The sequence below is a fragment of the Dipteris shenzhenensis genome, chromosome 17 (genome assembly GCF_047967505.1).
Source record: "Dipteris shenzhenensis isolate YYH24624 ecotype China chromosome 17, Dip_SZ_1.0, whole genome shotgun sequence".
Classification (NCBI taxonomy): domain Eukaryota; kingdom Viridiplantae; phylum Streptophyta; class Polypodiopsida; order Gleicheniales; family Dipteridaceae; genus Dipteris; species Dipteris shenzhenensis.
Window position 1 is genome coordinate 6,841,751 of NC_141612.1, and position 72,089 is coordinate 6,913,839.

At 41.2% G+C, this 72,089-nt stretch overlaps 2 protein-coding genes and 2 pseudogenes across 4 annotated transcripts; 3 read left to right on the plus strand and 1 right to left on the minus strand.

Moving 5' to 3' along the window:
- Window positions 1–3,690: 3,690 nt before the first annotated feature.
- VPS2.1 (SNF7 family protein) lies at window positions 3,691–16,379 on the plus strand. Of its 2 annotated transcripts, none has more exons than XM_087388174.1 (6): window positions 3,691–3,706; window positions 4,054–4,196; window positions 4,307–4,437; window positions 10,715–10,819; window positions 10,999–11,259; window positions 15,986–16,379. In XM_087388174.1, the coding sequence occupies exons 1-6, from the start codon at window positions 3,696–3,698 to the stop codon at window positions 16,121–16,123; spliced, it is 789 nt and encodes a 262-aa protein (XP_087244300.1). In that variant the 5' UTR covers window positions 3,691–3,695; the 3' UTR covers window positions 16,124–16,379. The 2 variants fall into 2 exon arrangements, with proteins under 2 accessions (XP_087244300.1, XP_087244301.1); XM_087388175.1 differs by lacking the exon at window positions 3,691–3,706 and adding an exon at window positions 3,800–3,910.
- Window positions 16,380–23,709: 7,330 nt separating this feature from the next.
- On the plus strand, window positions 23,710–24,483 carry LOC147891601 (uncharacterized; annotated as a pseudogene).
- A 1,382-nt stretch (window positions 24,484–25,865) lies between these two features.
- LOC147891602 (uncharacterized) lies at window positions 25,866–27,566 on the plus strand (annotated as a pseudogene).
- A 14,252-nt stretch (window positions 27,567–41,818) lies between these two features.
- On the minus strand, window positions 41,819–44,242 carry LOC147891603 (cyclic dof factor 3-like). Of its 2 annotated transcripts, XM_087388744.1 has the most exons (3): window positions 43,896–44,242; window positions 43,658–43,734; window positions 41,819–43,543 (listed from the first exon to the last, which is right to left on the minus strand). In XM_087388744.1, exons 2-3 carry the CDS (start codon window positions 43,724–43,726, stop codon window positions 42,110–42,112), a joined length of 1,503 nt encoding a protein of 500 aa, XP_087244870.1. In that variant the 5' UTR covers window positions 43,727–43,734; window positions 43,896–44,242; the 3' UTR covers window positions 41,819–42,109. The 2 variants fall into 2 exon arrangements, with proteins under 2 accessions (XP_087244870.1, XP_087244869.1); XM_087388743.1 differs by having other exon boundaries at window positions 43,658–44,242.
- Window positions 44,243–72,089: the final 27,847 nt, after the last annotated feature.

Sequence of the window (72,089 nt, forward strand, 5' to 3'; positions counted from 1 at the left end):
ATAGGATCTTACATCAACTCCTACTAACGCCTTCTTCCTATTAACTTATACATTAGATTCTTCTCTTCTTTTTTCTTCCTTTGAAAGGTCACAAGTACTAAGCCACACAATGTTTTGCCATTGCAATTACTCATGTCATGCCGTGCCAATTACAATAGAATCCGGTGCTACCAAATGACATATCCATCCTCTCAGCAATAAATCCACAACAAAGAATCTAGCACAAGTGCACACAAGGAATGTTCTTCATGGACAACACTCCAACAACCATTTGCACAATCCAAGGGACTAGATTGAGAACAGGAAGGGGGGCATGTTAACTAGACTGGTTGCCAATGCCATTTGATGGATGATGGCAAGTCCATAGAGATAGGAGTGTGCCTTGGAGCCAAATGGGCCCAAGATGATTGTAAAGAATGAGGAAAGAGAGTGGTATAAAGGGAATAGGGAGGGAACTCCCTTCAAAAGGTGGCATGTATAAAAGGCCAAATGGTTGAATTTGGTCTTCACTTGTTGGTTGCACACGGCTCTCCTCCTCCTCTTTGGAGTTGTCTCTTGTTCTCTCATAGTGCCTTTTGTGAATGTCATGTTCTCCTCCTCTCCCTTCTCCCCTTGATCTTCTTATCCTTATGGATTCACGATTACAACAAGCCAGGAGTTGCTAGAATGACGCTTGTGGACGGGTACCCAAAGTAATTTGGAAGGAGTACTCCATCAACGTTCTTGCAAGATTCCCATGACACATGATTCTCCACTGGACTACATACACACACACACACAGATAAAGAGAGAGAGAGAGAGAGAGAGAGAGAGAGAGAGAGAGAGAGAGAGAGAGTGTGTGTGTGTGTGTGTGTGTCTATTAATGTCAATAGGTCTCTAGAACACCAAAAAAGCTAGCTAATACATCTACTTAGGGAGGGCACATGGTAGCTCCCAATGATTGCGAAAAAGAAGCTCCAGGTTATTTAGAGTACCTAGTCTAAAAGGCAAAAGTATAATCGGCCATACACTAGTATAAGACAGAGAGTCTTGATTTGAATCGAAACTCCTTGAAGACTGCTACACACCCATGGTATACTGCCCATTTTCCATCCTTCATAGCAACCTTGACCTTGGCTAATTTCGTTGCCTTCTATTTCAATTGAGCTAGTGTGAGTTCCTGAGCTATCCATACCTTAGTCCCTTTCAACTTGTAAGATTGTTGAAGAATATTGATCCGTAAATCTGGTGAATGAATTTTGATGGTAGCATGTCCACAAGAGTGTTGATACGAGTTGCTCTAGCATCTTCAATCATCAACTGTCCATTCAATTCTAGGCATGGCTACTACTTTGATATGTGCTAAACTATCACTAAAGAGTGCTTCTATTTGTACCATCCTTCAAGGAGGCCCCCTATTCTGATCTTTTGTGAATTGTCACATCTAGCTTCATGCTCTTCAATCTCTTGTAGATTGTCAGTGTTATCTTGCCTTTGTATCAACGTCCACAATCACTTCCTTCTTAATTGTATCAACCTCCACAATCACTTCCTCCTTAATTGTATCAACCTCCACAATTACTTCCTTCTTAATTGTATCAACCTCCACAATCACTTCCTCCTTAATTGTATCAACCTCCACAATCACTTCCTTCTTAATTGTATCAACCTCCACAATTACTTCCTCCCTAATTGTATCAACCTCCACAATCACTTCCTTCTTAATTGTATGTCCTTTAGTGTGAACTAGATCTTTGATTGTAAAGACTAGTGGGGGGTAGGGGGAGAAGCCCTACAAGTCTTCATAACTTCATTTATTTTGTATATTCAACGAAGGCACATGTTCTTCATGAAGCTCACGATGAGACCCGTCTATTTAGTCTCTTGATTAAGGCCCCCTTCTCAAAGGACAACCCACACATTTAGTTTTCTATCATGGGGCAGCAAAAAGGCCATGCTAATCGTTGCCTGTGATGCAGTCTATGCTAAGATCAAAGACACATGACTCCAATGCTAAGATTGTCAGCCAAGAGAAGCCAACCAACCTGTTATCTAAACACCTTTAACTTGACACCCAAAGATGACTCTCATGTAAGCTTTCTTAGAAAGACCAGTACATCAGATTGTCAGTGAAATAGACACAATTCATAGCTTTGTACCCATAAAGCATGAAACCTATTCATCTACATTGGAAAGCCATGTCAAAACCATGCATGAGTTATTGCCATGTAAATTGCATGGCCATGCTACTTCAATCTTGGACCATAGTATGGACCCCCTACAAAGATTACCCAAACACAAAATAATATGCTTGAGTATTTACTATGCAACTCACACAATTGAGAGAATACGTCGACACTATACTGAAGGAAAGAGGAATTCTCTTATGAAATCTCTAGAAGAAGGAATAGGTTGAAGAACAGCTTAGAAAACAATGGTTACAATGTGGGAATGTGGAGTAATTCTCTCCAGAGCTTAAAGAGGAAGTTTGAGTAGCACCTGTTGTTAGTCTTGGATCAAAGCCACTGGAAACCGCTCTTTAAAATCAAACAACCTGAGTTGAATGAACAAATTCTACCATTTGAGCTGTAATGGGAGTATCATCAAGACTCTTCATCTAGAATAGGTGCAGTCCATTTTGAGTTTGCTAGATATGTTTTGATGGAATAGCAAAACTATTGGATTTGGAAATTACAAAAATAGCAATAGATTACTAGTGCATGCTAGATGTTGATTTGTCAAGTTGCAATACAAATGTGACTATTGACATCAGCCTATTTTCTAATCATACTGTTGGATTGGTGGTTCGCAGGCATTAGGACCAATTGGTGGCATGTGTGGTAGTCTATAAAACTACAATTATGATCTATAAGAGAAATTGAGTGACCGTGAAATTGCCAAAAGACTATGAGAATTTGAATTTCACCTAGTGCACTGGTCGTAGTGATTTTATAGATGTTCAACTACGCTTATGACTATTGACATTCAGGTAATATACCAGTATCTTATCCATTCACAAGACTAATCTCGGGCTTATATTCTCGGCGTTATCTTGGCACCTGGGGAAGGGCCCGTTCCCTCAAATTATAACTCTTTGGGAAAGGAAGTGCGCCGCCTCCCCGCCTACACTATGTGTGGTTATAATCATTATATATTATATATAATCATATAAATATTTTCAATTGCTCGTCCATTCAAAATTGCTTGTTTTCAATCTGAAATCTTACAACATTACTCTCTTTTAATGCATGTTATCGATGCAAGGGAGCAAGGAAATCCAAGATGGATGCAAGATCGAAGGATGATGACACCTTTATTCATATGGTTTCAACGAGGATCAGTTATTGTATCACCTTATTCATGTATTTGTTGGACTTTAGCTTCCAAAATATGGACATCACGAAATCAATAATAAATCACTACCCTGACATTTGCAGGGAGGATCTAGTTCTAACGGACCCTGTGTCGCATCCTCGTCGTGTCTCATGTCCGTGATTTTACTAATTTGCTTTTTTCCTTAAAATTTTGATAAAATACTAGGATTCAAGTTCAATTTTGACATCATGAAATCAACAATAAATCATCACCCCTGATATTTACAAGGAGGATCAGGTCCTATAACAGACCCTTGTATCACGTCTCATGTCTACCATTTTACACAATCTCTTTTTCCCTTAAAAGCTTGATAAAATACGAGGATTCAATTTGATTACTCCATGACGGAAAGGTGATAAATTGCTAGGTTTCAGTTTAATTACTCCAGGAGGGAAAGGTCAAAATTTCACAAATTGAAGGTTTTTGTCTTGTGATAAGAAAAATGTTTTTTTCCTATGAACGCTGCCTTGGTCCGGAAGGCGCAGCTGGAAAATAACATCTCAGAATAATTAAATAAGCAGGATTAGCTCTCACCCTTTTGCGGAAAAGTCGTATTGTACGTTACTGTTGATCTTCCGCCCTTAAGTCAAGATTCTCCCGAAATCTTGTTTGAGGATCAGCTGAGCTTGGTTCCCTGAACGTATATATGTTTTAATTTGTCTTCGTGGCTTTTTTCTTGCCCGTTAACCTTCCATTCAGGTACCTTCAGGGATTTCTGCACGGATCTGTCGCAGTTCGCTCTCGGTTTGTTTCGAGGCCTGCAATTTTATTCCTGCTTTTCGGATTGCGATCTTCGCTACTCACAATGAGCTTCCTTTTTGGGAAAAGGAAAACTCCAGCGGGTAGGTGATCTCCACGTGAGCCGTTATGTTATCTGCCGTGAAGCTAAGCTGTAGTGGTTGTATGATCTAATTACCTTCATAGTGAAATTTGAACCGTAATGCCCTGCCAGAGTTGTTGCGGGAGAACAAGAGAATGCTCGATCGGTCGATCCGAGAGATAGAACGGGAAAGACAAGCATTGCAGACCCAAGAGAAGAAACTGATTGTGGAGATAAAGAAGACGGCCAAGCAAAATCAGATGGTACGTGTCCCTTTCTTTATGAATGTTGATCTTGTCGAAAATAAAGATGGCAACTTTGCTTAGCTTATGCTTGTATAAATAAAGGTTCTTTTTTTTGTCATGAATGTGTCCGTTTTAATGAAAAGACATCATTTTTTAATATATTAGAGACATTAGCATTAAAGTAGGACGTGGATTTCAATGTAGGGCTCCATGGTATATTATATACTGAACGAGGAAACTGATCACCAAGACAAATAGGATACATCTCACAGGAAATTGTTTTAGGTTTTGTTTTCCTGGTTGCTTCACTGCCAAGTTGTGGAGAACATGGTTGGTGGAACATCAGAATAAAAAATTACGTAAATTTAACATATCAGATGTTCACCTGGAGTTGTATTGCAGCAGAAGTTTTATAAAGTTTTCTATAGTTTTTCTTTATTCTACAACTGTGGTAGCATAGTTGCCATACAATATTAAAATTGCGGCATTAAGCTTTGCAGAGACATCTGCTGCTTGCCCTTGAGTTTGCACCATCCACTTTAGCTGATTTGTAGTCGTTGTAGAGTGTGTGGAATCTGAGGCACTGATAAACCGGCCATATGATATTGATGTTGTGAGAAGGAAAGGGGCAACTTAGAAATGGGGAAATATTTGCTTGAAAGTAGGAGAGATTGGGGTAAGGGAAGCGGGGAGCGAGAGAGAGAGTGCAGGAACACGTGGGAGTGAGTACCTATGCGATAATTTCTTGTCATGATTTTTCTCTAAGCTCAAAAATGCGCATGCAAAGAAAAATTGTCTGCAAAATCACGAGTCTTGGCTGTTCCTAAGGAAGAAGGGAGCTACTCTAGATGTATGAGTGCTGCTCCTTTAGCTGAAATCAGCTTGATAACTTGTGGAGATGTTGAGTGATTCTCTCCGGCCTGCCAGGTATTTCTTCATATGGCAACCCCTTCCATTTGATGAGTAAGTGAAAATCTTGTTGCAAAGGTTTTTATCTCTGGAACCCACGTTTTGGATGCAACTCTAGGTGGCAGCTCTTAAGAACATCTGTACATTAAAAACACACATGGTCCCCAACCTTCCAGATGATAGGGGCCCATAATACGCTGTGGGCAAGCTAGTGCGTCCTTCTAGCTCAGCTTCTTCCTACATGCACGCGCACATGCATTCACACATTTATATATATAGTTATATTCTCTCTCTCTCTCTCTCTCTCTCTCTCTCTCTCTCTCTCTGTGCCACATTTTGTTGGAGGATTGGGGGGAGAGAGAGTGGAGTGCACAAGAGATGGCTAAGTTTGCACTATCTTGTTTTCCAAAGAAATCGGTGTTCACCCCTTAGGATTAGGATTGGGGTTCATCCGTATGCCCTATCTCTATGGTACAAATACATTGTTCTCAATACCCTCTCTTCTATTGCATTGGATAAAGCGAAGGGTGCATGTACAAGAGCTTTTGAGATTTTTCTGGATGCATATGATAGCAACCAAGACTTAAAAAGAATGTTAGAGTAGTATGTGCATGTGTGAGCACAATGAGTGTGTAGCAAAGTCTATACAATGAGTACAACTTAGATAGCTTTTCATTACCCTATCTTAAGTTGTAAACACCCAAAAAATATGCTGTACAGGGGAGGAAAATATGCCAAAAATGAAGTTGTGAGTTGATTAGTCAATGACTGCATGCTGCAGATGGTTGAGAACATATCACAAGTCATGTGAAGCTAATGTGAAGAAGAAGATGCTGTATGTGAAGTTGATCGGGATAAATGAAAGGAAATAATACAGAAGGCTGTGACAAATGAGGGTGTTAGAGTCACGATAAGCAGGAGCACTGCATAAGATATATTGAAGTAGAATGAGCTCTGTTGAATAATAGTGGATAATAAAAAATTACACAATGATTGTCGACAAAGGGATCCAGGAGCTGCATTATATTATGGATTGGAGGAGCAAGTATGGTACTTACAGTTAAGAGAGTCTGCATTGTGATAATGTCCAACAACCATGAAATGGTGTTGTAGTAGAATGTTGTGGCATATTTCATGGGGGAGGCCTGATAGGCTGAATATTTTGAATGTCCAAAATGCTCAAGTACATGAGCTGAAGGTAATCTGCAATGGGAGTGTCTTGACATCTGCCGGCATGAGATGCAGCTGGCTCTGTTATAAGCTCATCAAGGAGCTGATTCTCAGAAGGTCTAATCGCCTTGATTGCAAAAGAGAATGCATGAGATGTCCCTTAACTGTCTAGACAAAACTGTCTAGACAAACTATTTGTTTTGTAACACCACAAAACTGTTTCATATATGGACTCTGCAAAACAGTCATGAATGCATGTTGGAACAGTATCGTTCCCCAATTTGCTCTACTACAACTGCACTACGGTAGGACTGAACTGATGCTGAAATATCAGCCTCTTGATCACATGCAATCACACTGTACCCCAGCTGCACTCTCTTTGAGTGGTTTCGAGATGGCATTCACAAAGCTTTTCAAAGCTCCAAAATAAAATCAGCAAAGTGCCCAACCAAAGAATGACTCATGTAGCACTACCTGGGTACTTGTGAACCAAGAAAGAGGCGGCACATGAGGCCAACCAATAGCTTATGGCAAAAAGAAATTGCAGCAGCAAAATCACAACTCACCAAGCTCTGAAAACTCGAACCAAGTCCTCAATCGCCAAGAGGACATAGTAGCCAATGCCCAATTGCATTCTCAGCCAAAGAGGAGTGCAAAGGCATGAAGAAAGAGCATTTACAAGAGCCGACCAACAAGAATTCCACTGAAAAATGCAAAAAGAAGCACTTCTGTTGCGAAGAAGTGGGAGTTCTTGGGCTCAAAAGAAGCGTGCTTCAGAGAGGAATGCATTGAGAAGGTTTTGGAGAAGTTTCATTGCCGGAAAGTCCTCCAAAACTGAGAAAAATCAGTCAACCAGCGCGTGGGGTCACTCGAAATGCAACAGAAAGCTGTAGCTTTGCAAGAGGAGAGGCCCAGGAGGCTGTAGAAGCAAAAAGGTCCAGAAAAAGCCACTTTTGTAAATTCGACCAGCAAAAGAAGTGCTCAGCTTTACCCGTTCTACCAAACTCATGGAGGGAAAAGCATATCACTGCGAAGGGGAGGCAGAGGGGAAGCCATCAGGCCAAACAAAAGTCGAGGAATCCAAATGAGTGAGGAGTTATGAAGAAAAACGGAATTCAGCTGAAGGAGGCTGAAAAACCAGTCCAAAATCTCAACAAAGGGAGAAGATGAGAGAGAAAACCACACATGTGAAGTTTAGAAGGCCCAGGAAGGTCTAGGAATGGCAAAGGAGCATGTAGAAGGCACTAGAGCCACCTGGAACTCTAGGGGGGCCACTGAAGGTACATGGCCCTCTAAGGGGCCCATTAAAAATGCCAAGGGATTAATTACGCTTATGTGCTAGGCACCATGCTGCGTTTAATTACACATTATTAAGCCCACGCTTGGACTTTGCTTGGACTTTTAAAACCAAAGTTGTCATGGTCTTGTAGTACATTAAAGTACTTAGAATTTCACACCCCCATGATAAGAAAGAATGCTGATCTATGAGCATTTATAAACCTGAGTTGTGCTGAAGGCTAGGAAATCTGAGCTGCCTTTGTGAGGCTTATGTTTGAGCTGCTCAGTCTATAATAGTCCTCAAAACAAGCTGTTTTGTAATGCTCATTCCAACTTGCGTGGATATGAGAGGAGTTCTCAGTAATGTCTAACGCAAGACATGATGGATGTAGACGATCAAAACCTGTAATAAGATATTGACAACAATATATCGAAGATAGCCAAGAGGCTTTATGCCAGAAATAATCAACAATTTGACTTCACAAGTTTGGCATGTGCAATGCAAATTACAGTTGTCCCGTATCCAATAGAGAAGATCATTGTGCAATGGAATCAATGATGTTTTGAACTGCCCACGACCGCAGAGAAGGTTGAAAAGGAGGAGGAAGATGTTAGAAAAGACCCAACAGAGGGTACACGCAGCGGAAGACTGATAGTAATGCCCAGGAGCTCACACAGTGTGCGGTGTGGGTGTGGAATCACAGACTTCTTTACTTATGTGCATACAATAGGTGTGCAGACTCATCAATAGACAATGAACCAATCAGATAGAGAAACCACCAAAATATATATTTCCGTCCACAACTATGGACACAATACAAAAGAGACGGATCCAGAGTCCCACCAATGGTGTGGTCCTCTAATCTTACCACAAAGTCCTCCTCCTATCTGCTGGCTATCTCTAGACTCGAGTCCGCGTGCTCCACCTCGAGCGTGAGTAGACTTTCCGTCTAGATCCCTTCCACCTTGCTGTCTTTGCACCAGGCTAGGTGGGCAGCACTCTGAGCTAGGTCTGCAGCTCTACAGCCCACTTGAATCCTCCTAGAGAGAGGCCCACAGGTGCCTGTTCTGCTGCTCCTTCTGCTCCCTGAACTGCTGCTGCAAGTGATGATGAAATGAGGCCTGAATGGCCTCTTTATATAGGCCCCAAGGCCTGCCAAAAATACCGACTGGTCAGCCCTAATCTGGCCGACTCAGTCTGTCTGAAAACCGACCAAGTATCCAGCCTATAAAAGGCCTGCCTCCTGCCCACTGACAGTAACATTTCCTGCTGCAGATCTGGGCCTGCACTCCCTGCCATGTCTGTGCCTCTGCCAGGCCCTCTTCCCAGCCACGTGTCCTGCGCCGTACGGGTTCCTTGTGCTGGCTACTGCTTCGCCTTTTGCTACTGCAGATCCATCCGAGCTCCAGGTACCCACCATCTCTTTGATTCTTGCCCACATGGCATCCAATCAGATGCCCATGTGACAGACACTCAAACCCTAGGTTCACCCCCCCCATGCTCTCCTCATTTGGGGGCTTACAGATGGGGAGGTGACCTTTCCAACAGAAGAGCCCAAGGTGGGAGAGATCTCAGCCAAGGCATCAAAATGAGGCTTGCTCGTTTACTGTGTGTTGCGTCTCTGCAGCTAAGCTTGTCTTGTTGTGCTTCTGGTGCTGCACTGCTAGCTTGCGTCTTGTTGCTTTTTGAGTCTTGCAGCGTGTTGGTCATAGTTGCCCTGCTAGTGCTGCTTGTGTTCTCTTGCTGATGAGTCACGTTTTCTGCTGGAGCTTGCTGTCCTAAATGAGCTGTTGCTAAGCTTTGTCTGTGGCATGTGCATCGTAGCTAGCTGGCTTGCATAGGCTGCTACTTTGCTGTGCTTGCATTGCTGGATCGGTTGCTGGCTTGTGCTTGCTGCTTCTTTGCTGTGCTTGCGCTGCTGTGTCGGTTCTTGTGTCTGCTTGCTTGTTGCTGCTAATTTAGGCATTGCTGGTTGTTACTTTACTCCTAGTCTTGATTGCTTCTGGAGTCACTGAATTGTCTCGAACTGATGCGACTGGTTCTCTCTTCCAATCGCTGTCTTGTGTGTTTGCAGCTTGAGAGCTTGTAGCATCATAGGAGTGACAGAACAAAACAGAGGAAGCTTAAACACACACACCTAGCAATCCTCTAGAAAAGAAACTCAGAGTTGAGATTCAAGTATCATTCTATATTCTACTTTCTTAATATCCCTTTCTCATGCTGTTTCCTCTTCGAAGACCTATGAATCTCAAGGAACTGAAGGCCTTCTTGGGCCTGGCATCTAATTACCCAAAAATGCATCGAAGGGTGCAAACCATCCTTCCTACTCTTCTGCAATTTTGCTCAGGGCAAAAAACATTTCAATGGACCTCTGAAGCCTAGGCCATGTTTGACACAGGTCTCCGTGGTCACAGTCAGGAAGCCATCGAGGGCATGAGTGAAAAAAGAGAAAGTTGTCTTCTGCCAAGAGAGAATTCGAGAGCTAGCCCTCGAAATGCCAAGCTGAAAATAAAAACTGAGTCAAAACTGTTGCTGTGTCTTTCTTTGTTTGAAGTTTGAAAAAGTTCAATCATACAAAAACATTTCTCTTGCAAATGACCACTCACAAAGAAGATCTTCTTTGAAAGTGATTCTTATTTGAAGCAGAGTTGCAAGAGGGCCATACTGTGAATCCAGCCAGGGGGGGCATAATTTTTAATTGATGTGTGGTTTTTATTATTTTCTTAGCTGGGGTATTACGGAAAATGTAGAGCACTGCCCTTTCTTTATTGATTTCCTGCAAAGGTGCGCATGCACTGGCCCCTGAAAGCTGAATTAGCTGTTGGTATATAAGAGGCTTGTACATACGCACCCTTTTTATTTTTATGGTGATGATGAAGAACTCAAGTGCACATCACTTTTGTTTTTTATGAGATCATCTGATTCCATACTTGACAGGGTGCTGTTCGAGTTATGGCAAAAGATTTAATCAGAACACGGCATCAAATCACCAAATTTTATGGCCTCAAGTCTCAGTTACAAGGTGTTTCGCTTCGAATACAGGTATGGACTGCTTGTGGACTGTATATAATTGATAGCAGTTTCTTTTCAGTTCAAATGTCTTGTTTTGAACATGTAGCACGTAAAATTCTCCACCCCTTGATGAAAGGGCTTCGAATATTCCCCGTCTTTGTTAATTACAGCTCAGGTTTCTATAATCTAGTTGTTTTTTGTGTTTGCAGACATTGAAATCAACGCAATCAATGGCAGATGCCATGAAAGGGGTTACAAAAGCTATGCGACAAATGAACAGGCAAATGAATTTGCCTGCTTTGCAGAAGATTATGCAAGAATTCGAGAGGCAGAATGAGAGGATGGAAATGACCACAGAGATGATGGGAGATGCTATCGATGATGCCATGGAAGGGGATGAAGAGGAAGAAGAGACGGACGAGCTTGTCAATCAAGTACTTGATGAGATTGGCATTGATCTCGATTCTCAGGTATCTTTTCTTCTACTGAAGACTTCAGCTCTGAAAGGTAGTAGGAACTGTCGTGTGTTTTTTGCTTGGCTACTGCCATCTTTTGTGTTGTGTCTTTTACTTTTAAGTACATGGACCATTTGAATTTGGGACCTCCTAAGTTTCTGACTCTGCTAGTTCTCCGTAGCTTGTTGGTTGAATATGTTAGTTACAGATGTTGACATTGTCAGAAAATAGATAGCTGCTTTCACATAGCCAACCCCCTGCAGTGGAAGATTGATATTGCCCAAGATCACACAACCACAATTTTTTGTGTTTATCCAGAATTTCAAAATCCATATGGCAGCTTACTGATGAGTGTAGCTTTTCTTCCTAAGGTTTTTTTATGGGTGGGTGGGGTGGGTGTGTAGGCAGGGGAACCTGGGGGGGGGGGTTCTTTCCTTCGTTCTTTCACCTGTTTGTAAAAAATTTAATTTGTAAGATTGGATATATTCAAGTCTTATGAAGGTATTCAACTGCCTGTGTACACACAGTTACACGAGGGAATAAACAGAGACATAAACTAGCGAATGCTCAGCATGTAGAATAGCCAAAAATGTATGTAGAAGAATATTGATCAAACTCCGATACAAAATGTATCGCTAAAAGTAGAAAGTTGGACTTTAGAACCAAAAAAATCTGAATTTGTACGATTGGATATATTCTAGTCTTACAAAGGTGTATATATAGAGAAGAATGCTTCCAAATGATCAAACTCCCATACAACATGTATTGCTATAAGTTTCACATCTAGCAGCCTGGATGCTACCTAGATTTGGACCTTTGGCACACCTGTTTGCTTCCTTCTACCTCTGTCTTGCGCCTCTCAACCTGTCAGCCTGCATGTTCACAATGAGCTTCAATGGGATGGCTCTTTGCTGCTCCCATGCTCTCCTTGATGCTCTTCTTCCTGCTGAAGATGTGCACCCACTGATTGCCCTGCTGAATTGCCAAGGACCCCCCCCCCCCCCCCAAAAAAAAAAGGACCCTACCTACTAACTGGCTGAACAGTTTGTATAACTGCCCACGCTGTATGGCCGACATACAGCTGTATGACTGGCTGACCAGTCTGTATAACTGCCCACACTGCACAGCCGACCAGCAGTCTGTACTCAACTGCTGCTGCTTGCTGCCAACCTATATCTGCAGTCCTGACCTGGTTCAGCCCCTCTTTTATCCTATAAATAGGCCTAGAGGGGGGCTTGTGCTGCTGCTATGCAGCCCTTCCATGCAGTCCCATTGGCTGTACCAGCTGCCAACCTGGCAGCAGCCTGCATGCTGCTCACCTGGCAGCCTCTCCTCTCTCTTTTCTGTCAGTTCAGCTCCTCTGGCTCTCTCTTAAACAGCCCATGTGGCCTCTCTAATCCCCTTCCCTACCGTAGGTCATGTCCTCATATGGGGGGCTCACAGGTGAGAAGGTGATACCTAATCCCCAACAGCCTCTCACGGAAGGGGCTGATCCCACTTGCCCTCGCTGTCATTCTGCAGAGGAGTCAGTGCGACATTGCCTTTGGGACTACAGTGAGGCGAGGATTGTTTGGAAAGGGGTTGCTCGGGTACTCAGCATTTTTCATACTTTCCCTTTTTTCACGACTTGGGGCTCGGTTGCATGGTTATCCCTTTTACTGGGCCCCAGGTGTTTTATGAGGGTGAGCCTTCTTCTTGGGCACTCTCGATCCGCCAGCAGGTGATAGAGCCCTGCTCTCTTCAAGATGTACCACTTACTCCCTTCAGAGCTTCACATGCTTTAGTGGACACCTCTTGGGAGATTTTGGCTAGCATTTCCTCTTGGCACATTTGGAGAGCCAGATGCATAGAGGCCTTGGATGGCACCCAGATACACCCATCACAGGTATTCACGGGTATTTGGAGTGACACGGTTCACACTTTGATAGGCATATGGGCTAGCATGCAGGGCCCTTCATGGGCAGCCTCTTCTAGGAGGACTGTATTTCTTTGAGTTTGGAGGGGTTCTCTCTTTTTCTCTCAGAGGTTTCTACCGGATTGAGATAGCACTATCAGCCCCAATCCTTTCTTTTTGGCTCTTGAGCTTTTCATGCATTGCATGGTGTATCTCGTATGGAGCTTGCTCTAACGGTTTTCTTTAATACTTAATAGAAGTCTCTTTTTGGAAAAGAAAAAGAGGCCAATATTAAAAAGAAAACTTAACTGTAAGACCATTCCATCTTGGAGATTTCCATCTACCACAGGATTTGATTGCATCTGACAATTCCCTTTCAGTAAAAGGCCCATACCCACTCATCCATGCAGATGCTGTATCAGGTCCCATCAGAAGTGTTCTCTGGAATATTCGAAGGCTACGTTGATCTGTTCCTCGAACCTATTCCTCTAGGTCTAGCTCTGCATCTGTAAGCCATCTCGGAACACAGGTACCATCCTTGTAGCACTAAACATCCATGGCCCCACACTTCTTTGTCATGAACATGCCAGCATTCTCAAGCAATCTATATACCAAGCACCATTCCACCAGGGTCTCTCTCAAGCCGTCGTCGTTTTGTCATCATCCAGAACCAAATAACACATAGGAATAAATAAATCCCTGTGGTTGCTCCACATAGATCCCCATTACTACATGTCCTTCCAGAAATCGTGAATCACTCTCCAGCAATCTCTAGAAACAAGCTCCAGCTCCCACCTGAGTATGTCATTAGTTGTTAACAGTACACTCTATACTTTCATGATCTGATGGTGTTTCTCTCTCCACCATAAAGGTTTCAATAGGTTTCCCTATTCCCACTTTTAGCTTCTTGCATCTGACTAATAAAGGAGCCTCTGAAACACCTATCCATGTCACCACTTCAAGTTCTTCAAAGCCAACTTGAAGGATACCTTGTAGGAACTTGGAAGCATGGATAGCCTCCACAATAAGACTTGCCCCTATCTATCAGGAAAGTTCTCACCCTTCATTCTCTCAGCACCTTAGAAAAATATGGCAAAGTCACTGTCCAAAGCAAATAGCTAATGTATGAATTAATGCACAAAGAGAGTACACACCATTGGATTTCCTCATCATGTTATTTGTTCTGAAAGCATGCCAAGCACCTCCCAGAGGCACCCATAGCATAACTCTATATTGCATCCCTCAGTCTTCCTGCATTCTTTGAACTCTGATCCTGGAAGCCCTGTGAAGTCATTTCCTCCATTCATGTGATGACAGCCTCGCACTCAGCACCACAGTCTGAGTAGCTAATGCTGTCCTTCACCTTCACAAAGGTTTCTAGTTCCTCTGGCTCATTGAGGGGTCTGCATACTTGATCTCGGCAACAGTCAGAGTTATTACCAAGAAAATTTCTTTTGTCTCCAAACTTGTTACCACGTGTGCCGTCGGTTTTGACTCTTTTGACTCCTGCTTGGACTCATTGGATCTGCCTTCTTCTTCTTGCAGACTCTAACATAGTGTCCAACCTTTTCACAGCAGAAGCATTTGTTCTTTTTCTTGTGTCCACCAAAAGACTCATTGTCATTGTCCTTGTCAGACTTGTCATCACCCTTTTTGTTGGACTTTCCTTTGCCAAGGTTTCCCTTTCCCAAAGAGCCCTTATCTTTGGAATAAGTAATAAAGGCCTTGTCCTTGCCATTCTCTCCATGTTAGATCTTTGGTACCATTGTGAGATACTGAATGCCTGCTGGCATACTATGCCAGATTACCTCTCCTATCATACAGACATAAAAAATCCCTGGACCTCAGGCCTTCCAATTCTGGGTGATATCATGTCATGCATTCATGCCCACCATAAGTTTCCTAGTTTTTGGCCTGCCCCTGATGGGGTAGGTCTTATTGGAGGTTCGCTTCTCTAAGAAGTGAAATTCCAATTTTTCGTTTGTGAAATTCCTGAATTATTATGATGCTTCCCAGTTTCCACTTGCTATTACCTTCCCTTGAAATCTTCCATCTTTTCTCTACTCTCTCTCTCTCTCTCTCTCTCTCTCTTTGCTTTCAATTCATTATCTCCTTCAGTCTCCATCCCCTTTCCTGCACACCATCTTCACTGCACATCCTATTCGTCTTCTTTTTGCTTTGTTGGATCTTGGGCAGGCCTTATGAATGATTAAATGTCATTCACCTTGTTAATAAACCTGACTCCTGCTTGAAGGAGTCATTACTGAACATTCTTCACCTGGGATCTTTAAGATGGAGTTCCCAGTCCCACGTTATCTAAGTCCTGACTCCTGTCCAACTGTTTAATTGGGAACTTTTTTTTGTCTTGAGTGCCTCATACTTATTGAACAACCGTCCAGACCAACACTAGGATTAGCTGATTTTCCCTCCTGATATAATTCACTTTTAAATGACAAGATGCCTAACTTTTCATCCCCCAATCAACTCACACCAACATATAGCACGACAGCCTCAACAATGACAATACAATGAAGGAAGGGAACCGCATGGAAACGAAAAATTGCCATTGAATGTCTACAATCATATATATAGTTTGCACAAACAGGTACAGAGCAAATGTTACCTTTGCACACAGGCCTTCCAGGCGAGGTTGTTCTCCCATTCCTCTGGTGTACATTTAAATATGCTTGGTTCCACCGAGCGTACATTGTAATCTTTCGATTCAAATTAGCTCAGAAGCTTTTGCAAGATTTGGATTTCAATGGTGGTAACTATATTGAAAGATGATGAATATGCTAAGTTTGTATGGAATATTATTTTCTGATACTGTTTTTGGCTTGTGAACAGTTGGTCAGTGCTCCCACTTCTGCTGTGCCAGCAAGTGCATCGACAGCTAAGGTCGCACAGGCCAGTGCATCTAGTGGAGATGATGTGGGAATTGACAGTGATCTACAGGCTCGGCTTGATAATCTTCGGAAGATGTAACATCACTGCATCTTAATGTAAGGATTGGAAAATATCATTCACATCCATATGCAATGAGCTGTGCTTCAAAAGCAAGAAAACAAACAATCAGTGTCACCTTATCGTTTAGGAGTTCTAGACCAGGCTTTACCGGTTTGTTGTCATGAAAGACTCGTCATCCACCTTTCATGGATGCATTTGTTCAAGGTGCCATGTATATGAGTGTGGGTGCAGGACAGGGGTATCGCAACTTGCAGATTTTTAGTCACAATCAAAATAAAACTTGAAATCATTTGTAATATATGAAAATTTCTGTTTTATGATATCCTGTTTTGTCATACTCAGTGATGCAGGTGAAACGAGTGTCGTCTTAATTTGTATGTTCTAGTCTTAACGAGGTATATAAGCTTTCTTAGATGTGCTTCTCTATCTCCGGGTCCTTTTCCCCAATCGGTGCTCGACCTCACAAGTTCCCCTTCAACTGCGAACCATGTCTTGCAGAAGACGTACTCATCAACAGACAAGCTTGTTTGCATCTCCATTGTGCAATGGAATGCACGGATTGATTTGTACATGAAGATTAGTAGCAGGTGTGCCTGTTTTTCACTGGGCGACATAGGCATTCGTGTGAACATGGTTCCGTCAGATTTGCACTCTGACGGGTTACCTCTTCCAGTTCACCGAGGGATGTGATGAGAGCCCACATGACTCAGCTCAATGTCCTAGCTGTGGTGGTGAGGATGATTGCAAGTCAGATGGGAGGGGGAGAGGCCTTCTCTGGTGGTGGCTCCTTCCATTTTCTCACCCCACCCCAAGACCCCATGCTAGCAGGGTCTTGTTATGTATTTTTTGTAGATAGTGGATGCAATGGGTGGCCTCTGAGCCATGCAAATTGCTAGACCCGGAATGCTTGAGGACTCATTTTTGCCAAGCGAAGAGCATCATTAGACATGGGCTCGCAGGAGCACCATCTTTCAAAGTCTCATATAGCCAAGTGCGGGAGGATTCTTTAAGGAAAGAGTAGGACGTTTTGGGCCCGCACAACAGGAGGGAGAGCATGGCAGGAAGGAGTTTGCATCTATGTTGCGGAGCCTTTGACACATGCCATAGAGAATTGGGCTAGGCAGAGCACTTTGGGTTACATTGACGATTGTTGAGGTTACAGTTTGACTCTCTTTGGATGGTACATTTTGGGTACTACTTTTTCTAATCATTCCTCCATATAGATCATTCTTTTGGAGCAGCAGGGAGTGTTCCTGACTTCCTATGCCAAGAGGTTTCTATCAGTTTGCCCATTGTCTAGATCTGGAGTTCAAGTCCCTTTTAGAGGGGATCGGTAGCTCAGGACCTAGACCGTGCTTACCAGAGATTAATGCACTCCTTCGCCATGAGGCTGAGGCCGGGAGAGGGACAAATATATATATATATATATATATATATGCATGCATGCAGACACAGAGAGAGAGAGAGAGAGAGAGATTCTCAAAGCTTTTCAGGATATCATGGACACTGGAGATATGTGAGACAGACTTTCAAAGTGGCTAAATCGCCTCCAAGCATTATTTAGCCCACCCAAACAGGTTTTGTATACGTTCAAAGCATTTTAGATGATGTCTTTACTTTTTGGGAGGCTACAACATTGGCACAATTCCACCAAGAGGATTTATTGGTCTTGCTCATTGATTTTTGAGAAGGTGGATTGGGAGTTTCTTGAGGGGACTCTGGACAAGACAGGCTTCCCGAGACAAGAGGATAGTAGAGGTGTCAATACTCTACTCCTCAGATGCATAGTTGATTTTAGTCAAGGAGCCCGAGGGGACAGATTTCATATAGCTAGATCAGTGAGATAGGGGTGCCGTTGGCCCCTCTACTTTTTCTATTCATTTCAGAGGGTTATGAGTAGTTTTTTGAGAGAGCGGCACGAGTATTCGTGACATCAAGATGCCCATTGCAGCTTTGGAGGAGCGTCTTGATGCAAAGTTTGCAAATAATATGGCAGTGGATAGATAACTTCAAGGCATGTGTTTCAGCCATGAGGGCTCTTATCAACTGGCACAAGTCCTATGGGATTTTAGCTAGTACTACCCAAACTGGACCTCCACGAAGATTCTACTTAGGTACCTAGAGAAAATGCAATACGCAGGATGTTCATAGGGATGGACATCATGTTGGAGCAATAGTTGGAACCTCTACTTCTAAGCATTCGCAGGAATCTTTTGCTATAGAGCTCGGCCAAAGCTCTTCTTGGTAGGTAGAGTAATGGGTTGCCAACTAGGTTTTGCTTGCTACTATGTGGTACGTAACTTCGGGGATTTCTAATTTTTGAGCAAAACCATCTGAGCATTTGAGCAAATTGGATTAGAATGTAGTTTTTTTGTGTCAAAGTTTATGAAAACAATCCAAGTGTATGGATCCCTTTTCTGAATAAAGGGGTCATATTGCTTAAGAAATGAAATAGATATCCTCATTTTTGGCTAAACAAGTTTTCTACCTCTTGAAGTTCATGAAATGAGGCCATGATTATGAAACCGTTTTGTAAATGAAGGGTCCATATTGCTCAATAAAAGAAGTGGTTAACCTTGTAAACTAATAAACCACAACAACCAATAACCAAAAAACAAATCTTGAAGTTGCTAGATCCCTTTTTTGATTAAATGGGATGTATAGTCCACCAAAAAAAAGAAAGAATACGTTTGACCTTAGCAAAATCCAGTATTCTGCATCTTTGTTACACTAGCTCATAGTTTTCTAATTATTCTATATTGACAATTTTAATATGTTTCCAACCTACATCACTACAAATGAAGATATGATTTATCACGTAAAAGACACGTTCAAAGTTTTGTGATTGTAAAATCATCCTACAAGGCGTCCCATCACAATTATCACAATTATCAAGTATCAAGTATAGAAATAGCCCAAAGTTTCCATAAGGAGTATTGAAAAAGACTCCAAAACATTATTTTGGTGGTTCAAAATCTCCATCGCAAAAAGTATTATTATAATAGTCCTTTCAAATTTTGTTCAACATCATGAAGGTGTGCAATCTGCAAAAACCAGGTCTTGAAGCATGCAAGATAATGCTGTGAAGATCTCTTTTGTACTCAAGTTAGCTTGGTGTCCAAAAATATTATCTTTTCTATCCATATAAGTAATATGTAAATAATATAGCCCAATTTTAAGTCAAATACACTCACAATATTTTCTATTTTGTTATTTGTTGTATATTCCAATACATGTTCATATTATTTCAAATAAGTTTTCAACCTATGCAAATGAAAATGAAGACATAATTTATCACATAGAAGACATGTTCAAACTTTTGTGATGTAAAATCATCCTTCAAAATGTCCTACCACAATTATCAAATTACTCATGGAAAAAATGATTTCTTATATCCAATCCAAGGTACGAAAGGAAATGTAACAAATAACCCTCCTCGATCCATCTTGATAATCTATACACAGACATAAAGTTGGTCAATATTCATTATCAATAACATAATTTAATAAACCAATGCAATAACAAATATTATGGTAATTACCTTCTTTTGTCGAGCAAAGGTTCACATTGTTTTAGCAAATCTTGTAGCTCAACATCCGACATCTTAATCCCATCTTGCACTTTTTTAGACAATAAAGTTTCCAGAATAATGTCTTGGACAATTATATTTTGTATCCCTTTAGGGCATACAGTACCACCAGCCCTCACCATTTTAGAAACTTTGGTTTTAATGGCATCCTTTGTTCTTCTAGTCAAACCATCTCCAACGGGATGATTATGATGGCCATGGTGTATGACTGCACGAGTAAGATTCACACCATCTCTACATTCTGGCATGCAGAGTAACATTTCACAGTAACATCTCTCCAAGCAAATTGGTGGACGACCACAATGTATACATGATAAGGAGCCATATGATTCAATTGACACATTTGTTGGGGCCACTTTAATCAATCTCCCATCCCATTGTGTCTCATTCTCTACCCCAATTCTTTTTTTATAACCACAAGTTGCATTTATACAATGGAGGTGACCTCCACATTCCTTTCTACGAACCACACCAGGAAATACTATATTTGTTGTAATAGGATCACTCCAAACATGACCATCAAATTTTGACTCCGTACCTTTTGTGCGATGTTTTGAAGTAGCTGGTAGCTCAAAGAAAACATCACCATCATAAGTAGAAGACAACTCATCCACAGTGACGTACATTTCAACCTTCTCATAGGCCTCATGCAATCTGTTCTTTATAGGTAGTTGCATAATAATCTCAATGACACTATGTTGTTTGTCATTCTCAATGTTGCTAGCTGAATCATGTTTCCTTGCCTCGTCATTTTTGTTGCAAACAGAGTAGAAATCCTTTTTGTTTTCGTGCACTTGAGTCTTTTGAATTTCATTGTCATCAAGCTTGAATCTTTCTCCCTTCACGGTGAAAATATCACCAAACTGCGCATCAAGGTGAAACATTTTGTATCCATCGTCATGGACTTCGTATTGCAGCTCCATTGTCAAATCAGACCCATTATCACCAAAGTGCTGATGGACAGATATGGATCCAAGTGTGAATCGAAAATGGCTAGCAAGCACCATCTCTGACAACACTCCTCTACCTACGGAAGTGCGAACAAACATATGCAAAGATCTATCCTCATTCTGAATTGTGACAGATTCCATAAGAACGGAATGGTTGAGCTGTGCAACTCAATGAGATGAAGTCCAAAGGGCGAGATCAAGAGCAGAGTGTTCGTTTCAAGAACTCATTTAAAACAAGAGTCTGCCGTAAGAAAAGTTACTCACAAATGCTTTGCACACACTGCCCATTGTTTATACTCACAACTTTGTAAGATTGGTCTTGTGAAAGTCGGCACAAGTGTGACAATAGTACTGAACCATGATGTAAATTTTAGCCATCATTTGTTAACAACAATACTATAATACCATGGACTCTTAGACCTTTTAATCCCCAGCCTTTCTTTGACACGTATGGGAGTTATTACAAGCCATTCTCGCTAGCAATGACATTGCATTATTACTACATATTCATTCCGACAATTTGATATAAGTATTTTAAAGTTGATAGATAGATATAAATTATAATTGTGGTGAACAAGAAATGGTTGGTCAGCACATCTCTAACCTTTTGAATATAAATTATGATGTTAAAAATATGCCAAAAGACTGTTTCATCGATGAAAGGGGTCTATTAGACTCTATCTTTCATCAATTATTTATGAAAGATAGAGGCCCATAGACCCCTTTCGTCAAAAGACTGTTTTGTCGATGAAAGGGGTCTATTGGACTCTATTTTTCATCATTTATTAATGAAAGGTAGAGGCCAATAGACCCCTTTCGTCGACGAAAGGGGTCTATGGGCCTCTATCTTTCATGAACCATCAATTAAATATAGAGGCTAATAGACCCCTTTCATTGACGAAAGGGGTCTATTGGCCTCTATATTTAATTATTTTCTCCAAAAGGGGTCTATTGGCCTCTATCATTAATTGAAAATTAATCAAAAAGATATTTAATTGTATGTCGACCTCACACAGTAAAATTATAAACCTCACAATTATGAAAAATTATCAACCTCACACAGTAATGATGTTTAATTAAATGATCACTCATTAGCAATCGAATTCGTATGATAATCATTATAAGTCATGGTTCCTATTAACATCATAGTTTGGTAGCATTTCTATAGCCAGTATGTCATCCCGTCATGGTGAATAAAATAAACGCATTGATTGTAATGATTTGAAATAATAAAAACGAGTGCCAGCGTTAAGTACTTGGGTTAGTCGAGGCCATGTGGTGGTCCCTTGCCAGAAAAGGTGTTCTTTATCATGGAAGAGGGATGATTATTTCTACAAATATCAATGTGAACTTTAATTGTAATGAGAGCACTTAAGATAATTAAAGGCCAATAGACCCCTTTCGTCGATGAAAGGGGTCTATTGGCCTTTAATTTTCTTAAGGGCTTAAGGGCCATTCATTTTCATGAGAGCCCTTAAGCCCTTAAGAAAATGAAAGGCCAAAAGACCCCTTGCGTCGACGAAAAAGGTCTTTTGGCCTTTCATTTTGTTAAGGGCCTTTCATTTTCATGAGGGCTTAAGAAAATAAAAGGCCAAAAGGGCTTAAGAAATTAAAAGGCCAAAAGACCCCTTTCGTCGACGAAAGGGGTCTTTTGGCCTTTCATTTTCTTAAGAGCTTAAGAAAATTGGAGGGAGGGGCCTTTAATTTTCTTAAGCCCTTAAGAAAATAAATGGCTAAAAGACCCCTTTCGTCGATGAAAGGGGTCTTTTGGCCTTTTTTTTAAAGGCCCTTAAGAAAATGAAAGGCCAAAAGACCCCTTTCGTCGACGAAAGGGGTCTTTTGCCTTTTCATTTTCAAATTTTTTCAAGGGGCCCTTAAGAAAAAAATTTTAAAGGCCATTTTCCTCCTTGTCCAATTTTAGAAAATGAAAGGCCAAAAGACCCCTTTCATCGACGAAAGGGGTCTTTTGGCCTTTTTTTTTAAGGCCCTTAAGAAAATTTTTAAAGGCCTTTTTTAAGGCTCTCCCCGCTCTCCCTGCTCTCCCTCCCGCTCTCCCTCCCCCGCTCTCCCTGCTCTCCCCCCGCTCTCCCCACTCTCCCTGCTGTCCCTGCTCTCCCCGTTCTCCCGTGCTCTCCCTGCTCTCCCTCCCCCGCTCTCCCTGCTGTCCCCGCTCTCCCCGCTCTCCCTCCCCACTCTCCCTGCTCTCCCTCCCCCCTCTCCCTGCTCTCCCTCCCCCGCTCTCCCCGCTCCTGCTCTCCCTCCTCGCTCTCCCCGCTCTCCCCGCTCCCGCTCTCCCCTGCTCTCCCCGCTCCCCTCCCTCGCTCTCCCTCCCCACTCTCCCCGCTCTCCGTCCCCCGCTCTCCCCCCCGCTCTCCCTCCCACTGTGCTCTCCAGCAGAGGATTGGGTAGATTGAGTCTCACATGATTCGTTGATTCAAGAGTAGGCCCTCTACCCCTGCTCCTCACAACCCACTAACCATGCTACAAACCTCGGAGTCTACAGACTCCTTGTACCCCCCATTGCCGTTGTTGTGCTGTTGCCCGGTCCTACAAACTCCTGCTACAGAAGCGTTGGTTTCGCTTGGCCTTCGAGGCTCTTGCTCCTTGGACTCACAGCTTCCATTACGTTCGTCAGTCTTCTCGCCTCTGGGCCTCGACTACCTCGTTCACTCCTTCTGCATCCAAGGCTTCCAAGCCCTCCCTCTCAGGTTTCGAGCCACACGCCCCGCCATTTTCACAAGTCACAGGTGCTTCATCTCTTTCTTAAAAGGCAACATAACTACTCATCTTTTCCTCTGTGTTCTTGTACTCTCTTTGAATTCTTGTAGCATACCCCCTCATCAACCTTTGGATCTACAGAGCTAGTCTCTTCAAGCCCCATCATCTCGTCAAGTGCAGCTTCAATTAGCAGCATCACGATCAAGCTTCAGGTATTTTCTATTTTGAAGCCTCGGGCTTTCTTTGTATGCTATTGAAGTAACACTGGGACTTAATTGACCTTGTAAGTCTATTCTATGCCATGCGATGACTTCTTTTTTTAAATGCATTTGTGTCACATTGGCAGGATGGTAAAAATAAGAACTTCTGAGAGGAGGGGGAGACGTGGAAGAGGAGAACGAGGAGGTAGGAGAGGTGGAAGGACAAGTAGCAAGAGAAGTTTGCAAGTGGAATCTACACCTAATTTAGAGTTTCGAAAAGAGGTTGAAATTGGAGTTGAAGAGGATAAGGAGATGGAAGACTTTGAAGACACTACTATAATTGTGGAGGAATCTTCTAAGAAGAGAAAGAAAGAGGATAAACAACTGGATGAGGAGTTTGAGCAAGAGTTTCCTGCTGCACTTGATATTGGTCAGGGGAAGGATGTTATTGAATCTCTTGCAATCAATCCTGGAAAGATTGCTCCCTTGATCCCATTATGTCATTGTGTTGTAAACACAAGAGTGAGAGGCCTACGAACTGATATGGATAGCCTAAAGCAAGCTCTAGAGGCAGAAAAATATATTCAATAGAAAGGAATGTTTATTTTATCTACAATACTTCCGGATGGTGTTTCACAAGAGGTGACAGATAAAATTGAACAATCATGGGATTCTTGTTGGAGGGATGTAAATCCAGAATTTGAGGCACAGATTGTTGATGATGCTGATTGGTCATTTTTGTCTCGAAAGATGTTTTTTGTGTGGGAGGGGAATCACCGGACTGTTGCATGGATGTCTCTAATCGAAGAGAAATTCAAGACATCAAAGACATGGCATATTCGAGTTTTAGCAAGTTTTATTACTCCAAAGAAAGAAATAGAAATGAAGCTAATAGCCGCTCTTCAAAGGTTCAATCTGTAATTGCGAGTTCTTGCTCATATGTGTTACTTTTTTTTGAGCTTTTAAGGGTTTTGTGAACAATTCTTAATATGTTTGAAGCTATATATTTTTTATTTTTCAGCCTTAATGAAACAGCAATTATTAAAACAAATCTCAAGGATTATTTGTACAACACGAAGACAATGTGTTCGTGTGATGAGAATGAGTACTTATCACTTTTTTCTGAGGAAGAAAAAAAGACACTTGAAAAGCATAGGGCAAATGAAAGCAGTAAAGGATCAAGCACTTGGTATCCTTTGACATCTCTTATGCTAGGGAGAATGGTATTTGCAGTAAGTTTCATACCATTTGTCATGGATGTCTTTTGAATTAGAACTAACTACTTCATTGTACTCATTCATTTCTTTGGAATATATTTTAGCTACTATACAAGCAAGATTATGAGGCAAAGCTAAAGGAACTTCAGCCAAATTTGAGTGTTGCTGATATGGAGAAAGCACTTAAAAGTATTCGAAAGGATGTGAATCTCAAGTATGGTCAAAAAATGATCAAGGTATGGTTAATTTAATGATTCTTAACATAAAGTTGATTTTTTAAAGTGTTCAAATGTTTTTTGAGATTGAGAAAGAACGTTAAAAAAGGATGTAAATATGATCTTTGTTTAGAAAATGATCAAGGTATGGGATATGCATGTATTGTATGATCAGAAAATACACTTGAGTGTGACGATTGCATGTATTGTTTATATTAGATTCTGTCTATTGTCAAACCAACAAATGGTGAAGATTGGTTTAATATCTTGTGGAGCCTCCCATTTGATGATAAATCCTCCATTGTCACATTGGAAAAATTGTATAACATCTCCATTGCAAAGGTCTCCAAGGAGACACAACTAGCAACCCTCAGAATCTTAGGGTCAGATTCAAATTTGAGAACAAGTTATGGGATGCCAAAAGCTAATAGAGAATTCATAAAGTGGATGGCAAAAGAGGCATGGATGGATCAGTTGCTTTATGAATCTGAGAGGTTACTCTCTCAGGTCTTTGTTGCTAGTCAACAAGCTAGCTTTGTGCTTCCTCAAGATCCTACGTTGAGAGAGTATTTTGGGGAGATACAAGCAATGAACAGACTTGAACTTTATGAAGATTTAAAGGATTCAATGACTATTGCTACAGCTACAACAAGACAAATGGAGATGACGAGGGCATCTCGACGATTGGTATTTAGGTAAGCAATATATGTTTTTTCCTTTTCAATAAAAAATCCATCCTTAAGTATTTTGCTTTTGTACTAAGACTCTTATTGTATGCAGATTCTTGCAATCCTTAAAAGATGTTGGTAAGATTGAAAAATTGTTGCCCATATGTCGAGTATGGACAAAAATTTAGGAGTTAAAATTCTGTATGTATTCTCCAAACATGATAGAAAAAGAAGGGAAGCAACTACTCTCTGAGTGGGAGAGAAAGAACTGCCCGTGGTGGCTCGATATGAAAAAAGGATGTTGCATCGAGGAGGAGGTAGAGCTGTACACACAGCATAAAAAGGGAGAGATGGGTTCATCAAGCTCAAATTCAGTCCACGAGGATGATGCAGTTATTGAGATTCAAAAAACACTTGAGAGATGACTAAAAAGGACAAGGATTCAAGTATGGAACTAAAGAAGGGTGGTAGGCCACCAAAAAATCCTGGTACTAATAATGGTAAGCCCTCTTGGTCTTTTTTCAAGCTGTTATTTGTTTGTGTAACATATGTTGTTATCACTTTGTGTCTTTACATATGTGGTGTGGATACAGATGTGCAGGTACTACAATCTACACCCATTTTGAAAGGATGTAAATGGAAAGATAGGTCTATCCACTTTTTGTACATTCCATTGGCCTCTCTAACTTTGAATCGGAGTGGCACATGTGATGCTTCGCATTGCAAGGTTTGGTGCTATGATTATGTCAAGTTTGGGGAGCAATTGTCTGTCTCAAACTTCACACAAGCCTATATAGACATGAAGGAATACTTTGTGGGTCTTGGAGGTGAAAGAAAAACAAGAAATGGTAAGAGTGTTGCTTGGGCTATAGATTTTGTCATTCTTGATCTGCCTACACAGCTAGAAGCTCTTGGAGTAGAGGATTCCACATCTCCATCTTGGAATTTATTAACAGAGGACCATGTATGCTACTCCTTGCTAGTAGCGGCCACAGTTATTTCAGATTCTCGCTGGATCCTAGTTATGTGTGCCCCTCATGTTCTTCATTTGGTTGAGTGTTATGCTAGGATCAGCAGATTGGAGTTTGCATGTCGAAAGTACATGCAATACTTGGATGCATATTGTACAATCAAAGTTGGTGGTATTGATCATAAGGTGAGAGAATTGTCTTACAATGACCTGTTGAAAGAATTTATGCTCTTGTATAATGAAATGGCTTGTACTAAGCATAAGTTTAATTCTTTTCTTGTCTTTAGGTGGATGTTGTGGTTTTATGCCTTCTTCATCAGGCTGGTATGTCTTGTGTTTGTGATCCTAAAAATGCTTCCATGGTTGGTACCAAATTGGGCATTGCTTTTGGAAGTAGTTTGTTTCATCATTATTTACCAACAAGTCAGTAGACTATAAAACATGGAGAGAGTATTCCATGGAGAGGTGCATTGGAGTACTTCTTGGAGTTGTTGTGTCCAATTTCTGGGACTTAGGTGCTAGGACTAGTTCTATGCAAAAAGCATGCGTGCATTCTGGGAGAGCATGCTTATCTATTGAGAATGATCCTGACATTTGCTATTCTATATTGCAACCATTTTTGGATGGACAGAAAGGAAAGGGAAATGTGTCAAGCAACTATGGGACTCTAAATGATTCCGAAGATGTGGAAATGGTTGTTAATCTTCCAGATGACTAGTATGTTACTCTTTTGTTTTATCTTTTTAAACCTATTTGTTGGAGAATATTATTATCAATGAGGCATTGATATTGATTGATCTATTTTAGCTTTTTGCCTTCTTATGCAGGTGCTATGGTTGAGATGATGTGTAATGACATTGCATTCAATGCCCCCATCAAAGAGAGAAGGCATCATCGCAATATCTATGTGGATAACATCAGTAAAGAAGATTAAGTCTAGTGATTTGACATGAGTTTTTCCATTCAGGCAATTCATTTTGCTTGTGATGCCCTAGATTTGAACATGCATAACTTTTGTGGTGTCTTGCACCTATTTCATTTGCTAGAGATGTAGTAATCATATTGAAGAGTTATTAGTACATCATGTGAGTACCCATGAATATTAATCTCAATATCACATATTCAATTTTGAGCATGTTGGTTTCATAAAACTTTTTCTATTTGCTAGAGATGTGACAATTATGTCATATCTTACTTAAGGTTTGCATGTCAAAACTATGAGAGGTGTACAAATGATCATCATGGTGAATTGAATCTTAAAGTATCTCCTTGATGCAACTAATAAATGTTTCGGCATAGATGCATGCAAATTTGCACCCTAAATTCTTCACCATGTGACTTGCAATCATTTCATCAATAAATCACTATCTATCATGATAGTATGAATGATGGATGATATAGGTGGAGGGTGTTGAAATGAAGTAGACATAACAAGTAGTTTTGTGAATAAAGGGATCTTATAAGCCCTAAATACTATTGGAAAGAAATGTAATTAAATGTATATAGCATCTTTGTGGGGTAGTTTTATGACTAAAGGGTGTGTCATGTTAGCGGCATGTTTGTGGGGTAGAAATGTATATAGTATCTTCCTGGGGTAGTTTTATGACTAAATGGTGTGTGATGTTATGATAAAATTGTCTACAAAATCACAATATAGGCCATGCTCAGAAAAATGTGCTCAGACCAAGACGCTCAGAGAAAAGACATACCCCATAACTTCTTGCTTGGCCTTTTCTAGATCTTGCATTGGCTAGGTAACCTGGTCATCAAGAACTTCATGTGGTCTAGAGGGATGGCCACCATAGTAGGGAAAAGGTGGCTTGGGATGTTAATATTTAGCCACAGTCAAGAGGAAGGCTAGGCATTGTGACCTACAGTGCCAGAGCAAAGCATTGCTTGCAAAGTTCATTTTGCTAGAGGCATGTTGCCTGTGGTGATGAGCCATCTAAGGAGGAACTCTTTTGCAGACCTCGAGATCAGGCTAGAGATTGGGAGGCCCTTCGGAGCCTAGTACTAGGTGGATTTTTTGAGGATGAGGGCTATTCACTTGCGTAGGAGCTCAAAGGTGGGATTTGGAGCTTCCTTGAGCCATCTGGCAAGTTCTTGAGTCCTAAGGGGGTCAGTTAAACCACATACGTTGAAGGTGAGAAAAGAAAAAGGGTTACTTACCATTTTTGCTTTTTCCCATTTTAGCCTTGGGGGCAGGGCTTTTTTTTTGGGGGGGGGGGGGCTTGGCCTTTCACTTTAGAGATCCTTCTTTTGTTCTATAATGTAGCTAATTGTTTACCCTTAACCATCACAACATCTTTCTCCATAGTGTTAAGCATAGGTAGTTCTTCTTCTGAATCATCCAGCTCTGTGTCACTCATACTAGCATCAAGCTGATTGACATCATTCTCAAACTCTTGAGACCACCTTGGTTTCCTCTCTACTGTTTTGTTCTCCCTTTCCACTGAATCATGTTTGCTTTCATCTTGCTTCTCCTTAGCTATCCACTTTGTTTTTGGGGGTGAGGGGGCAAGAGTCTCCTTCTGGGCTTTTGTCCTGTTTCTCTTGAGAGGGCAGTCTTTAACAATATGAGAAGACAAACCACACAGGAAGCAAGATATGGGCAGGTTTTTGTAAACTAGAGGTTGCTTCCCGTGGATACTACCATTTCTATTGACAATAACTAAGGTATTTGGTAGCTCTTCAACAACATCAAGTTTGACACATACTTGAGGGTGTCCTCTAGGGTTTATAAATTGTTCTTTCTCTACACCAATGAGCTGCTGGCCTAGACTCCAACAAAGGTTTGCAGCTTAGTTGACCAGGGAGAAGGGGAGGTTAGGTATCTCAACCCACACAGGGATGACAGTGGACCTAGGTCTGTCAAGGTTAAACTCTTGAGTCCAATATTCAAGATATAATGGCTGGTGTCTAATTGTCCACAAGCTATGATGTAAGGCTTTGAAGGCCATGTCTTCTTTCTCAAACAGGAAAAAATGAGTAACAATGAGACCCTTACTTATCCGGTTGGTCCTTATCCAATTCTCCAAAAAAGCAACTGGGGGTCTAAGGCTTGGTAGGAGACCTATTAGAGCATGAGAAAAAAGCTAGTCTATGGATTGCTCAAGTCCTTCATCTAATAAAGCAACAACCTTACCTTTAGTGTCTCATCTTCGCATTCTCTATCCTCCTGTTGAAGTGGGCATGTGGTTCATCACCTCTTGTGTGCTTGGTGGCTGAGGCTGCTTTGAGTTTGTTATCTAGAGACTGGCCTCTCCTTGCTTCTGGGTTTGTGTTTGCTGTTGCTTCCTTGCCTCTTGAGTTTACTGGGTTCCTGTCACCTGAGGTCCTTCTGTCATTGAAAATTTTTGAAAATGGCATAGGACCGAACGTGGAACTCTTCTTTTTGGCTCTATGGCCTCCTAACGCGTCACCACCCACCTCTGTGCTGGTGGTATCTCCCTCTCCCCTTTGCTTGGAATAGGTAGAACTAGTATTGTTGCATACAAAGGGAGGGTTGAAGAGGCCACCTTTAAATTCTTGAAGGATTCCTGTGTAAGAGGCTTTTTGCCTCTATTTACCATCATCTCTGGGAGAGCCAGCTCGGCCATCGTCAGTTCGAGATATTCCTCATGCTGGTTGTTCTCTGTAGTCTTTGACATCGTCTACGGGGTTCTGAGAGGATGGAAATGAACTTCAGTATTGAGGTCTCTCAATGAGTTCATTCGATCTCCAAGTTTCTGTAGGTCCTCATCATGAGACACAGTTGCATGCATGAAACGTAGTGGGCCGGTACTTGACAGTATAGTCCTATCAGCTAGATCACTGGTAGTCTCTAACTTTGGAGGTGGATGCCTTCCAACATAGTTTATCTCCATCTCTCACTAGAACCACTTGCTGCTACCAAGGACTTATGTGTGTAAGCCCTGTGCACAAGTAACATCACTGTTGGCAACATAAAAGACATCATGTCGAGGAAGCTTCTTTGAAAATGCACTAAACATTTGGTAAAGATGATCATGGGTGTGCCCAACAACTAGAAACTTTACCTTGATTTTGTGAAACTCTCCTAAATAGACCAACATACTCAATTAAGGGTAATTCTTATTCTCTCAAGCAGTATTGTCGAGTTGAAAATAATATACCTTGGCAATGCACCTTCCCATGAGGATATCACCAAATGAATTATAGTAATTATCAAATTTGGATCATTGTGCACATTTGGGTAACTGAGGAATACTTTAGGAGGCAGCTGACCATTGTAAACAAGGCACCCAACCAAATAAACTTATACTAGAATATTCCCTATGACATCCTTTTCCAATCTACAGATTGACATCTATGGATCCATTCATCAATAACTAGTCCAATGTACTTTTTGGAGATGCAAAGCATTTTTCCTATGATCCATTGCCTTTTTTCTCTCATCTTCTTGCTCCTCTCTATGCATTTGAGGGAGACCTTAAGTATTGCAAGTTCTAATGGGTCTTTAGGCTTCTTTCCCCTACTCTTCAAATCTACACAAATACTACATACACCCATCCATACCTATCTTGGAACATATGCATTATTGAAATGACTCTTCCATAGTCTCATAAAGTAAGAGTAGGCTTATGTACCTTTCTTAGATGATATGCATGTCTATTATCCTTGTAAACTGAAAACAAGTCTGACCTCGTAAAATTTTCTAAAGATGGAGTCTGCCTACAATTGGCATCACCTCTACATGTAGTCCAAAGTACACTTCCATTCATGTGATTACATGTTGCCCAACAAGACCAACTTGTCTTGTATCATCAAGGTAAAATTCTTTTTCCTGTTTGTTTGTTTTGCTTTTTTATTCTCTCTAGACATCCATTTCCTAAACTTTGAAAGAAACACATAGACTGTCTTCAACCTTATCATGGAGAAATGGAATAAGTTAACTAGAAAGAAATGTATCCTACTCTTCATAGCTCAACTCTAAGTAGGACATTCCCATAGCCTTCGAAAATTTTGGTAGATAATCTTGATCAAACAAACTTTATTGCAACATCCATTTTGTATGGCCATACTATCTAAAGTAAAAGGTCTTTGCAACCCTTACCAAAGGATCTCTTATACCTATGGAATTGCAAATAGAGAGGACCCTTAATATTCATCCCATACAATATGTAACTTTGTATTTGTTACACCTTGAGATGGAGACTCAAAAGATAAGCAAGGTCATTGCTAGAGATAAGCAAGGTCATTGCTAGAGATAAGCCAGGTGATTGATATGTAGCTTTATATTTGTGCCACCTTGAGATGGAGACTCAAAAGATAAGCTAGGTGATTGACATGAGTTACACATGATAGAGGGTGATATCTCTTGAACTTTAAAATCTTCATACGAGGCCAATGACAAGCCAACTTGGGAGTGCGTAGGATAACACAAAACTTGTGGGGCATCAATAGCACCTTGGGGGGTTGAACAATCATAAGAAGAAAACGAAAGTCCTCATTGTGCACCTCTATGAGGATGTCAACAATAAAAATGGTCCAAATATTAAGGCACGTCCCTCTTTATGCAACATCATTTCTAATTAATAATATTTTAGTACAAATTATGAAACCCTAAAAGTGAAACCCTAACATGAGTACTATTTTTGGAAACACAAGAAGGCTATATGCATTGGAGAAGACTCATTTTCTCAGGGACAAACATGGAGAGTTTGATTGCACAATTGCTTAGAGAAGACACTCATGCAGTACTTAACTACACGACTGCTCACACTGGGGACACTCTTTAGTATTCAAAGATGGTGAGGTTCTCATTTTTTTATTTCTTAAAATGATTCCCATAATATTTCATTATCCATCATTTATAAATGTCGGGTAAATGTCCATGGTAATAAGTTAATGTTTAGTGTCACATTATCATATGTATAATAGTGAATTCTTGAGAGCTCATAAGCTATAGGTTAGAACTTCAAACATCATGTTAGTGAATGAACTTGATGTTTGACATCAACTTAAACCTCCAACTTGAAGTTATACGTCAAGCTGAATGTTCAACTTGATGCTTCACAAAGATTAACTTGATGTTCCACAAAGATTAACTTGATGTTCCACAAAGATCAACTTAAAAAAAAGAAGCCATTTTTTGCTAATTCAAGGTGTGGTGTTAAGATTGAGCGGGGTTTGGGGGACATGAGCAAAGGGCTCAAGGGGCATGAGCCCCCCAATGGTAGGGGGCAATGCCCCAACAACAATGGTAAGACCAATTTGTGAATCATTGCTTGTTCACCTAGTCCGTGCCTCATTAATTTGATATCGAACATCAGGCTAAAGGTTCATTTGAGGTTCAATATCAAGTTTAACCTTCAACTTAAAGGCTCAACTTGAGTTGAAAATCAAAATTGAGTGGCTCTCATATATCATTGCATTCAAATTAGAAGGCCTAGGACTAGAGCACATAGCATGTAGGCCCAAGGGATGTCCTTAAGGGGGCTAAGGGTATGTCCTTAAGTGAAATTGGGTGTGAAATCACTTTATTTTTTTGCTTTTGAATAGTTAACATCCAACTAGAAAACATTGAGTTGGATGTCAACTTGATGCAAAAGAGAAAAATAAAGTGCTTTCACATCCAGTTTCACATAAGACAAATCCTTTTGCATGCTTTTCCTATTTTCTTAAGGACACCCAATGGTGAGCTTCCTTCTCTTCTCCAAATTGTCATCTCCTTGCCATCTTCTTTGATCATATACTTCCTCATCAAACCTCCTAGCATCAAGCTTCTCAAGCTCCTCATTAAGCTCTTGGGCATGCTTCCCTTAACTACATCACCTCCATCTACACCTCACCTCATGCTTCTCTCGAGTAGCATCTTCTTGGCCGCGCTCCATTTTCTCCAAGCCACGCTTCCCTAGTAGCATCTTCTTATTTGTGGCTCTCTAGTGATGCCTCTCTAGAGATGCTTATCCAATTCTCTCCAAGCCTTGCTCCTTCTAGTTAGACCCTAGCCCTCCTGCCTTCTCTACCTTAGCCCACCTCCTTGTTGTTTGCACTCTTGCAAAGCCAATGCCTACCTCTTTTATGTGACCTTGGTTGCAAACTTGTAGATAATAACCTGGCTATAACCACCATGCACTTACATCGCCACGCTGTTGGTTGCGATCCTCACACCCTTGGCTATAACACATTTCAAAGTGAGTCTTAAAGAAACTTTATCTCTACTTTGGTTTTCCTCCTCTTGGATCTCTATTGCCTTATTCAAACCCATTGCTCTTCATCATTGTTTTTGTAAAGGAGACACCAGCATGGCAAATTGGTAATATTTCTTTGCAAATTAAACTACCAAATACATGTTATAATTGAATATTAAGTTCATGCTTGAACTTGATGTCAAACATCAAATTTGATGTTTTACATCCAGTCAAGGCTTAAAATTGATGTCTAACTTCGAGTTGAACCTTCAATTTGATTTTTCACATCAATTTTAAGCTTCAATTTGATGTTTTGCATCACATTGAAACTTCAACTCGATGCACAAAATCAATTTAATTGAAGCTTCCACCACTGATGCAAAACATCTTAGAGTTTAAATCTCATGTTTTAACCTCAAGTTGAAGCATAAATTTGATGTTGAACATCGATTTCGAGCCTTATCTCTTTGTCAAACGAAGAGTTTTGGGTGGCTTTTGGAAGCATATATGCTATCTAAAGCTTCTTTTATGTAAAATTGAATTAAAGCTTTAATTTGATGTTTTACATCAAGTTGAAGATCTAAAACATCAAACTGAAGCTTCAACTTGATATTGAACATCAACTTGAACTTCATTCTATTGTTGGTCATCTGCTAGAAGCTGCAATTGGATGTCAAACATCTTATTAAAGCTTGAAATTGCCGTTACATGTCATGTTGGAGCTTCACTCTGATGTTAGACATCCAAGTCAATTTTTTACTTTATACCATACATCTATTTGCTTTTAATTAGGCTACTTCGTTTGATTTCAATATGTGCTTAAACATAGTTGACAAACTAATCTATTAGGACATACTAATGTTTTGTTACATATCTATTTTTGTAGCAGTGTTGAAGTTTCAAAATCAAAGAAGAGATCTAAGGAGGAGGTGAGGAAATTCCATTTGATTCTCCTCCCCATTTGAAGGATATCAAAGGTTATAAGGATTTTCTTGGTAAGAGGTCCATAGGAAAGATCGCATACTTCAACAATTGCAAAAAGATCTTTGCTTCAAACTTATGTCTTTGAAGAGCCCCATTTACTTTCAGGAGAGCCCCAAAAAGTTTTTGGGACATTTACTAAGATTTCTAGTCTACATGTGTCTTCTTTTTTTTTTAATTTTATTAAATATCTCATATTTTTTTAAAGTCTCATGATCTTTCTATTATTAAATGCCTCATGATCTTTTCACATAGAATAAATGGGGAATAAATGTAGATCATGAAATTTTGTAATTCTCTTATTTCTTTTTTAATTTTAATAAATATCCCATGTTTCTTTAATGTCTCATGGTCTTTCTAATTATTATATGTCTCTTACCTTTTTAATTATATTGAGTGTCTACTCATAGACTTTCTAGTTTAATTGTCTCATAATGTTCTTTTCTAAGTTTTATTATAAAGATATTTAGCTTTTGAAAGGCTCTATAAGATGTTATATAAATTTTATAATTTTACTTTTATTTGCTTTAACAAATTTACAAAATTAGCTTACTTTTAAGAGGGTTTTTTCTTTTAATTGGTTTTTTGGAGTGTTCTATTTTTTCAATTAAGAAGAAAAGTAGTATGGTGAGCAATTTTTAGTTCTTATTATACCTCTTGCAAGGTTCCAGCAAACAAAATACTTAATGTCTTCTAAGTAATATGAAAAACCAACTTTGGCAATGGGTTTAGCAACTCATGAATGTAGTGATGGTGCTTTTTCGTATCCTAGTCATGTCTGGTGTCTTACCGTTAGGGGAGGTTTGGGTTCTCAAAAGGGCCTCATGAAGAAAATATTGACAAATAGATTAAGTACAAGGGAACCTACTATGGTAACCCATATGCTAAGGGGCCCCTAGCATTTACTCAACTGACATGGGTACCTTTATTTTGAAATGGATAAGCCTTGGCCTTTGGATGGAGGGGTGGGTGGTGGATGGATTAAAGGCCTAGGATGCCTTTTGTGGATGGCTCCAAGTGGCAAGGTTTCACTTAGGGGAGGCCTCATTATGAGGGAGAAAGGTGGCTTGCAATGTGGAGCCTTGATTCAATTCCCAAGATCAATGGCTAAGATGAAGGTGACTGTTTGGAGGGCTAGGATGCAAGCACATTTTGGATGGTGGAGATCAACCCAATGCCTAGGATTCAACCACCTATTTGGATGGATAGATTTGTTCTCCTTTTGCACTCACCGAGCTGCCCTTAATGCCCTTGCTAATCTATAGCCCACATTTGTTCATCTTTTGCACTCACCTCCTCCCTTGGATCTTTGTCTTGATCAAGGGTAGAGTTATGGTGAATCTTGAGCAATGCCCCAACAAAGCTCTCTTTTAGGATCAGGATGCAGTGATCTATGATTATTATGTCATTGGGATCATAACAATGACAATGACTACCATGCAAAAATGTCATTTATTAAAATGATTCATTTTTCCATCATAAGTTGAAAATCGATGCACAATTGAGGCAGCAATATGGCAGTGGGAAGTGTGGTTAATGAATTTGAAAGATCAAATGGCCTTTACAAATACGACCCCTACTTTCAACTCTCCTTCAGAAGGGGAGGAATTTGGGATTTACAAGATAAGATTTCTTGATGTGGGAGAACAAATACCTTAAGGGGCAAAAGAATCCAAAATAACAAGATGATTCCAATGTGAGCAAAGGGTGCAAGATCTCACTATTGAAGAACTTCCAAAGGATATGAAGCTACATCATTGGAACTCTTTACAAGCAATTAAAGACAAAAAACTCTTGGTGCCAATTCTATCAATAGGAATCTCAATACACCTATCATTAGATGAGATGGCAAGGGAATTCAGCAAGAAGTAAGTTCATTTTCTCTTAGTGTTATGATGATTACTAAAATTATGTTTCTTATATATTGGATTATACTACTAATCTTTGATATTACAAAATGTTTTTTGTTTTAAAATATTAATGTTATGGTTTCTTATGGTCATAAGGTCTTTATGAGCATCCAAGAAGCAATGACCAAGTATTGAATTGCAATTCTTAGGAAGAGGTGCTTCATGATTATCCAAGTCTAGCTCGTGCTAGATGCATCAAAATAATTCTTTCTTTGTCAAATATGCAACTCATGAGTTTCTTTGTTGTTTAATGAATTGTGATTAGAAACCTTGCTCTAGGAAAATAGAGAAATCTCAAGTTGTGGAGGAGAGTGATTGTTCTCAAAAAACTTTGGTACACTTATTAGAGATTGTTCCCAAAAGGGAGTATTCATTGGCAGTTTTTGATATCCCTTATGGGTTTAACATGGCTAGCTCCACAAATGACAAGAAGGCATTCACATAGGTGAGATTACTAAAATGATGCAACCTTTTAAGAAACTCACCACCTCCTCCATGTGGAGATTTGTTATATTTTCCCAAGCAAAATTGGTTGTTGGTGCTTTTAGAAAGGAAAATGGTCATGAGTCCTAGTATTGTAAGTTTGTTAGTTATCAATGCTTAAATGTTTTTCATATTTTGGTTTGATTTTGATCCATAGAAAGTTGTTTTTTCTAAATGTTTCATTATTGGCATAGGACAGATCATGTGCCTAGATTTCATCTCAAACTTTGTTTTGGGATGATTATATTTTGAAAAAAAGAGAGTAAAGGCACATGTGTATGAGCAAGGATGCCCTAATGTCTTACCTTTTCCAACATTTACAAGAAAGTTGAGCCATGTTGATGGGTTTAAGAACTTAGTTAATCCTCAGCAAAATCCTCAATGCCTTATCAATGGCCTCCTCAATGTCTTCTCAGTTGAGGATGATTGGGCACGTATGACTTAACTTGCTAATTGTTTAAGTCTTATGTTTTATCACTTATTTTCTAAAGCAGGTATGATTTATCTCGCTAATTGTGTTATGTTTGTTACTAAGTTATAAATAAGAATTCTAGAGCTTACACTAAATATTTATATTCTGTAAAATAGGTACTACAATAGCTTGTGCTATCAAAAGTGGGAGGAATTGCATATCACATGAGAAAGATGAGATACATGCATCCTTTATTCAAATGTATGTGAAGGGTGTGATGGAGTTTCCTAATGAATGTGAGGAACTTGGTGCTTGTGCAATTCAAAATAATGAGAAAGTTGCAATCAGCATCAAGGGGTCCCATGCCTCCTCTTCATGATGAACCTGGGGAGCTAGCATCATCAACAGATATAGAGAATCCTACCCTGTATTCACAAACAAAGGAGGATCTGAGGTGGTAGCTAATACAGAGAATTTACCACCCATGGTTCCTGAGCAACTTGATGATGTTTAAGTTAGACTTAGTAGATATTAAAGATATTTATCATTTTGCAGTTGTCAATGTAATAGACATGTCAATTAGAAAGATAGGCTTTTGAGCAATTACCATTGATTGTAAATGTCTCAAAGCAGTTCCTATACCATGCTACTTTTATATGGAACTCTTCCTATCTTCACCTTTAGCTTTCTCAATAATTTAATTAGTGCTTTGAATATCCATGTGAACCATGTGTGTTTTTTAGATGTGAAAAAACTTATTGTATCATGTGCAAACTCGTAAAAGTTCTTGTTGCAACATGGCAATTCACCATCTTGTTTTTAAAATTGGAGCACAATGTAGAAACTTGCAATTGGCTTATGCTTAATGACAATTTATTTCTTTATTGAATAGTGGTGTGACATTAGTAGAATCAAATTTACTTACCATGAATTCAATGCAATAAAAAGACAAGTTCATGTTATTGATTCAATGTAATTTTTATTTATTAAACATTTGGGTAATCACGAACATTGCCAAAAGAATCTACAGTAGTGCTACATCTATACTATCTTAGGAGAAGAAATTCCTTGTATCTTTGCGAAGGCATCCTTGAAGTGACAAACAGTGTAATATTTAGCAGTTCTAAAGTTTAACAAACTTAAATGACAAAGATAAATTATGATGGCATTAGGAAAAATGAGATTCTCTTTTTTTTTGCTTCAAAAATGGATAATATCAAAAAGCAAACTGACAAAGTGCGTGTTCTAGGAAGATGTGCATACAATGAGGATACCTAAACTACTTTATTATATCTAACATAGGGTGAAGAATTTGGTGTTTTTGACCTCACCGACACATCCGGAGTGGGTCCCAACCTGCTATCAAATCGCATTTTGTTGTACACTTTTTTTTCGAGCCTCCAATTGTCCGCTTTTAGCATTTTTGAATCTGTTTCAGGGGTTTTGGCTTGTTCCTAACGCACTGATGAGGTCAAAAACACCAAATTCTACACCCTATCAAATATAATAAAGTAGTTCAAATATCTTCATTGAATGCAAACTTGGCGGTCTTTATTTTTTTCTCCTTTTTTTGCTTTTTTCCAACGTTACGTTGGCCCTTGTTCGATTGGCGGAGGGCTATTTTCCTTCCGAGCTAAAAGGCCCCAAAATGAGCTCTGATTTTTCCTAATGAGATTATAGTTTCATTTCTTATGTTTTAGAGTATGGAACTAAAGTTTGAATTGCTATACTTTTCTTATGATCTTCATAATATTCAATCATGATCATTTCACAAATTACATAAATTTTGAGACATTATATGTGCATGTAAAGGCAACAATGCCAATTTAATTTGAATACATGCCCACGCCTTCAACCCGACGTTGCCACGTCTCGGGTAGGGTCGAGATGCGTGGCGCCCCTCGATAACCCGCTCCAAAAGACCACTTTGTTTCTGTAAGTCCAAATGTACCACATGACCAAGCATCTAATTAACTACCAAACTTCATAGAGTGTATCATTAAGAAAACCTTATCTCCTAAAATAGCAACCTTCTAGGTCAATCTCACATAAATCTACATTCCCTGCAACCAAAGAGTCACTGCACGCCATACATTTTGCACTATCGCGTAGTCCTATATGATGTGCTTGTGAGTTTCTATGTTGACACGACATAGGGGATAGAAGGGAGACACTATCGAGTGCCATTTAAACAGTCGTTCCCTCACTAACAACTTACAAACAACAACCCTCCACATCAGTAAATTCAGTTTATGGGAAGGGGTTGCCTTTAGAGTCCTTATTAACCTTTGTTTCCACACCTCACAAGTATCAAAAGGAGCCATACACTTCCATTTTTTACGAGGAGCCAGTCCTGCAATGAAAGGCTCAAGTAGCCTCTCTAAAGTCTTTGGCAATGCACTTGTTTAGTTGCTTTGCGGTTGCCGTCACAATGCCCTTTATAATCGGTATCCATTCTAAGTGTTTTACTGGGTGGCCTGTCGGCCCTGATTGTATCCAACAATTCTTGTACTACCCTCCTTTCAGCCATGCCAATGGTATGCCATTTGGCTCCCCCCGGGTCCCAACCATCATGATAGGCTCTCATCCCCTTTCTGAGCAACCTGGCTGCAAGTTTTGGATGACTTGTTAAGAACGCCAGTCCTTGTCTAAGAGGCCAGTCTATTGACCATAAAGATCTACCCAGAGATCCATCTCCGTAGAGCGCCCTCAAACCTTCCCAGTGGGCTCCTTGCAATTTTCCCTTTCAAATCTGCACTGTGGAATATGAAAGAAGAAATCGGAAGCTACCAAGTCTTGTCAAGGATCGTTAACCCCTCTAGGAGCATTACTACAAACAAAATATCTTGCAATTATAGCCCACGGCTGAGGGCAGCCAAGTTTAATGAGCCATTTAGAACATATTGCCTCGTTCTTTAGCTTGAGCTTAGTAAGCCCTAAGCCACCCGTAGACTTGGCATTTGTGATCATCTCCCGCAGAATTGAATGCCATTGACCATTCCATAAAAAGTTGCATATCAGTCTATCTGCTTGCTTCACGCAGGCTGAAGAGGAAGGCAAAATTGAAAGCACATATATAGAACATGACTCCAAGACATGCTTAGCTATTAAAAGCTTTGTTGCCAACGAAAGGTTTTTCCATGTCCATCTCTGAAATTTCTCTCTTATTCTTTGGAAGGACCACTCCCACCGGGCATCCAAGGTACCTGTATATCTGACTAGCTGAAATCCACTGGAACTCAAAGTTGGCAATCCACTCGGGTCTTGAGTCCCATTGGAACCATAAGGCGACAGTCTTTGAAGTGTTTAACTCTTGAATCAGCAAACTCTTTAACTACTTCAAGAAAACTCCTCACTTCCCCGATCAAAAAGCTAGTGTTGTCATCAACAAAGAATTAGGAACAAAAGGAGCTTCCATCCTGGAGTCTCAATGCTCTAATGCTTCCCACATTCACATGATAATCTAGGTGGCACAGCAAGGGCTTTAAGATTATGATAATGACATGATGCAAGTGGGCTTCGCACCGTGTCGCATACGGTGGCTTTTGCTTTCACTAAGCCTCAAGCGTAGACTTATGTAGGCTTCACAAAGAATATCACAAAGGCCGCGCATTCATCATCTCAAAGGAGATGATGAGATGGGGAGGGGGAGGGGACCCATGGACGAAGAAAAAGGCACATTCGACTGCGACTTTGTCCTTGCGCCATCGAATTATCCACCGGAGATCCGGATATGCACCTTTGGAAGCCTGTCAATCCAGATGTCTCGTGCAGGCTAAGGACTAATTCCAAGACGACTAGAGTCAGGAAGTGAAAATGCAAGATTAATTCGTCTAAATTCGGTGCTCATTTGACACCAGGAATTCTTCTTGTGCATGAAGTGGTGCTTTATTAGAATCGCTGTGAGCTGCTAGCCGTAAGCGTGCGTGGCCTCTCAAAAATTAAGCTGGCCTCAAATTGTGCTCAATATGTTAGAGCCTTCATGCGAAATCGTGCATCACTTTTCGGAGTAGACGCACACATGTCTAAAGTCTCCTACGAGCTGTCCACACAACGTCAAAATTACGTCTATCTGTAGCACAATCACAAAGTCTTTAACAGCTCAAACGATAAAGCATTTGAACATTTCCTACAACTGCCAACGAGCCTGAAGTTTGTTACCGTAAGACATGATCATTAAACAGAAATCCTAACACAATTGTCTCTGAAAACTGCAAGAGGCGACTAAGAGCCTAGACAAGACTCGTTCAGCAAAGTAAGCATCTTGTCATTTCACTGTACAGTCTTTATTTACAGTCCTTTCAGGTATCTATTATCGCTCCACATGGTATGTACAACCTTCGGCCTCCTTCAACAACGTCACGCGGTCTCTTTCCGTTTGTCGCATACTTAGTACATACACTCGTAGAAATCCATTTCACAATAACCGCAGCACTTTGTTTGATCATTTTCAGTAAGAGGAAAGGGACGAAGAATCTACAAAGAGTGAGTACAGCGTCTTCGACCCAGGCATTGCTCGCCACCGAGGAATTATCAATCAGGTGATTTGTTGGAAAGCATGCGATAGACTTCTTGCTGCTGGATTCGTATGCCCCAACCGCAAAGCCTCTTCGTCAAACCTGTGCTCCGTCTTTATCTTCCAGCTTCCTGCCTCAGTCTGAAGAGCATTGAAGAACCCAGCTGATGTTGAAGCTTGGTGCTTGGTGCCTCCATCTAGGGTTGTAAAGATCGAGCTACGTGCTGCAGCTTCAGCATCATGGATCTTCAATGTCTTTGGAGTGCCCAAAGAGGACGACTCCTCCAACGTTTCTTCGGCAGGGCGTTTCCCCAAGGCCGTTGATGATCCCATGCTATCAAGGCTAGCAGAGATTGCCTCATGAGAAATACTCCAAGGCTGTAAATTAGCGCATCGAAACGTCCAGCCCTGAGGAGTCCAGACTGGTGTAGGGCATTGTCCCCATTTCCACAACGCATCTCCAGCACTCGGACACGCTAGAAGCTTTGGTGTGTGTGGAACCCCAGTCCAATACAGGTAAGGCCAAGGGCCCCCGAAGACGGGCAAAACCTGCGCACCGCACCAAGTTTCAGGAACCGCGCAAGAAGGCACAGCTTCATCACAGCTTGATCTTTGCGAGCTGGAGTCGCACACCCCCTGCACCAAAGCCGCTGGTACAGGCGATAAGCTGCTTATTTCCTTGACGGTTGCCTTGCAATTCATTTCCTTGTATGAATTCAATAGGTAAACCGACGACACGTCCTGAGGAACTACATGGTTCGCTAGATCGCCGGCAGAATCTCTCTTCAGCCACTGCGTTCCTCTTGCATCCCCAGACACGCCCAGAACCGGTCCTATGAATGGCGTGGGATGCCTCGAAGTACTGGATAAAGAACTTCCTGTAGGTCCATTCTCCACCACAGAGGTTGTGAGCTGTGTGGCTGCATACGGTAATCTGAAAAGTGGCGTCGTATGCTCCGTCTGCGCTGGGCGGGAACTCGAAAGATGCGGTTCCGCATCGCTGGGATAGTCTCTAATTCTGTACACAACAGAATGAGGAGAATGGGCGTTCTGGACGCTCGATTGCTTGCTCTTCCTCTTTCCAGCGCCAACAGGAACATTCCTCAATGTCCCTCCTGCTGTCCAGTACCGCTGGCAGCGCTTGCAGAAATGTCGCGGCTGGTTGACGTTGTAATTGTTGAAGTAGCAAAACTTGGTCTCTAAACTGTCGCACCGAGGACACGGAACCGGCTTGTCCGGTTTGCGGACCGTGTCGTCTTCGGGAAGGATGGTATCGTCGCCTTGCTCGATCTTTTTGAAAGAATCCGGCCGCTCGGAATTCCCCTTTCCTTCGTCGATGGCACAGCTGGGATTGTCATCGTCGTCCGAGGCACTGCTGCTTCCATACGAAGTTCCAAGATCATCAACGCCACGAGGTGACAAGCCATCTTCTTCACACTCGACATGGCATCCGTCCTGCAAGCGCCCAATGAAAGGGATCGGCATAATACATCATCCCACAAATCCTCAAGCAATTCAAAGCAGCGCTACGTAAAAGAAGCTCGGATAGTAAAGGGAAACAGAATTTACACAAAATTCTACGGACTGAGCTCCCGCAGCAGCTTCTGGAGCTCGTATCATCTTGCCGAACAGCCTCATACCCAGATCTGACTTCGAAACAGAACAGATATCATAACCCTGAAGGTGAGAAGGGTTTAATGATCGAGCCATTGGGAGGCGAGCGGGAGTGTTTTGCTTCACAAGGCTCGAGCTGGAGACAGAGGGAAGCCAAGCGGGGGGGGGGGGGGGGGGGGGGTGTTCTACTCACCAGTATGAGACTAAGGGGGTATGCGGAAGCCGAGGTGGAAAGTATTGGGATGCGGGAGGTAGAGAAGGGGAGGGGAGAGGGGAAGGAAGGCTGGAGAGTGATCAGAAGCGAATTGGGAAGGTTTTGAAGAGGCAGGGGGAAGCGGAACTGTCATTTGGGAGGGTGGGAGGAGGAGGAGGAGGAGAAGCTGGAGAGGGTGTAGAGGGAAGAAGCTGGGGCTGAAGATGAATGCGAAAAGCTGAGATGAAGATGAAGAAGACGATAGAAAGCTAGAAAGCAGAAGCACAAGCACAAGCACAAGCACAAGCAACAGAAGAAGAAGAAGAAGAAGAAGAAGAAAACACTATTGAAGGGGATGAAGAAGACGAACTTACGAAGATGATCGTATTATATAATACAAGATAGCCGCAAAAAGGTTGGCAGTTGCCAGATTCTTAAAACGGAATCTCTTTTAAAAACACTCAGAATCTCCGCACACCACACGCAAAAAGAAATTTTATTATTCAATCGTTTACCCCCTCCATCTTTCACCACGTGTCGCATCAGATCTTTCCAGCCTATCGCCGCTCGCCACGATAATGCGCAATATCTCTGTTTTTTACATTAAAAATTTGTGGGTTGTTTTCCGCCTCCACAAAGTGTCGCTTTCCCTTTAAAGTGCCTTTCGAAAAAGGCTCCCCCTTTTCAAAGCTCCCCACGAGGACGTGTGGGCCCTCGGGGCCCCCATCCTTGTGCCAATGTATGCTTGGCCCATGCTTACGGTCTAGCACTTCGAGTGGCCAATAGTGTTGAAAAATGGTATTAGAGCATGGAACATGGAGGGTTGAAAAATGGAACACAGGAGGGTTGAAAAATGGAACACAGAGGGTTGAAAAATGGTATTAGAGAGAACTCCCAAAGATGGAGGGTGTTTGCCAAGGTAGTCCACGCTCCAATATGGCAAGGGATTGGCATATAGGCCAGCCTTCTAGTATGCGGGAACTTGCTCTTAGGTTTGGTCTTTAGTATCTACTCTCCTACAAATAAAACATCTTGTCACCCACAAGCTCTCTCTCTCTCTCTCTCTCTCTCTCTCTCTCTCTCTCTCTCTCTCTCTCTCTCTCTCTCTCTCATTTTATAATTTGGTTTGCAAAAGAGTGACTCCTCTTTCCTTACACTTGCTTTTCTTACAACAATACAAACTCAACTATCTCTACTTTGCTCGAGGACAAGTCTCATAAAATAAATGTTTGTTAACTAGGCTAGAGGCCTAGAGGATGCTAGAGATCCTCTTGTAAGGTCTCCCAACAGTAAGGATTGGTAAAGGCAAATGGTATTGCTCTAGACTCCTTGCTCAATTGCTACTCGGTCCTAAGGAAGATGATGCTCCTATTCATAGTTTGGTTGACTAGCTTTAGGTCCCAGGCGTGCATGTCTCCTTTGCATAGTGGGTTGGCTTCTCTTCTGAACCATCCATTACCTTTCCAAGTGTGGAGATCTTGATGGTTAATGAAAAGGTATGAACTTTGTAACTAAAAGGAACTTATGCCCTCAATGTTCTCTTATTGAATACAACTAAGGGAATATACTTGAATAGCCCTCAATGTTCTCTTATTGAATACAACTAAGGGAATATACTTGAATTTTATATTATGTTTTGCAAGTATACTACTTAGGTTGGCTTTATCACAACAAAAATGTGACCGAAGTCTTTATTAAATCTAGATTTAAGCTTATCATCATAGCCTTACAACATGCTAAAGGGGAAATCTCTTTTTAAATCTAGAAGTCCTTTAGTAGGGTCTGTAAGAAGAACATGGCCCATGAAAGAATAGCTAAGTTGGTAAGCCTTCCCTCCACCCTCGTTTTGTTACCCCCCCTCCCCCCCCTTGTTCCCTTATTGTTACCCCCCCTCCCCCCCCCTTGTTCCCTTACTAGCCCAAATAGACAACTCTCTTTGTTGACAAAGTTTCATTAATGCTCAACGTAATGCTGCTTATGAATTACTTAAAAAACAAAACCAAATTCCTTAGTGCTCCAAGGCCTCAAAATACTAGAAAACAAAAAGGAAACAACATTACATCGCCTAAAATATAGTAAGGCTATGAAAGTGTAACCAAGGCCAAGCAAAATGATAATCAATTTGTATGCGTTGAAACAAGTTAGGTAAAAAGGCCCAATGATAACTTATTTTACATAATAATTTTACATATTATAACCTCAGATTTCCTTAACTTCGAATTGACACCATTATATGTGTGGTACATAATGCATGGCTTTTATTTTTTATGCCCTTGGTAGTGTATAAACCAATCATGTAGATGTAGAACCAATCATGTAGATGGAGAACCCTAACGATTGCTCCTTTTTAGAGTGTCTATTTATTTTCTAGTATGTATTCCTCAATTACAAATGCAAGTATGCATTTGTTCTCCTACAAAGAAAATCCTTGGAAAGCCTTGTGTCATGCTTTGCATAGGTCCATCGTGACTATTCTATGAAGGGCGTACTTGTACAGTCATAGTCATGAAATTTGACAGTGTCATTCTTCTTATCTTCAAGCACATAATGCCTTTTTATGTTCCCTTACCGAGTAGAGTACTTTATGTTCTGTGTACTCTCAACCAATAAATATTGCCAAAAGGAAATGTATAGTGAAAAATGTAAACAAAATCCACCGCCACAAAAAGGGAATCATTTGAGATCACTATCACCTACCATTTAGAAAGTACTTAGGAAAGCGGACTTGCAAAATTTGACAAGTGTAAGAAGCACCAATACATAAACGAACAATGAATAGACGGCATCCCATGTCTAAATACTCATTTGAAATAAGGGAAAGTGAAATGTTTTAAAACCATATCCACCTCCATCTTTTTCTTGCATTATCGCCTTTTGACGTAGACAAGCATTAGTCCTCTTTTAGTCAAAGACTTTGGAGCCATATAAATGTGCCTTAAGAACCCCATGACATGCACTACATGACATATAGAAATGCAAATATGAAGGGGAAGGTGGAGTGTAGTATTGTCATATGCATGTAAAGAAATAATTAAATAATGAATGTCGTAGATTTCCAAATGCTTTGAGACCTTTGCAACATGACCTCGATTGTGAAACATCAAGCCTTTTTTTAATTGTTATGATAATTAATTGTTTAAAAGAAATGAGAAATGACTTCAATGCAACTTGAAGAGATCACACAATAGATGTCTCTATGATGAAATTTTAAAATCTTTAAAGCGATTAAAATAAAAGAATTGTAAAATAAGAAAGGTGTAAAACAAAAAAGAGAATCCATAGGTGACATATGGGGAGAGGTGGCATTCATAATATGAGAAAGCGTCTATCATAGCATGATGTTCAGCATGAGAAACAACTACACTACCTCCTCAAGAAATTACATAATTATAGATGTCTCTCTATCAATACAAGGTTTCAACATGGTAATAGCTTTAACCTAATTGGAATTTCAACTTCCATGGGAACTAAGAAAGGCCCTAGATGTCTCTCTATCAATACAAGGTTTCGACATGGTAATAGCTTTAACCTAATTGGAATTTCAACTTCCATGGGAACTAAGGAAGGCCCTAGATGTACATCCTCCCACTAGCATAAAAAACATATGAGTGCATGTCCTTCAACGCAAAAATGGATATATTGTGCAATATTGAATGCTTATACATGCCTAAACCAACCATAGTCAATGAGAGCATCATCTAAATTTGTTATGTACTTGAAACCTATTAGAACAGCTAGAAGACTTGCAATGAACTTGTTAGATGCCTTAAAGTTCGAGGGCATTGTTATCCCATGCAATCAATTTAACAAAAAATGATATATTGATGTGATTATTCCCTTTTTCTACCATGATTTTGTTGCTAGGTATCATTATGTGGAATAGCACCAATGCATCATTGTGGTGACCAGATCTACAATACTACATAGAGGATTTGGACATTCTGTGGAGAGAAATTTAACCATATTTTTAGCTCCAATTGCAAATAAGTGAATCTAGAGTTGTTAACTTATGTGCACCTCATGTATACAAACTACTCATTATCATCATTGAACCCTTTCTACCATAAGTAGTGACTAAGGCTTATGAAAGACGATGTAATCAATTTGCACCACATTGCCCCATACCTAAATACTACCCGATTTCCCAAGGTCTTATGTTCTCATCATTGAACCCTTTGTACCATAAGTAGTGACTAAGCCTTATGAAAGAAGATGTAATTGATTTGCACCACATTGCCCCATACCTGAATACTAACCGATTTCCCAAGGTCTTATGTTGTCAATGCATCAAGAAAAATGAGCTATTGGAAATATTTGCCCTTGGTATTGAGGCAAAGATGTTACAAGGTATTTATAGGATGAGATGCCAAATATGGATGATGGCATGTGGATTAACATCGTATTGCTAGCTAGGTAAAGTAGTTATGTTTTCTTGTGGGAATCCAATGATACGACTTCACGTGCATCTCACTCCTGGTGTTAGTATGGTAGTCAAAATCTGATACTCTCTTCACATGGCCATGTCTTCTTCTTCCTCAAGCTCCCCGATGCAAGTGACCCTCTACTACATCCTCTTGGTTCTCATGTGACTACCCATTCCTAGTTCAAAATTCATCGCACCATCTCTGTCTTGCTCCTACCAACCTTTCTATCCTCGACGTATGTGTTTCTCTCCTGGATGCATATCTTTGTCTTCTCTCTGAATATGTGTCAAACATCTTTTAGATCTTGAAATAATACGATGGGAAATCTAGTTACAGAACCCTAGTTGTTTGACATATAAGTTTGCAAGACTCTAAACTCAACAAACAAGACTTGGAGGAATCTTTTAAAATAATACGTGTGGCAAAGTAATTGACGTAACTTATCACTTATCAACAAGAATTTCTTTTTTGCTTGTTGCTAGTGGTATTTGTCATTTTAGTAGTGGTATGTAGCCAGTTTCTCATTTTTTTGGACCGACGAAGGTCTTGTCCTCATTAAGTGTGTAATTTTGTAAAAGCGTTATTTATGAATGTAAATCATGCAAAAAGTTGTGTGATCATGTAAACATGCATTCCCTACTTCTACATCAAGCAGTAGACTTTGAGGTGGTATGGGCTATCTTGAAGGAGGAGAAGATGTTGGCCATACATAAGGATTGTACAAAGTAGTAGTGTTACTCATGATTCAATTAAGGATGACAAGCTCATCTTCAAAGAAACTATTCCACCACATTCCAATGTCTCCACTTCTAGAGTATGTATTTACCTTCACAATCAAACTCTTTTTACACATGCACCTTTCATAGTCAGCATTCCTTCTTTGAGCTTATGCCTACTTCATCTCCCTATCAATCACTGGAGGTTCTTGCACTAAAGCCTGAATTATTGGAATGAAGGACAAAAATTGTAAGCCATCCATGTATTGAGGTATTGGACACTTGTCTTCAAAATCTGTGTTCAACCTGAGTCACTAACCCACTCTTAGGAGCTTCATCCCAAAATTGTATCTCAGATATCGATGTCTCCTATCCCCATCTGAGTTAAGTTCTAACTTGCTACTGACTTTGAACTCACGTTCTCCCTTTTTGAGATTCATGGGTTGGATCCAATTTGTCATCAGTTTTATGCTACCTAACTCATGCTTACACATGGTTCATTTTTTGAAGTGTGTGGCTTGTAGGTCTTTTCGTAGCTTCACTTTTGTGAATCATTTTTTTCTTGGTTGCATGTTGGCTTTGTAGGTGTATTAGTTCAGGCTTGCTCTCTGTTTTTTTCCTTGGACATTAGGCCTTTTTGCAAGACTTGGTGTCAAACTTGTGTGTGATTTTCAACTTAGGAAGAGAGGCCTATGAAATATCACGTAGTCTCCCTTTTTTATTTTTTGGTCCATCCTTTATAACTCAACACATGTCAATGTATCTGGGTGTCCATGTGTCTATCATAGATGTTAGTCATCTAGCAAACCTTTTGCTATAGCTTGCTAGCTATTACGTTAGTTATCTACATCAATGCTTGTGTCATTCTTGTGCATTTAGTTTGCATCATTCCAATTAACTTGTTACAGGCACATAATCAATGTCCAAATCAGTTCTATGTTGTATCTTGGTCACGTCAACCATCTCTATATGTCTGACCCCACTACTTGGTAGTTTTACTTATTGCCAGTCCACGTCTGACCCATCAATTTGTGAAACTTTCTATTGTGTCTACTTATGATAGTCTATGCTATGAGTTAATGCCGGTCTACCCATCTTAGCTTCCTTTGTTGGTTCCATGTCATGCACTATTTGTAGAGACAAATAGCCCCCGCCGCTACTATTAACAAATGTGGCAAGCCTTTATTGGCTACTATGTAGCTACTAGTTGTCACCTTGTGCGTAATTTTTAACATGCCACTTATACTTGCAAATTCTTTGTTAAAGACCCTGTATTTTAGAGTGTAACGTACTATTGCCTAGTCTTGACCATGCTACCATGTGGTAGTTGCTTCAACTTGCACCCGTACTCATGTATAATCAAAGTCATTGGCTCTAATACTAAGTGGAGATATCAGAGACATGTTGCTAAAAGCCATGTTGTAAGGGTGCCCCATCCCTCAGTCAATTAGCCACTCCTTTGAGATTCATTTCTAAAATCGGATCTCTGATATTGAGGTCTCCTATCACCTAGCCACTCCTAGGAGCCTCATCCCTAAAAGTGGATCCCACGTATTGAGATCTTCTATCACCATATCTATATATGCCTTAACATTGGGCTATCCACTTTGTACATGGGATTAAGAATTCTACATTTGACACATGTCATTCCCAAGTGAGTTCTAATATAGCCCTCTCTATTTAACACACCTTCACGTACTCTTGATTATGCACATCCAACACCATGGACACCCAATCTTGTGAAGAGTTATGCGTCTTACCATATAAATATGTTTTTTTATTTGCTTTTTCCTTTATGAGAGATTGATGTTGAAAACTCAAGTCATTCGATTTCTTGGTACAACATTACTCACCTTCTTCATCTTAAATGATACTCCTAAAATCATAGGTCTCATTCAAGTGATAAACCTAAGGTCATGGAGTATAAGCTTCTTTCATAAGAGCCATCATCACTACCAAATTGAATGCATCATTTCTTCCAAGCTTCTTAGAGAACATAGTCATGAATAAGACCAACCAGTAAGAATCCCACTTATCAAGAATTTTTTATCCCTACAAGAATACACATGTACGAGGAAAAGTCTAGTTTTTAGTTTCTCTTGTTGTACTGTCAAAATGGATATATATCGCTCTTAGAAGAGAACCTTCCCACTTCCCATGATGTGATGATGCAGAGTTGTGACTAATAGATTTGGATCATTGTGCAAATTTGGATAATTAAAAAATACATTAGCTTAGAGTTTTTTGGGATACAAAAGACATCCCACAAGATGCATTTGCACAAATGCTCTCTATGGAGCTTAGGATCACAATTATTTTGGGGTGCATGTTAAAACACACAAAAATTATTAAACATACTCAAACTCCTTGAAGGAATCAACCTATAGATGTAAAGAGTCATGGAGCAGCAATGAAAGCATGGAGAGTGTCAAAAATGGAGAAAAAGATGTGTTTCTTCATGAGTAGAAGTGACCTTATGTAGGCAACTAATACAATGCATGTGCCCAAGGGAGAGAATCTCCAGATCCACTAATTTCTCCAATGATCTCTCAATCAGGTCCATGAATCTCTTAATCACACCTAATAGAACCTTCTACCACCTAATTTGGTCACACTAACCATCGTGTGGTGACACATAAACTCACACTAACTTGGTACAACCCCATTACATCAATTTCTCCCAACATAACCCCCACAAATTGATGACCTTATCCCAGTAGTAGTACATGGGAAGCTTCATGGCTTGTTCACACCTAGTAACAACACTCATGACCCCAACTTGTGACTCACTCTGGTTATGGATCTTGGTTTATAGTTGGGAGAATGGATAATGACTATGCATGGGAAATTCCCATAGGTCTGACAAGTAAATAACTCACACATAAGACTAAAAATCATTTAAGGGGACATCCCAGGGCAGAGAACCCTTATTGACCACACACAAAACAAATTAGAAGATAAATGGGTCATCACCCTTATCAAGATTGATTGGGTGGTGAAAGTAGTGAGAGCCTTAACTCCTTTGGTTCTTCTTCTTCTTTCTTTGATTCTTCCACAAGATTTGCTGAAAGTCTCTTCTTTGCATAGCACTCCTTTTCAAAGTGACCAAGCTTTCCGGAGAAATTACACTTCATCTTGATCTTGCTTGTAGATCCTTTGAAGTTGCTTTTGACCAAATATGCCTCACTTTCTTTGTGGTCATTCCTTTGTTTAATCTTTCTTTCTTCTTCCAAGAGGGATGCCTCTATATCTACCAAACTAGACTCTAGTAGATTAGTGTAGTTACAATGGTGCCATACTCATCAACTAGACTCTTAAGCAAGATAGCAATCACAATGTCATCATCAAGATCAAACTTCATGCTAGCTAGTTCAGTCAATATACTTTTCATGGAGTTTAGATGTGAGGATATTGATTCTCCTTTATCCAGCTTTAGATCAAGGGATGCGTCAATTTTATGATAAAAAACCTATCAGCAGGTTTACCCGAGCGTGTTTTTCAAGAGATTTAAAAAATTGTATTTCTTTAGGAAACATGGTTAGATCCCTTTATCATAAAAATATACAGACGAGTCACTCATTCACTTTTACACGACTTAAATATTCTTATTCATAGACATCCCTTTGTACCCCTATTATTACCCAAAAAAAGTGTTGAAAATTAATTCCTTTAAGAAAAATCCCTCATAATTATTCTCAATGTTATAATATTATACATATATAATTACTTATTAAACACATTTATATCAATATGACAAGAGCTTTCTAGTGTTTTTATAGCATATTTATGGATATGTTTCTAAAGAAGTTTAAATTACTATAAATAAGTATTAACTTAGGCTTATATATCACTCTCATAAAATACATGTAATATATGCAATATTTTCCAAAATTTAACCCAATATATGTGCTCTAATGGGGTTTTCTGATCAATTTGACTGGTTGAATGACTATATTTGGACATTGGATGTGAAAGTTATGTAATTTTTACATAGTTGAAAGTTTTTTTTCCCCTTCGCTTGGATGCTCGAAAGATTTCACTCGAAAAATGGTCGTCCCCAGATCAAAGAACTTAATTAGCACGCTATACTTGGAACACTTCCCCTATGCTCCAAAGACAGTCTCAAGGTGCCTGCATGCAGCACGTGCAATTTCACAACCATCAATGTGATGAATAAAGGAATCACTCAACCCAAGCGCAATTATAGCTAATGCCTTTTCATCTCTAGGTAATAATAATGCTTCTCCTTCCCTAGTAGTAGGTTTCTTCTCTTTCCCATTAGCAATATTCCAAATCCCTTTTTTCATGAGAACAAACTTGAGTTTGGTCTACCATGTGTGAAATCCCTCACCCTCAAACTTATTTGTCTTTGTCTTGGTAGCCATAGGGAAGGTATTACCAATAATGGCAGTGTCTAATCCCTTTACAACTCTTCAAATAGAACCATCACCATATAAGTGCATATTGCAAGCAAGAAACCTGAAAAATCAAGGGTTCTTTGCACACTGATAGTAGTAGGGAACTTGAGATTTGGTTGGAAGCTTTGTGACCTTCCTATTGACAAACTTGGGCTACTTCTTGAGAGGTCTCTTTACTCTCATATACTGAAGGTTAGATGACTCACAAGAGCTAGCCATTGGACAAGCATGTAAGTGATCACAATCAAGTGAGCACCACAAAGTCATCTCCATAAATGCAAAGTACAATGACACCCATGATTTCCATAACTGAGTTCTAATGCTCAAGAAGAGTCAATATACTGAAATCTTTTAGTCAAGGTCAAAACCCCAATTTTTAGTTGACTAGGTCAACCATCAAGACCAAAATGTCAACATTTGCAACCACAGATAGCAGACATAACTTGGAGGCCGAAATTCAAAGTAGCTCTGAGTGGGGTTTCTAGATATTAAAAAGGTCTTATACCAGAGAATGCCCTCCAGCAAAGGATTAGTGAATTCTCATCTAGCACCACCCCTGATAGTTGTGCCAAGTATGACTGGTGTTTCTATGCTTTCTCATCAAATACTAGAGTATTGTGGCTCAAATTTGAACTAGAGCTAGCTTGAGGTGTCACCCAACCTCCCCTAAGAGAAATTAGACATATATTGTTCTAGTAGGTCGCATTAAGTGAAATGGCACCGATTGGTTTTTGTGTCGGCATGGGTAGAGGGTGCAAGCTCCTCCTAGCCAGAGGTTTGCCCCATCAAGAGGGTGCTTCAGCTCATAGGGCTTGGGAAATGGTGCAGCAGATGGGGAGAACAAGCTTAAGGAAAAATCGTGGCAAGAGAGGGAAGAAAGGAAAGAAATGGGGAAGAAGATGATGATGTGGCACAATGGGATGGCGGATGGAGTGGCTCTGATACCACATGATGGAGCAGTAATGGATGCATGGAGAGTACCAACAATGGAGAAAAAGACGTGTTTATTCATGAGTAGAAGTGCCCTTATGTAGGCAACTGATACAATGCATTTGCCCAAGGGAGAGCATCTCCGAATCCACTAATTTCTCCATTGATCTCTTAATCAAGTCTGTGAATCTCTCAATCATACCTAATAGAATCTTCTACCACCTAACCTGGTCATACTAGCCACCATGTGGTGACACACAAACTCACACTGACCTTGTACCCCTTGGTACAACCCATTACATCAATTTGTCCCAACAAAGAGATTGATACCCATTTGCTTGAGTTTGTTGCCCTTTCTTGTCAATCCCTAAGGTTTGCACATATAATACATACTCCCATTAATAGCCTTTCGAGTATCTTCACATTATTAAAGAATTCTTCCATGATCTACTAAATTATATATAGCTAGCAAACTTTTCACCACCTTCTAACATCTCCTCCTTGTACAATCTATAAACCTCAAATCATCTATGATTACCCATCTAGTGTAGTTTTCCTATTGTGGGCATCACTTTTTCATTCATATCAAAGCTTTCCGTCCATGGTATGGCCATATGTCCAACATGCCCTATAAGACAGTATGGATTCCTAAAACACCTTGTCCTCTTTTGCACACATAACAATCTTGTGTTTCCCAAGCTAGAATGTTTTTAAAAGTTGACCTACAAATCTATATACTTCCCAAACAATACTCTAGCTATTCATTATTTAGCGGTGTGATTATTGCATTCAAGTAACACACAGCTCTCAGCTTTTTCACCCCTACTGGCCCTAAATAAGTTTAAACACTGCACATGGTATTTGCATGTTTCCCTCAACCAAGCCTTAGCTATCAAGAATTGCATTCTCCTCCTTCCATAACTTGTTAATCTTTTATCAAGGTGCAATCTTCGCTTTCCTAGATTCTTTGATGGAGTAGATGCATTGTATTCAACTCTAGGAGGCGGATTCACATGTGTCTTGAAGCAAAGTTGACAATGGTCCATTCTTAGATCAAGTGGAAGTATAATGCACATTCAATCTTCCCTAACAGCTTTGGAGCTCATGCATTGCCTCTTCTAGCTAGACCCTCTAAAAAACTCAAGTTTATATAAGGAGACTAAAAGATTCCCTGGAATCCTAATAGGTTCATGTGAAGATATAGATGCATCGCCTCAACTATTTGTTGTGCTGTAAGTTGATGCTAAAGGCTCTTGGGGTGATGAAGCTTACATTCTAAGATGATGTGGAGAAAGAAGCACTTGCAAGATCGTAACTGATATGGAGGCCAACACTATAAAGATCATAGCTAACACAAAGAGGGACAAGGCAAACCTACAATAATGAAATGCCCATAAAGAAGTCCTAGGTTATATAGAGACAAAGCATCCAAAGGGTAAAAGATGTACATCCTCATCCAACCCTAAAAATGGAACCCGCAAAAGGCACTAAACTAAGCAAAGAAGTGGGCTTTTGAGGTCCATTTTTGAAGAAGTAAATATAACTATATTAAATTAGAAAATATTATTATTTGAAGTAATAAATAAAATTATATTAATTCAAAAAATAAACGCTAGACTTGAAAATGTTAATTATGTTGACCTAATTAAGTTAATTATGTTGACTTGATTAAGTTAATTTATAAGATCCCAACGTTTTGCCTTGATTTCTCATTGTCTACTATCCCTTCACTACTTCCTAGATCTGACATCTCCCCACTACCACCAGTGACATCTTTTTGAACCCATGCTTGCAAACAAAATGGCCTCAAATCCAAAGAAGTAAAAGATTCCATTTTGATGCTTACGGATTTCATGTAAATTCTTTTTTAAAAAAGCTTGATTTCTTTAGTGTTAAAATATGCTAGCAAAAAGGGAAAATATATTTATTTGTTCTATTAAATATGATAAATCTTTGTGCAAATCTATACAAGCAACATGAAAGTTTGATCCCCAGGCTCAGATTAGCATGTACGCTCATGAAACCAATGCTCTAGGCAATCCAATCCCCAAGATTAGGTTGCATGATCCTAGAAGCTAATCAAATCTCAATGATTAGATTAGTGTGAAGCCACCCTACAGGATTAGCTAATCCAATCCTCAAGATCATATTAGAATGTAAGATTAGAAAATTGATCACAATGATCAGATTATCCTTATGCCTCAAGACAAATAATGTGAACGAGAATGGATTAGATTCCATCCTAGCAAATTTTGTGAAGCTTTACATAGACCCAATCCTGTAAATCATGCCTAATTTTGAATTCTAATTCACATATACACCTTGCTATTCTCAAGGATCACACTATTATCCATCTTGTGCTAAGCCAATGCTAAAAATGGATATTTTGTGAAATATTGTATTAATTTAACCCCCAAGATCTATTCCAGCTTTCTTGTAATGGTTCATCCACCTCAATGCCCTAAGAAGGTCAATTTTGATCTTTGAAAGTCTAACTCCTATGATGATTTTGTAATTGAGGATATCATAGTGCAAAGGCTCAGAGACAACAATGCACAAACTATCATTACTCTGTGCATTAAAATGATAGAGTGTAAAATGAATGCGGGATTTACAAAGCAAGAATCCACCCTTCTTACTTGGAACAACAATAATGATAACAAATACTAAGAGAATATGTCTTCTTTTTTTCTTTTTTTTCATAATGAGTATCTGATTTTACGAGAAGTAATGACAAGGTCACTCTAGCATTCAAGATACTATGCTGTAGGGAGATTGGCCTCATATTTTATGAAACAACATGTTTAAATGCCATGCGGACATGTGATCAATTTTTTCTAGCTAGCTTTTATATCTAGTCTAGGATGGGATTTGCAAGAAGTAATTTTGTGTATGTGGGAAAAAGCAAAAATATAGGGTTAAAAGAAGTTAAAAGCAAAGGATTATCCCAACTTATTTTTAAAAGGAAAGAAAGATAGATGTTTCCTTGAAGACCTTATATGATGAAATGAAGATCACCTCTTGGAAATCAATGTGTTAAAGATAATGTAAATTGCACCATACCATAAGGGCATAGGATCAAACCATAACCCTAATCTTAAGGGATTTTCATGTAGATGTCATGTTAATAAACAATACAATGTAGTGTATAGTGCATAGTGTACAGTTACCTATATTGTGCACTCCTATTTCTTTCTCTTTGTCCTATCCTCAACATGGTATCAAAGCCTATGGTCACACTCCTTTCATAAGTGTTAATCCCTTGTTTCTATCAAGGCATCTTCCATCTTCTAGCTCATGAGTTCTTTGTGTGGTTCATATCTTTGTAAGAGAGTTTGAGAGAGCTTTTTCATGATAGCTCTTCTTAAAGAGAGAGTTCTTTCCTTCTTGGAGATATTTTTGTTTAGTTTCTTCTATAAGTTTTGTAAGGTTCGTTTTCATCATTCCAACTGAAAGCTTTGCCTTAAATATATATGCTACAAGCATATAATAAATCTACATCCAATCTCTCAAAATCAATGAAATCTAAGTTGGCATCATAAACCGATATGTACCCTTTGGCAATGAAAGGTCAAAGCAGATTCTCTTGCCACTCATGGATCTCATCTAGAGTCATGCCTAGTGTATCATCAATTGTATGATGTGAATAGATCCAAGATGGAGGCTTACTTGTGTACCGTTAAGAGTGTCTACCCATAAGAACACTATGTGTGAGATTCCACAATAGGGCTCATGCTAAACTTATCAATATGTGAACCAAGTTATTGTGGAGAATATATGTATGCCAAAGATCAAGCCTATAACAAAGTTATGAGAATTGTATGTTGGGAATAACCAAGAGGCTATACAAGGCTAATGTGTATGCGTGTAGGAACCAATCCCAAAAATATTCAACAAATGTAATTGTACATGGGCGATGAGTGTGTGCAAGATGTATGCAACTATCCAAAATTAAAGGGAGATAATTCTTCCAAGTGTCACAAATCTTTCATGTGATGGAAGTGCCAAATTCTCAAAGATTGGATGGTGTTCTAGATGTATGACTATGTACACCAGTGATATGATCGAGGGGACTAATGTTGGTACTAATCGGGTAATATGGGCAATGTCTCACTTGGATTGTGTAGGTGAACCTCCTTTAAGAATGTGTTAGTCTACAACTATTCATGCGTTGAAGCATAAAATGCAACAAAAGTTTTTGTCTTCATCTTGAATTAGGAGGTGGTTTCAATGATGAGAAGTAAATGATTATAACCTATAGAGAAGTCAAAATGCAAATCAATTGTGCTCAGCATCATGTAGAGCATGATCTACTAATCACTTTTGCTTTTTGACTAGTACAAAGCTCCTTGAGGATTAAATGTTATTGCCGCTTGAAATTTGAGCCAAATTTTGTCCAAAGGAGTGGTAAAAAATGATAAGGTCACACTATGTGATGATGTGGCAATGTGTCATTACATGCTACTTACAAAAGTGTGCCTATGTGGCATTATGTGCTTAGGTGGCACATGATTACATGGCATGTTGATATGGCCTACTGATATGTCATTGATGACATGGTATGTTGACATGGTAGTGCTGATTGGACATGATGATGCGGCAATGTTGACATGTCTATATTGATGTGGCCACTAGTGATGTGGCACCTTTGACTAGACTACTAATATGGCAAGATCAAATTATCTACCACATGGCACTTTCTTAGCATTTTTGAAGCTAATACTAACTTATCCAACCCTTTGATATGCGACCTAAAATTATGCCACGTGGCTAGGTATGTGAAATTTTGAAGCTTGCAAGCCATGTAGCTTCTCTGAGGTGGCTATGACAAAGAGAGCAATGACATTGTGGTGGAGAGGATGATGACAATGAAGCTAAGGTGTCAATGGAACTACTTGTACTTCATGTGTGCTGGTTGTTGTCACGGCTTCTTGTCTCTACCATGGTTGCTATTGCTAAAGGATGCCTACATTGGCCTGTTGCATTGTTTTCCTTTAACTCTCGAGTCCTTTAGCTTTTGACGAGTTGTATGCACTAGACTATGCCATTGTTTGCCTTATAGTCCATCAAGTTTTACTCTGTTATCACTACTATAGTGCTTGCTTAGTACATTACCTTGCTTTTGCGATTTTTGTGCTATCCATCTTCTAGTCTTGTCGGTCAAGGTCTTTGTTGCTTTGCTTACATTGTACCAGTTGCCTAATGATGCATGTGTGTCGAGTGTGACTTGGTGATGTAGTTGTATGTTTGCTAGTTTCTCCTTGTTGTCATGGTGACATAGTCTTGCTTGAGTGGTGTCTTTTAACTGGTAGCTTCTTGCTATGTGCCTTACCTCTTGAACCTGTAATTTTCTTGAGTTGTGGTGAGCATCACTTCTGTTACTCATGGGTAAGCTATTGGGTTGCACTCATGCTTGCTATGCTACGTCTATCTGAGTGTTGTTATGTTTGCTATGCTACTAGAGTGCATCTATTGTAGGCATCTTTGATACTATGCCACGTGAGTAGATGTTGAGTCAATGTTGTCTTGCTATCTATGTTTGTTTGAGCTTGTAACCTGAGCTATTATCATGTCCCACTCTATGTGGTCAAAGCTATTTGTTTGCTTGTGTTGCTAGATCATGTATTGCCTTGCTTTCTTTGAACTTTGGTGAGTATGTTCCATTGTTATCTGCCTAGCGATTGTGTGAGGTCATTGCTATAGTCAGCCTATTTTGCCTTTGCTCACTCTCTTCTGCATCTTTTTTGTTGTGTAGGTAATATTGAGTACCTATTGGTTGAGCTACATCATCGTTTGCTTTAGTAATTGTTCTAATGTGCTCTTGTTGTTGTTCTTGTGTGCTCTCCTTGTTGTTTGTCATTGCTAGTCCATCATGCACCTATCAGGCACTAGTTGTTGAGCGAGTTGACTAAGTGTCAAGACTATCGCTAAGTTGAGTTTGTTATGCCATTTGCTTGCATTATTGTTTAAATCTTATGTGTGTTGAGCATTTTTGTGGGTCAAATCTTGCCTTCTTGCTAGCTCATTGTCAAGTTTGTACATTATACACACCACTTTGCCTTGCCCAAGGTAGCCCCATTATTTGTCCTCATGTGTTCCTTGCTATCTTTGAGTGTCACTGTGGCTACTTGAGTTGTGTGAATTTGCATGAAGTTGCTGATTCAAAGTCTCTTGCATTGAAATTGTCACTTCAAATGAAAAAAAAAACTCAACAGGAGTCCACAATGATCATGCAGACTTCAATAGGTAAGTCCTCAATATGAGGGTCTCACATCTCTAGCAATAAATATACATGCCACACTGCATTCACTTCTTTGGGTGATTCCATTCCAGCATCCATCAATGATGATTTCACCTTTGACATGGAGCATATCACATCCTTGGACAGTTTCCACCAGTATTGATCGGTATCTTCAAAACAACATAGCATCGTCTCAATCATGCCACACTGCATCGTAGTTGGATCTAGTTATGACCGCCATTTTAGATTAGCGAACCATTCCCTAGCAAGAGGAAACATACACATCAGTGTAGTCCTACCCCAATGTAGTGGGAATTATCAAGTTTGGCCAGAGAGCGACTTGGGGAACCTCAATGTTATGCGAACAAAGTAGCATAGAAAAGAGAGTAGTGAATAGTTTTCAAAGAAATCTTTAAGACAAGGTGATATTCTTCAATTGAGTCATTTAGACCTTTGTGGTCAAAGTAATTTTTGAGATCTTGGTGGCAAAGTATAATTCTGACATGCATGGATGACTATTCAAGAAAGACATGGATGTACTTTGTGATGGAGAAATCTAAGACTCTAAACTACTTCAAAGATGATTCCAAGTCACATTGGTTAATCTCTACACTGAGTGGGATTAGTCATTACACAAGCTAGTGAGATATAGGATGAAGTTGTCGATCTCGACATAAAAAACAAGGTTCACAAGGTTCATCTCGCCGCAATGATCATTCCTCTTCACACATCCCTCCCCAGTTTATAAAGTTGTCGATCTAGTGCAGGTAATATAATTCGTAGTTGATACAAGCTCATTTATCCAATCAATTGAAGCAACAAACTTAACATTCTAGTTTTTTCAGAGCCAATCCTTTAAACTTTGAATAAAACTTGCACTATTATCATTTGATTCTAGATCACATTTGTGTACACATAAAAAATATCTATTTTTATGCTAAATGCATTCTCAGCCAAGATGTACTATTTGCTATAGTAAATTCATCCAATGATATTAAAAAGTATTCTATCTAGGACAACAACTATGAGAGCATTGTGTGTGTAGAGTAGCAGGGCAAAGCTCTGCTTGTAATATTTTGAGCCTAAAAGATGGTGTAGTGGGTCTCAGTGGTGACTCATGCATCATGGGGTAGTTGAAGATATGCCAACAGAGCTTCCACTCCCAGCTACTCCTTATGGGAGCAATGCATAGCAGAAGCCATATGCAAGTGTCACTCAAGCAGCCTCCAGATTATTGCAATGTGGTTTCATGTGAGGAAGAGGAAAGAGGAAGAGGGGAGAAGGAGGGGAGAAGGAGGGAGGAGGAAGGGAAGAAGGAGAAGGGAGTGAAGGGGGATAGAGTGACAACCACAAAGGCACTACAATGGAAACAAGAGAACACCCAAAACACTCTCTTGGAAGAGAAGAAGGACCTTGTATTCAAACTTGTGCAAACAACAATGAAGACCAAAGTCAAACATTTGGCCTTTTATAAAAGTCACCTTTTGAAGGGAGGGCCAACCCTTTTCCTTTTTAGCACTCTCCCTCACTTTACAATCATGGGCTCTTGGGCTCGTAGGGCACCAAGGCATATTGCTAGTCTTACGACTCTCCCTACTAGCAGAACTAGCGCTTGTGTTAACCATATTAAAGCGCTTGAGACAAGCCTGGCATTAGGAGGTGATCCTAACCGATTCCCAAATAGCGCTTGTGTTAGCCTCGCCACTCCTAAGCTTGGGTGATTTGGGGCTCAAACTCCCTAAGCGCGCTCACACCTTCACTTGTTTGTGGTCATGCATGATGCATGAGACTCAAACCTGGAGTAGCGAGGCTCAACTTCATCGAGACACTCAATGGTCACCTCAAGAATTTCATAGAGGTGGAGGCTGGAGCCCTTGAGCTAGTGCTTCCAATGGTGCATTAGCGCACTATCCGATAACTCTTGGAACTGGCAAGTCTAGACACGAATGAACATCTTTAGGAGGAGACCTTGGCAGGGATGGTGGAGCTTCGTCATCGGCAAGCGGCATTGGCTCTATCTCTAGGGGGCCTGCAGGAGTCGTGACATGATGCTTTGTACAAAATGGGCTACTTTGAGCAGCGTATTGAAGGCTTCATCGGGGAGGTCGACCGAAGCATTGGAGGTGATGGACTGGGAGGATCCGTGCTGTGCGGTGGTGGTGTTAGAGGCATTCGATGAGTACTCGGGCAGTGTTGTCCGAGGAAGAGGAGGTTGGGCAACTTGTTGGGTGGGTTGAGTGGGATCAAGTGGAGGTGGTAATGGAATATCTGTAGGGGGGGCGATGGTAGAGGGTGATTGCATTTTGTTCTTTGTCCTCGATTGCTACATGAATTGTTTCAAAATTGCTCACCAAGGATTCAAGTGAGTCTTAGAGAGCTTGTAGCACCCGATTAAAGAGTATTATTATTCCAAGGGGGGTGGACTGGTAGGCTGCAAGGTGTCCTTGAGCTTGGACTGCTGAGGCAAGTCTACATCCTAGTTATGTCTACATGTAGGCTTTCGGGAGTTTAGATCCATGGCGTGAGATCCTCGAGCTTTGCGAGTTGTATCACTTCATCGTCCACAAGATAATTTAGGGACTCAGTGATGACGTGGCACCAGCCTTGAAAATTAAGAAGAATGGGATGAGCAGATAGGGTTTGGAGATCGGAGGGGCAGATTAGAGATAGGGAGGTGGGTTGAAGGTCAAGAGAAAAATAAGACATGGCTAAGATGGGATGGCAGTGGTTGGGGTTACGATGAAGAATAGTTTGAAGGGCGTTAGGCGGTAGTGGAGTAGTGAGGTCTAGGTGGAAGGTAAGGTTTTGCACGCAGAGTGCATCGAAGTTCATTTGCAAGGTTTGGGCGATGGTGCATGGTGCACGTGTATACATGGCTAATTATGCAGAGACCTCCCGGTACATCCTGAACTCCTATTGCTCGTGATCTTCCAACCCTGACTCCTTCGAGTGGCCAGTGGTGTGTTGTCTTTCGATTTCTTCTTGGAGAGAGACCGTGAGGTTCCTCTCTTGTATCAGGAGATCCTATAAGGAGCGGATCTATTGGTCGTGGGCCTCCTATGTGCAGACGTACCATTGCTCTACCTGTGCTTACTGCTCCAGCGTCATGCACAGGGCTAATTCTACCTTTTCCACCTGTTCCATAAGCGTATGGACCAAGGATTCACTAGTGTTATGTCATCTTTGACTTTTGTCAGAGTGAGCTTGAGCTCTTTCACCTTAGCTCAGTATTCATTGGCTCGATGTAGTGCGGCATGGTCCGTTGCCTAAGCTGTGACCATTGTTGCCTGGCTTTCATGTGCCGAGAGCTACTTGGATGAGATTGGAGAAGAGTTGCGAGGCTTGCTCCTACCTCCTCTGTCAGATCATGCGGGCGACTTGCCACAGTTGTGCCATGGCTTCAAAGAGATTCATCTCCATGACGTTGGCACATGACAATTGTTTTGCCATCATGTGGCTATAGCCTCCCGTTGCCCTATACTAGGGCACATTGCAAAATTGTATAGCCTCTGCTAGGCCTGCCCATGGCATGGAACAGGTGCCGGTGGCGAAGGATGCCATCTCCTGAGGGGTGGTGGAGACTGAGATGAAGGGTGCAGCGGGGGTTGTGGGCATAGTTTCAACTCTTGTATGGAGGTTGATTTCGATGATGTCATCACCCTAGAGATCTTCAATGGGAATAGGCCCTCCTTGCAGCTGTTTGCCCCTATCCTGAGGACCTAACCACACTGCATGTGTAGTTGTCATTGCATGAATTCGTGCAATTGGCTTTCCTCATATTGGTTGAGTAGATAACATGTTTCCGATTGCACCTGAGTGACCAGAGTGGCACTTGGCATTGTCCTCACTCTCTTGGGCTTTGTTTCTATATCTTCTTGCTCGGTCTGTACGGGAACGATGGTGGATTCCTCGATGAGTCCGAAGCCACTGGTGGATGCTGACTTTTCAGGTAATAGAGGACCGACATGTACAACATGGGATTGCCAATGATGTCCCCGTGGGTCCTGAGATCATCTCTCATTTGGTTGCAGTAGTAGTCAACCTAGTTCATCTCCTGGAAGTTCACCGTTCTCAGCAAGATATTGGACACAATGGATTGATGATGGTCTGTGTGCTTCACTTGCATGAGCCATTGTAGGGCTCTTGTTGGGTGCTCTACCTAGGGCTTATGGATGGTGGTGAACTGGATGCGGCCTCTGCACTTGTGGCGGTTGTAGTGACAGACCGTGTTTAGGGAGTCGAGCTTCTTTTTCTATTTAGAGTATTTCTCTGCCACCACTGGCATGTTGAATGCTATCCGCACTGTGTTCTGATTGATCTGGTAGTGGTGGGGGTTGCCTGCTACATCTCACAAGACACCTATGTGGGGCTGTCATATGTCTTGAGGAATTTTGCCAGTAGAGTCATGTCCAGGTGGTGGGGAGATGGGTTGCAGCTCTTCCCAAGCCTGCAAAGTTGAGGGCTTCCATGACTACCAGGTCCTGGAGAGCGGCATATGTTGCTATGGTGTGGTAGTGGAGGGTGTAGTCCCGACCCTTGTAAGTGAAGCGCGAGTGGATCACGCAAGCATCTAGCTCTTGGAGCCATGCCTCTCCCAATGGTGAGTGCGCTTGTGAACGCACAATCTTGTACTTGCCAGCAGTTGGTGCCAGGGTGGGCTTTCATGTTTTCATGGGAGGCATGCCTGTTGTGGCTGGCTCTTCTTGGGTAGCCTGTCTAGTGGAGGTGTCTTCATCTTGTAAGTCCTCCGTGGGTATTTTGGCCGGCATTCAAATTGTGGCCGAAGGAGTGCTCTGAGAATCTGATGGACCAGTGGCCTCTGGAATAGGGCGAGGGTGGAGACCCAGGTGAGCCTCGAATTCAAAAAAGTCATGTTTGGATTCCATCGTAAACAAGAGGGGGAGTTGGAATCGGTGGATGAGGAAGAACAAGACATCAATTTGCTGGTGGGGATGTAGAAGAAGTGGGCAAGGAACTGTCAGATTTTTGGGCAAATTCTGGCAGAGTTTTGCTGTAACAGCTATGGCAATGACCCGATGGGGTAGGCCTGCTTTTATAGATTTCTATCCCCCTGATTGACGGGATACTGGTATGGCGATGATTGGTGCTAAATTTGATGGCAACGGTCGGTGGTGGCGAACTTCGATGGTGACAGTCAGCGTGGAGTGTCTTAGGCCGTGGCCGACGTGGTACTCAAATGGTGACAAGGTGGTGCTATTTTGGATGCCGATGACTTGACGAAGTATCGTGATCATGATGGTCGGTGGCAAACCTTTCGATGATGGTCGGTGGTGTAAGGGCTTGGTGACGATCGACGGCAAACATTTCGGCGACGATTGGTGGAGAACATTTCAACGACAGTTGGTGGCGTAGTGACTATGTAAAAAATGGGGAAAAGAGAAGGAAGGAGGAGTGGGGTGGGGGGAAATGTGGACGGAGCATAGTGCACTTGTGTTGTGCAACGTGATAATGAGGTCAGCGTGCAAGAACATGAACACTTGTAAAAATGCAAGAATAGACTCTAGTCACCTAGTGCTGACCGTGTGTGCACATGTGGTGTGTTTGGCAGAGACTAGTGTGCTACTAATGCGTCAGGTGAGATGCCTACCATACTAACTCACCTAGATGTAGACATGATGATTATGATGAATGTGGTGGAGGCGGGCGTCGTACTACAGCATAGCGAGCGAGGAGCCATGTAGAGTATGCATCCAGCTTGTTCCTTACCTTGGTGCCAGAGGCACCTTTGTGTCAGACTTTGTTGTTGTTGTGGGATTCAACTTTGAGTGTCCGTCCCCAGGGGGAGGTTCTTGTCTAACTCTTCATGGGGTGGAATTCGATTCCTGTGGGGTTCCTCGACTGGTGGCGGTGATGCTTGTGTTGAGTCGGACCGCCCATGGCACCAGCGCATATTTGGCATCTTAAGGCTGGCGTGCTGTATCCGATTCGTTTTGGCAGGTTCTTGTGGTGTTGTCTCCTGGAGAGATACAAGTTCTTATGGTGCTGCCTTCGACGCCTTTGGGGGTTGCACTATATTCTTTTGGATCTAGGTGACTTTGTTGCCTCGGCCACTCAAGCAAGTGGTGTTGCACGAACTGTTGGTGATGCATGGCGGTGGATGAGGCGTGAGCATTGGGCGCGGCTTTCTTCAAGTAGTGAATGTGTGTGGGGGAAGCGATCTTGAGGTGACCGGAGCTGCTATTGCTACATTATCGTTTTTTGAGCGTCGGTTTCAATCGAAGTGACGTTGGGCATAGAGGATAGCATCTTGTACTTGCAGCTCCCAGATTTCTTGAGCGGAGGATGGTAGAGTTGGTTGAGTGTGCAGTGGCATTGGTTTACTACTATTGCAACGAGCTTTGTTCTCCTTTCGACTTGGGCCCTTGGGCAGTGTGCTGGTGGAGGCTGGGGCTTCCCATTGGCTTTGTTGTGTCGCTTCATTGTCATGAATCGGCAAGGTTGGGGCCGAAGAGGGGGGGCTTGGTCTGCACAACGGGACTATCGCCGTTTGACCACCATTGGTAAGCGAAGCAGTTTGGGCACGCCAATTGATTTGGCAGTTGACAGCATAGCACCAGGTTCTTCCTAGAATAATTTGCTCTTTGGTGGCTTCTGTAGGGAGAACATAAAAGCGTATATCTGCAACTTGAGACTTAGATTTACATAACCCAAGGTTTGCAGAAGTTGGCCATTTTGTAGCTCTTATTGAGGCAATAGTGACGGTCAGGGGTACCTGTAGCTTTTTCCATACCTCTCGATAGATGAAATTATGGCTTGCTCTTGGGTCCACGAGTGCTTTGATGCGCATGCACGGTACCTAGAGCTGGACAAGCAACCTGGCTAGCTCTATTAGCTCATCCGTTAGTTGCATCTGTTCAATTGTTGCCTTAAGCAGGGTCATTTGTCTACGTTGTCGGATCTTAGCACTATGGATTCTAGCTTCCTCGATGGCTTGGTGCTTCATCCTGGCCACCTCTGTCTTGAGTTCTTTTTCTCTATGCTCGGCTTGAAGGGTGGAGATAGTGAGTGGTCCATAGTATCTTTTCAATTTACTTCCATTTAGGTAGCCATCCATTTTTGTTCCATCAAGGGTGGCTATTCGGCACGCCCCTTGGGGGGTGATCTATGTGGTCAGGACCCATACCTCGGTACTTAAGCTTACGTTTGGTGTTGCGGACACTATACAAGAGTGCCAAGTCTCCTTCCGCCAGGTCTTTGTTCTTGAGGTTGTAGTCAAACCACTTTTTACATCGGGCCTTTCTACTTGGAGAGCGTAGGCTACTCACAACCTTGTCTCTTCTAGCTTTTCGAGGTCGACTAGCCTTTCGGCTAGCGCATTTTTCGTGAGTCTTTCCCTTACGGCAAGGCAGAGGCTAGGCACTACATACTCCATTGGCATTACTGCCTCTACCCCAAAGGCTAACTTGAAGGGGGTACAATGTGTTGCTACCTTGTATGAGGTCCTGTAGGCCCATAACGCTGCTATGAGCTTATGCGCCCAGTCGATACGATTGGCTTCTACCATACGTGTGATAATCTTACAGCAAGTTTTGTTGGATCTTTTGGCCAAGCCATTTGCTCTAGGGTAATATGGCATTGACTTCCTATGAATCATCATAAAATCGCTTGTCAGGATTGCTATGGTTTCATTGAGGAAGTGAGTTCCTCAATCGCTGACTAACTCCAACTGACTAACTCCAACGGGCATCCAAACCGCGTGATGACTTGTTCATATAAGAACTTGGCAGTGGATCTTGCATCAACCTTTACCGTGGCCCTTCCTTCTACCCACTTGGTGAAGTAGTCGGTGGCTAGCATGATGTATCAAGCTCTAGTCCCTTTAGCGGCTAGGCTTATGGGACCAATGAAATCGATGCCCCACTTCTCGAAGGGTTAGTCAACCAAGATCTCAGTCAGGGGCATCATGTCTACCGTGTGTGGGATTTGGATGCGTTGGCAGGGGTCACATCGTTTGACAAATTCAGCCACATCTCCAAAGAGTGTTGGCCACCAGAGACTAGCTTGCAGCACTTTATATGCTATAACCTTAGCGGCGGCGAAATGGCCACCTGCAATTCCTGAGTGGGCTTCTTCAAGCACCTGGATGTATTCGCGTTTGCATATGCATCTTCGTAGTATGCCATCCTTACCCATGTGGTAGAGTTGGCCTACTATCAGCTGATATGGTGCTACATCCTTAATGAGTTTATGGGCTCTATCCTTCTTAAGGTCTTGGCCTAGGGGTAGTCCGTTGGCCAAGGAGTGGCCAATTTTGGTGGCCCATTTTGGAATGACGTCGAGGAAGAAGAGGGAAGCATCAGGGAGATCATCCTCTACTCTCATTGGAGCTTCGCCGTTTGGGATCCTCGATAGGTGCTCGGCCAAAACGTGGGTTTTGCCCTTGCACACAGCGACTGTTGTAAAGTCAAATTCTAGTAGGATCAGCATCCACCTAGTGATGCGTCCTGTCATGTAGGGTTTGTTGACCAAGTATAGCAGTGCTTGATGGTCCATGAAGAAGACAAACTTGTTAGCTAACAAGTAGTGCCTGAACTTCTTGACTGGATAGACCATGGCGAGACCCTCTCTCTTGGTGGTGGTGTAGTTAACTTCGGCCTCATTTAGTTGACGGCTCGCAAAGTATACCAAGTAATCCAAATTATGCTCCTCGGGCTGGGCTAACACACATCCAATGGCAAAGTTAGAGGCATCAATGTGGACGTGGAATATTAAATTCCAATCGGGAGACCTCAATACTGGGGCAGTGGCTAGAGCTAGCTTGAGGGTTTCAAAGGATGTTTGGCATTCTTCCATCCACTCAAAGGATACTAGCAGTTTGTATAATGGCCAGGCTATGTTGGCGTAGAACAAAATAAATCTCCAGTAATAGCCCATATGGCTAGTAAATCATTGGACTCCCTTAGCGTTGGAAGGTAGCTGGGGCATTGGTTAATCCAAATATCATAACCCTGGCTGCATATACTCCCCATTCGGTTGTGAAGGCGGTCTTATGTTAATCTTGGGGGGCAATCGAGACTTGGTTGTAACCCGAAAATCCATCTAAAAAGCTATAAGCTTCCTTTCCGGCTACCCTTTCTAAAACATGTTCCATGAATGGCAAGTAGTGGTCACGTCTCGTGGCCGCATTAACCTTCTTCAAATCCACGCATACTCTAATTTTTCCATTCTTCTTCAGGACTATCACAATGGGTAATACCCAGTCTGTATGCTCGATCTCATAGATGAATCTTGCATCTATGAGTTTCTGAATTTCTTCCCTCACTATGAGTGCGTATTTAGGATTCATAGGATAGGGGCATTGCCGTACTGGCCTGGCATCATCCATCATGGGGATTGTATGATGCACTATTGTGACAGGTACTCCTTTCATGTCCATGTATTTCCAGGCCATGCAGTCCTTATATTCCCGTAGGAGAGCTATTAAGGCATTCTCCTCTCTGGGTGTGAGGTCATAGGCGACAAATACAGGTTGTCGGTCCTACCCTTTTGGGGCTAAGTTTACTTCCTTGACCGGGACTGGTCCATCATATCCTTGAGAACAACCATCCTCTCGATATCTTTTGGCCTGTTGGTATAAGATCTTGCGATCCTAAATAGTATAGGCCTTGTAGTGGACTGGCACCTGCCGTAGGTCTTCTTTATCCTCAATCTCCTTCTCTTTTTCTGTTGGACCAGTAGACCTTTTGGCCTTACCCTTACCTTTGGATTCAGGGGATTTGGCACCTGAATGGGGCTCTTCCTTTGTACTTATAGAGCCGATGAGAGTGGTTACCTTACTCATCCTATGTCCCCAGTTAGAGGAGAACTCGTGTGGTGGACGGTCGTGGCGCCTACATAGGTCACCACCAGTGAAGATCTGATTTTACCCTTACTGTTCCCTTACTCACCTCTTGGGATTTGAACATATTGAACATCCTTAGGGGAACCACCGGGGTCAAACCCTCGAGCTCTAGGGTGGTGATCTGAAACCCTACTCTTTCTGGGACATCTATGTTGGCTAAGATGAGCATGCAGTTCTGCGAGAATTCTAGCTCGGGAAGAGGTGCATACCAAAAGTCATAAGACTCCTCATCCTCTTTCTTGTCACAGGGTTGGAATAGCTTTACAGAGGTGGTTTGGGTGGTGGTATCGGACTCTATGGCAAAGAGGTGTCCTGACATGGGTGGGCGGTATGCAAGTCCACTCTCATGGTTTGCTCCTCATGCCACAAGTAGATATTATCATTACACCAATCATGCACGAGTTCGAACATTCGCAAGAAGGGTCTGCCTAGGATAGCTTCATATTTGGGTTGTCAAGTGAAGTCCATGACCAGGAACCTGACAGGGTACCTGAATCCAAACACCTTAATGTTTATGCCAGTTAGTACTCCCAGAGGTTCAGCGGTTCCTCCATCAGCTAGCTTTACAACCAGATGGGTCTCCTCGAGTGCGGGTTTTCCCCATTTTTCCCAGCATTCCTTGGTGCAGACAGTCACTCTTGCTCCCCCATCCAAGATGGCTTCCAACTTCTGGTTTTGGTAGACTATGGGGATTGAGGCGTTTGTGTCATCACCCTTGAAATACTAGCCTAGCTTGTTGATGGGAATCTTGGGTAGGTTTTTTCCCTTATCTGGCATTGATTGGTTGGGCTTAGGGCTGGCAGGGGCTGGAGGTAGGAGCGGCTTGTTCATCCAATTGAACAAATCATGCCATAGGATGGGATTTCCTCTTAGCAGGGACACAATCGGCATTTTCACTTTTGTAGATAGGAAGGCAGCCAACCTAGCACTATCGCAGGGTTCTAGTGAAGCTTCTTCCTCCATGGACAACATGTCATCGAAGCCATACAGGTCTCCTTCGCCTTTGAGGCTATGCAGCACTGGGTCTTCTTGGAACATCTTCTGCATCAGATCTGAAGCTTCTGATTGTTCGATGCTCGAACTTATCCGGGCACTCATGCACCAGGTTTTGGGTATCCTTGTATTGCTTCTCTAAGACCGGGTCAGGGTAAGTCTCTTTATAGGTGGGTGTTGGTGCCAGGCCCTGAGCCTGCACTAGTTGGTTTACTTCTAGAATCAGAGGTACCTCAGGGTCACCGTAGATGGAAGACTGTTCGAAAGCAGAGGAGGTGGCAAGGGTAGCAGTCTCCTCATCAGAACTGTCCTGGATGAGCACCTAATCGAAACCGTCACCTACTCGAATGGCCTTCTTGGAACGAGTTAGAGGCTATAAAGGAATCTCATGACCGGGCAACGAGGATACCTTACCCTTCTTGGTGAGCTTCTTCATGGCCTTGCCTAGTGCCTTGGCCTGCATCCTTGTAATGACTTGTAGTGGCACTGTGGCCACATGGCCTTGTTCGATGCTAAGCAGATTGAGGCTGGTGCTCTTTGGTAGGGTGAGTGGAGTGGTTAGTCTTCTCGTGGGACAGTCCTGGAATAAATGCTCCGTGCCACATCCCAT

Coding starts and splice junctions, on each gene's coding strand:
- VPS2.1 (XM_087388174.1), top strand. Junction 4,197..4,306: donor GAAAAGGAAAACTCCAGCGG/GTAGGTGATCTC, acceptor ATGCCCTGCCAG/AGTTGTTGCGGGAGAACAAG. Junction 11,260..15,985: donor GCATTGATCTCGATTCTCAG/GTATCTTTTCTT, acceptor GCTTGTGAACAG/TTGGTCAGTGCTCCCACTTC.
- LOC147891603 (XM_087388743.1), bottom strand. CDS start 43,798: ATGGCTCGATCATTAAACCCTTCTCACCTTCAGGGTTATGATATCTGT. Junction 43,544..43,657: donor CTCAGTCCGTAGAATTTTGT/GTAAATTCTGTT, acceptor GGGCGCTTGCAG/GACGGATGCCATGTCGAGTG.